The 72,089-nt window shown below is 38.3% G+C and overlaps 1 protein-coding gene across 1 annotated transcript; it reads left to right on the top strand.

Moving 5' to 3' along the window:
• Positions 1-27,882: 27,882 nt before the first annotated feature.
• On the top strand, positions 27,883-59,565 carry cerk.S (ceramide kinase S homeolog; the record flags this gene model as incomplete). Its single annotated transcript, NM_001092568.1, is given in 13 exon segments — positions 27,883-28,078; positions 35,334-35,405; positions 36,372-36,485; positions 37,687-37,809; positions 39,908-40,033; positions 41,930-41,993; positions 43,092-43,237; positions 49,501-49,575; positions 50,635-50,787; positions 54,458-54,563; positions 55,083-55,162; positions 57,822-58,027; positions 59,532-59,565. Coding segments are annotated over 13 exon segments (1,450 nt in total), but the record flags the coding sequence as incomplete, so codon positions are not given.
• Between the last annotated feature and the right edge of the window lie 12,524 nt (positions 59,566-72,089).

Below are 72,089 nucleotides of genomic sequence, written 5' to 3'. Positions count from 1 at the left end.
TGCTACCAGATAACTTGTCTCTTTCTGGAAACTTGTGCCCAGCAATAAGTCCTTATTCTTTAAACACAAGTAACATGCAGTTACTATGCAAACTTTTAACACAGCACTCCAGTAGCTCTCCTTTCTCTCTCTCCAGGGCAGAGAGTAGCCTTAATTGAGTCCCCACCTTTTTACTCCAGGTGAGGCTAATCACCTCCCTGCTACTCAGAGCCTCATTTTCACATCCCTCTGCACATAGAGGATTCTGGGAGGGATATACTTTCCATCTATGATTTTCCCAACCATGCTACAATATATATATATATATATATATATATATATATATATACATATATATATATATATATATATATATATATATATATATATATATAGTCAATGGAGGAGCCGGCACTCTCGTCAAACGGTTCAACATTGCCTGGGTGCAGTGTCCAAAATTTTTGAAATATTTATCCCACAAAGAAGGTCCGCACTCTCAGGACTTAAATTGAAAAAAATGTTTTTATTAACTAAACGACTAACGTTTCGGCCTCTCCGAGGCCTTTCTCAAAGTGACAATAGGCAATAAGAGAATGCATTATATACCTATGATGGCGGGAAAAAAGACCCAATTGGCTAACGTCATCATCATCATCACTATGCGTCAACTAGTTAAATTACATAAAAAATGGGTATTATTACTTAACAAAATTAATATAAAAATAAATACAGCGAAATCCACATTTATATTAAAAAACCCCTATTGGGCGAACCACACAATTAAAATAATGTATTTTGTAACAATTATTGGTCTTCATTGTAACTCTCGGAAATTCACAGCGCAAATGGTTACTAATGTTACAAATACCTACACATGAGTCAAGATCAAAGGTCTGTATTAGGAACCAATCTATTTGCTTAGATATAGGTGTGGTGAAACTGGTGCATGGAAAGGATCAAATTTATAATACCTAGATCTAAAAAAGGTAATACCTTATGTAACATACCAAAAAGTTAAGCCATTAACCCGTTAGTGTTATATCAAATTAACCTGTAACGCCCCAAAGCATCCAGAGAGTCTAAACGCCTAGTGTGCATCTCGAAGGCAAGAAAAACTTTTTTTAGAAAAAGAAGGGGATTTAGTTACAAACATAGTATTCACCCTACAAGTGAACAAAAATATCTACTATTATGTGTAATAATAAATCAATAAAATATATCAATAAAATATACATATAAGGTGTCTAAAGCCTGTCTAATAATATAGCTAAAATGTATACCCAGTCGGGCCATTAATGTGCACAAAATATTTAAAAAACTCTAAAAGATCAAAAAAATCAAAATGAAAAAATCAAAGTCACAAAGTCAAGATAGTAATGTGTAAAGGGTCACCGAAACTTGATTCTAATGTCAGTATAAGTGTAAACAAAAGGTGTAGTCATCTGGACATCAAAGGGAAAGAGGCTTACAATCCTGGTCACAGGGGCTGTATTATCTTAACTTTCACATGTAGTGCAGCAGTAAATCCATCGGGGACTAGCAGCTGGCAATGTAAAGTGTCGGTGCCTCATACGGCAAAATGGAAGTAATTCGATCCTCTCAGCATAAGCACTAAACTTGAAGGTCTGTTCAGACAGGAGTCGTTGTATGTAGGGGCCCCGCAACGCAGGGAAACTGCTCCGTACGTCTATGTATCATGTAGTGCAGCAGTAAATCCATCGGATACTAGCAGCTGGCGATGTAAAGTGCCGGTGCCTCATACGGCAAACTGGAAGTAATTCGATCCTCTCAGCATAAGCACTTAACTTGAAGGCCTGTTCCTTTCTAAAAACTTTTTTTAGAAAAAGAAGGGCTGGGGGAGTTATGACTAAGTGGCCTTATGTGTCCGTACAAGTGGTGCTGGATCCTGCGATGCCGTTGCCGCATGTAGCCGGAGACTTCTAGCCAACCAACATTGGCGCACCCCAGCATGATACACAGATGTACGGAGCAGTTTCCCTGCGTTGCGGGGCCCTTACATACAACGACTCCTGTCTGAACAGGCCTTCAAGTTAAGTGCTTATGCTGAGAGGATCGAATTACTTCCAGTTTGCCGTATGAGGCACCGGCACTTTACATCGCCAGCTGCTAGTATCCGATGGATTTACTGCTGCACTACATGATACATAGACGTACGGAGCAGTTTCCCTGCGTTGCGGGGCCCCTACATACAACGACTCCTGTCTGAACAGACCTTCAAGTTTAGTGCTTATGCTGAGAGGATCGAATTACTTCCATTTTGCCGTATGAGGCACCGACACTTTACATTGCCAGCTGCTAGTCCCCGATGGATTTACTGCTGCACTACATGTGAAAGTTAAGATAATACAGCCCCTGTGACCAGGATTGTAAGCCTCTTTCCCTTTGATGTCCAGATGACTACACCTTTTGTTTACACTTATACTGACATTAGAATCAAGTTTCGGTGACCCTTTACACATTACTATCTTGACTTTGTGACTTTGATTTTTTCATTTTGATTTTTTTGATCTTTTAGAGTTTTTTAAATATTTTGTGCACATTAATGGCCCGACTGGGTATACATTTTAGCTATATTATTAGACAGGCTTTAGACACCTTATATGTATATTTTATTGATATATTTTATTGATTTATTATTACACATAATAGTAGATATTTTTGTTCACTTGTAGGGTGAATACTATGTTTGTAACTAAATCCCCTTCTTTTTCTAAAAAAAGTTTTTCTTGCCTTCGAGATGCACACTAGGCGTTTAGACTCTCTGGATGCTTTGGGGCGTTACAGGTTAATTTGATATAACACTAACGGGTTAATGGCTTAACTTTTTGGTATGTTACATAAGGTATTACCTTTTTTAGATCTAGGTATTATAAATTTGATCCTTTCCATGCACCAGTTTCACCACACCTATATCTAAGCAAATAGATTGGTTCCTAATACAGACCTTTGATCTTGACTCATGTGTAGGTATTTGTAACATTAGTAACCATTTGCGCTGTGAATTTCCGAGAGTTACAATGAAGACCAATAATTGTTACAAAATACATTATTTTAATTGTGTGGTTCGCCCAATAGGGGTTTTTTAATATAAATGTGGATTTCGCTGTATTTATTTTTATATTAATTTTGTTAAGTAATAATACCCATTTTTTATGTAATTTAACTAGTTGACGCATAGTGATGATGATGATGACGTTAGCCAATTGGGTCTTTTTTCCCGCCATCATAGGTATATAATGCATTCTCTTATTGCCTATTGTCACTTTGAGAAAGGCCTCGGAGAGGCCGAAACGTTAGTCGTTTAGTTAATAAAAACATTTTTTCTATATATATATATATATATATATATATATATATATATATATATAATTTAAGGACATTCAGTTAGATGTATGAAGATAATCCTAATTTGAAAATCCCTATATCCACCTAATGTAAAGCTGCAGGCTAAACTTTGCTTACCCATTTTGTTTAGTGCAGTAGAAATCTTTGGATCTCTTTGGAAATCTTGGAATTTTCCATTCATTTATGTTTGAGAGTTCGAGTGCTAAACTAGTATTTAAATATATTCAAAATATATCATCACCTAGAATTTAAAGGACTTTTTATATTCAAATATATTCTATCACCTTGAAGTTAAAGGACTTTGTTTTTTTTTTACAATCTAAAAAATATTTCACTCTTTTTTTATATTGTCCTCTGGGCTTTTTAAGTTTGTGAGGTGGATTTGCTACTTCAATTATTATTATGTTTGGAGTAACTAACAGTGCAGTGGTAATTGTTATTCAGTATGGTTTGTTTCTCCTATGCAAAGTCCAGTTATACATACATCCTAAGGTAGTCAAATAAATCAATGAAGAACAATAAACCTAATAAAAATGTCTATTTTAAAATTGTCTATTTAAATATTTTTCAATTATTGTGTTTTTCTCTGTAGTAAAAAAAACAGTACTTTGTGCTTGATCCTAACTAGGTATGTGAATCCATATTGGTGGCAAAACACCCTTTGGGTTTATTTAATGTTTAAATAGGGGATATTTATGGCCACAGTCAGTTGTGTGAAAAATGCCATTTGTCATTTGCCATTTAAAGGTGAATGCATTAAAAAGAGCTCCTTGCACCTCTTTATAGTTGCACTTGGTGCCTTTTCCTCCTGTGTTGAACTTAGCACTAGTGTACTTGTTGACACAGGGAAGCCCTGGAACTTCTACTACCTCTAAATGTGATGGGATTTCCAAAACAGTCAAAGTGAATTTCTCCTATGTAAACAATATAAACCAAAACCATTATGGAAAAATAAAGAAAGCATCCCACTATTCTTTTAGGCTTAAATGGCATTTTGTGTAGAGGCTCAATGGTGTAATTATAAGTAAGCCTAATAACACTCTCTGCCTTAAAGGGGAACTATTGTTAAAATGAATATTTAATAAAAGCTTTCTCATACTGAAGTAAGAAACTTTCTAAATACAATTGATTAAAAATTCTGCCTTGTCTCAGAAATAATCAAGTTTATGTCCACTATCCCCCTCTCAGCATCTGTTTCTCTTCATTCTGTCTTCATGCATCAGTTAGTAGGTGTCAGATATTCACTGACCATTAGATCTAATATATCTTATAAGGGGCTTCCTTTCCAAGCAGATGTAGTAGGGCTCTTACACACGGGCGTTCCGACCTGCGCTCCCCTGCGTTCCGTTTTTTGGGGAGCGCAGGAATAGACGCAAGTCATTATTTGAAATGGGGCTGTACTCACTCAGGCGCGTGTAGGCGCCGAACGCAGGAAAAATGCAGCATGTTGCGTCTCAACCTGCGTTCGGCGCCTACACGCGCCTGTGTGAGTACAGCCCCATTTCAAATAATGACTTGCGTCTATTCCTGCGCTCCCCTGCGGCTGAACGCCAAAAAACGGAACGCAGGGGAGCGCAGGTCGGAACGCCCGTGTGTAAGAGCCCTTAAAGCTCACTGAAAACAAACACGATCTAGCAAAACAACGGCCTTTTGGACAAATTCTGCATGTAGAGAGACAGGATTTCTGGTGATTTTAATAGAGTGAGCTCTAATACATCTACTAGGCAAATAGAGCCTCCCTATAAGATATATTGGATCATTAATCTGACACCCAACTCCTGAATAAAAACAGAATGAGGAGAAACAGAAGCTGAGAGAGGGATAGTGAAGATAAACTTGATTATTTCAGAAAGTGTACAGAATTTTTAATTGATTGTATTAAGAAAGTTTCTTATCTCAGTATGCTGAAGCTTATATTACATTTTAATTTTCGCGATAGTTTCCCTTTAAGTAGAGGTTTGCTCAACTACCTCAGCAACAGGAAGACACTCAGTGTTCATAACTAACACATGCAGAGACATTTTCCTTGAAAAGCTTGCTATAAGTTGACTCTCTCTCAAAAAGTAATCAGGGGCAGGATTTGAGTTTTTTAAAATGACCTATTTATAGTTTTACAAAACTATGTATGCAATGTATGATTGGAAATACAATAAAATTCTAAAGATACAGTAAAATATGTGAATAATGCAACAAATCACAGAAATGAAATAAACAATAATACTGCAGCGTGATTGCTGCTTCCAATGTTATATTGGGCAATAAAATACTTTTTAATGCAAAAAAATGTATAACGTAAAAAAAAAGGTTTAAAAAGTGTATGCTTGTACAGTTGCAATCAACATAAATTTTTTTGTGTGCGCCTTTTAGTCATATTTAAATTTACCAGTTAAGGATTACTTATAAATTCCATATGATTAATGAACTGGATGGTCTGCTGTTTAGCACCTGGTATCTGATATAGGGAAGGCACATTCAACACGTAACTGTATAATAAATGCAGGGTAATCTCACACACAGGATGCCAGTTAAAATCCATATTTATTGAATATGCTTTAAAAACATCGAGTATTGCAAAAAGTGGATGAGCTGGGCAGGGGAGTGCATAGCTCTACGCGTTTCGTGACTGCATGGGTCACTTCATCAGAAGACAAAAGCGCCCCCTGCTGGCATAATATTTATAAACACTAAAAAACACACACACCAGGTGATTATTAACAATCTGGTTAAAAACACTGCAGTCAGTATAACGCCTGTCAGTTAATAAAGGACTGTATGTATGTAGAATGAAATAAATATGGTTATAACCTAATGTATTCAGGTTATGAAAATTATTTGTATATATGTATATATTTTAAATAAATATGGATTTTTTACTGGCATCCTGCGTGTGAGATTACCCTGCATTTATGATCTAGCTATGCGTTGAATGCGCCTTCCCCATTTCAGAGTGACCAGAGTGGAATTTGTTTGCTGGATCAATCTCACTGTGTCCTTCTTGTTGGATTTCGGATGCGTGTGCGTTCATTGCTTAGCACCTGGTAATTGGCCTTTCTGTATACATGGAAGGTCATAATCTGTGTGACTCTTCTGCTACAAGTGGGAGTGCAGCTTGTCTGCTTCTTTGACCACTCATAGTAGGTTCTGTTAGTAATATTTATATGATAATACGATTTTTTTTTTTACTATTATTTGATTATTATTATTAATAATAGCAATAATTTTTATTATTATTTATACATATTCTGCAGCAATGAATAACAGAAAGGTATATACAATACATAAAACATACAGATTTCATACATGACAGATATGAGTGTTACAGAGGACCAATACTCATTAGAAAATTAGAACGGATAATGCAGGTGCTTAAGTAACTGTGGGTCACAACTGGGTGTATTTGTGGCACTTATATTAGTTCAAAGTTAAAATGTTGGAAGTAGCACTGGTTTTAATACTTTGCAATCCTGAAAATATTGTGTAAGTCAGGAATTTTATGAATTTACTTCTTAGTCACCTTAATGCACTGATTTCAAAAACCTAGCTTTGGCTTCTTATGTAAGAACACATTACTATAAAACAGGATTTGGAGATAGAGTTGTAAGACCTCCAAGTGCATATTCATGAAATTTATATTGCTTCCCTGGAGCACAGATTTGGCCTTACACATATCTCAAAGCTAGCTAAGTTGATGCATATGCAAAATGGATCAATAAGAGGGATTTTCTTGCATTAAATACTTTTTTCTAGCATAGCAAACGCTTTATAGGCATGTGGCTATTGTAGCTGTGAATTAACAAATTCTGGAGAACACATACAGGTTTGTCTTTTCAGAAGACTTAAAGACTTTGTTAAACTGCAGTTTTCTAATTTGGCAGTTTTGGCTGAGCAGTTTCAACAGAAGCCGAAGGCATAAGAAAGAACAGCAGTTTGCAGGTTTATACTTTAACATGTCGCCTTTTATGAACTCAGATTTTTAGTGGACAAAAGGAGAGTTATAACTTAGTGAAGCAATATCTAATTAGTTAAAAGCAGATTGCTAAGCTGCTACAGAAGTTCTTCTAGCTGAAATCTTAGAAAAGACCAAGGTATCCAGGCAACCAGTTTAGGGAAGTGAAAAAAAGAGAGTCTTTTATTGTAGTGCAGAGATGCCAATGTCAAAGACGAAAGACATTCTCATAGCAAATAATTCCCAAAGGAGAAGTTCTTCTTCACGTTACTTGTCTCTCTCATGAAATACACTCCCTTATGTAAGTTTTCTAAACTCCCTTTGGGCATGAAATTGTATTTTGAAAACTCAGACTTAAATATACCATCACTATATACTATTTTTCTTTTAAATGTGCCCAGAAGTTGGGTTTTTTTCCATTAAACTAAAATTCATTATACATATATGAATTCCTACAGATTATATACACTACACACTTTTGTTCATTATTCATTACATCAATTGTTATCATTCAAATCAATTATCCTTGGATTGCAAAATAAAACTGGAGAAAGCCCACACAGACATGGGGATAACCTACAAACTGCTGCATGCAGTGCCCTGGAATTGATGTCTGAACTGCAGCAGTAAAGGGACAAGTGCTAACGAATGAGCCACAGGCCTCCCGTTAATGTATAAAAACCCTAGTAGAATCAAAACAATTAAGGGTGTGTTTCTCTGTTGAAACACTCATCCCAATGCAAAAAAGAGAGGTTAATTGAGAGAGAAACACCTAAACACCAGACTGGGAAATAGGGAGACACTTAGGGGGTTATCAATTCCAAATTTTCTCACTATTTTCTGAAAATCATTCCGACCAAATCCACATGGACTTTTTCCACCTATCTATCAATACATTTTCATGAAAATTTCTTGTGCGGGAAAAGACCCTATAAAATCATGAAAAGAATCCAAATTGTACAACTTTTTCAAATTCAACCGAAACCCAAAAATTTTCAGATTATTGAACAAAACCCAGAGCAGATCAGGAAATCTTCAAAAACTTCTACATGAACTCAGCAGGTTTGAAATTAAGTGCTATTTTATTCGTAATTTAACACCATCAGGGTTTCATAAATCTTGAAAAATGCAAGGTTTTTTTTCTATGAAAAAAAAAACATGTTTTTTTCCTTTAAAAGTCCGACCAGAGAAAAATGGACTTTAATAAATAATCCAATTAGTCAAACAGTGAACAGTGATACAATAAAAAGTATATCAAGTAGGTTGAAGTTATGTAATAAAAGGTGTGACGTTTGCTACTCAGTACAATGGATTTGGTGGTCACCTGTTTAAAAGCACCTGGTCAAAATGTATGCCTTTTTATTATATAAGGTATCAGTGTATGTTTTATGACAGTCCAAATTCCAGAACCCACCAGCACACCCTGGCCTCTCAAGCACAAGCTGGCCCGGTGCACAGTTACAAGGGATCGGCAACCCTAATTGTAGTAAGCGTAATAGAAGAAAAACCGACACTCAGAGCTCAATGCATGCGGGCCAAGGGGCCCGCCCCCGAAACGTTACATTGTAATAAACACGCAGGGCTTTGCCCGCATGCATTGAGCTCTGAGTGCCGGTTTTTCTTCTATTATGTTTTATGACAGTCCCACTGTAGAATAGCTATAAAAGCCCATATGGTGCAATTATTTTTTGACTTTCCTTTTAAGTTATTATAGCTTTTATTCTATCATCGTCATCATTATCATTACATTAGAAACACAATTTTTTCATAACCACCACCTTTGGAATCTAAAGTGTCCCAATTTGAGAAGACAGAATAATAGATTTCCACTACCACCTTGGAAATAAGGAACATTTCCCCACATATCAACCATTTATTTCACACTCTATCCTGTATGTGTTTTTAAAATTGCTTTATTCCTATACTGACAACCCTGCAAAGAAAGAAGCAGCTCAGTGGCTGTCCAGGTTGGCTGCCATGCTCAAAGGAACAGTAACACCAAAAACTGAAAGTGTATAAAAGTAATTAAATATAATGTGTTGTTGACCTGCACAGGTAAAAGCTGTGTGTTTACTTCAGAACACAAATATAGTTTATATAAACAAGCTGCTGTGTAGCCATGGGGAAAGCTAAAATAAAAGGAAAAAGGCAAACGTTACTTAGCAGACAACAGAAAACACCAATGGATTTGACGGGGCTTATCTGTTATCTGCTATGTAACCTATGCCTTTTCTCCTTTTTTACAGCTTGAATGATTGCCCCCATGGTTACACAACAGCTTACAGCTGAGTTCACAGGCACCATCTTCAGTCGCTTTAGTAATCTTCAGAGACCGGAGTAGCGGTGCATGCACCGTTGGAGCAATTTTCTGTTTTGCGACAACTGCGCATCCGACGATGAAGCGCCAGTCTCATTCCGAAGATTACTGAAGCGGCTGAAGATGGAGCCCGTGAACTCCGCTGGACAAAATCTGCATGGAGGTGTAAGTAAAGACTTAGGGGCATTTGCCTGGGATAGCAGCTAGGCTGGGGGAGAGGAGGTAGGGGGGGCCTATGTAGGGTGGAGGGTAGGGTTTTTTTTAACTTTAGGGTTTAGTTTTCCTTTAAACTGCCAATTTGGCCTCTTCAGACCAAGTTACCAGCTTATCTGCCCATGTATGTGCCCTCCCCAACTGCCTCTCAGGTGATATCTGCTCAAAAATCAGATACATATCTATCCCGCACGTTTGAAAATCTGTTCAGCCCTCATTATGATGTGATTGTAGGCCTGGGGCCACACACAAGTAAATGGCCAGATTTAGCTGCTTAACTAATGATAAATCACTATTATTTGGAATAGCATGCATACAGCTTTCTGGTGTAGATTATAGGCCGCATATAAAGTATAACTAAACATACATACAGCTCAAGTCAAATATTTGCATTCAAGAAGTTTTCTTTTAAGTTTGGCACATTTTACTGTAATTCATTATAAGGGAAATATGAGAATAAAAAAGTAGGCCTTGGTTCTAAGTTCTCATTTATCATTTATGTGGATTTGCTAAATATTATTATACAGTATTTTATAATTCTCTACGTTCTGCTTAGGTCATCCACCTGAGACGTCCTTAATCAAAAGTGACAAATGAAGGCTAAATAGGCAAAATCTTTGATAAATGGAAATGACTGTGAATATTCTATAATATTAGACACAAATCAGATGCCGTTTTTATATTCAGTGTGAAAATAAACAGAAATCCTTGCTATTGCATGGCCACCTCCATATGTATGTATAGGTCTATGACCTTCACTAAAGTTTCACGTGTATGGCTGCAATGGCAGTTAACCAATAAATATATGTAGGCACCTGAGGTATTTCAAGGATCAGTATTAGAAAAATGTAAAATGAATATTTTTATTTACATTTGTAATTTGACATGTTCATGGTACACTTACAAATATACTATGGGGCAGATTTATCAAATGTGAGTTCAGCCAACCATTTTCAAAAAAATCCCCTACCCCCAACCCCACGGAGACCTGCCTCCCTCCTTCCCCCAGCATAGCTGCCCCGGGGAAATGCCCCATACGTTATACTTACCCCTCGGCTCATATTGAGGCATGGGAGTTCCACGCAGCCATCTTCCGAGTCTTCGGTAAGCTGAGTGGGAGACTGGCGAAGTGGCGCATGCGCAGTTGGAGCAATTTGCCGGTTTTTGACAACTGTGCATGCCCTGAAACTCACGAAAATTGCCAAAGAGCCGGAAGAAGACATGAAGACCCAGAAGATGCCTGAATCTGCATCGAGGGGTAAGTATAAAGTTAGGGGCATTTCCCTGAGAGGCAGCTATGCTGGGGGGGAGGAGGGAGGGGGGTCTACATGGGGTGGAGGTAGGGGTTTTTTTTTTTTGAAAACTGTTGAATTCTCCTTAAAAGGGCCAGAGTATGATAAATTTCGAAAAATCGAATTAGATTTTTTTAAAAAAACTCGAATCGAATTTGAATAACTCCCTAGTCGATTTTGACAGTTTTGACCATAAAACATTTTCAAAATTAGAATTTTCAATTCGACCCTTGATAAATCTTCCCCTTAATGTTTCTCTGATGTTTCAGTGTGGCAGCTAAGTAATCCAGGTACAGATTCTGAACTGTTACAATTTGCTACATTAGCTGATACATTTCTCAGCAGTATCTGTGGAATATTGACAACAATTGTATCAATTAAAACCAACAAAAGGCAATACATTTATTACAACCTCTTCCTGGTTTTACTAATTATATGCTGAAGAAATGCAACACTAAGAACATGACATAACTTGCTGACATTTTTTCTTTTGGCTTAAGCACTCAATTTTGGGAGAAACTGTGTATATCTGGAAGAACAATAAGCACATAAACGGACTAAAATCAACAGATTGCAAAGAAATATAGATGTGACACCACACAGACCAAACCTGTATCATCTCAGTAGTGCACATGAATAGAAACGTCAGTTTGGGTGTAGGTTTTAATAATGTCATCACTGGGACAGGGAAGATTACTTTGCCCAACATTCTGAGAATTCTGAGACAGAACTGATTGATCCAACCATTGATTAAAAGCAAATGGAAATTACTGTGAAATTGGATGCTTTCCATGGATGGCACTGGGTCAATACCAAGATTTCACACATTATTTTATGGTATAATGGTTTGTACTAAGGTTTTGTACAATCAATTCCTTACTATTAGCTAGCCTGTTCATGACTTACAGCACATTTGGATACTACTTAGGCCCAATTCTAAACTGATACACGAACCATACACTGCTATATTATGGGTAGCCATAAACTGCATACAAATCCATTAAAACTGAGTTATGGTTTTGGTTTAGAGCATGTTGTTTCACAATAAATCCATATGCTGGTATGGAGTATGTAATGCAGCTTTTGTGCCTACTATGAGATGAGACTCAATACTTATTAAGAGTTAAAAAGGACAAATTAAGTAAAGTAGTAAGAATTTAACCTTTTCTGATATAACTAAAATGCTGTGTTGTTACTCAAGGGATGGTGCTTGAACAGGTAACCTAAACAGCTAATGAATTTCTTCATTTTAACTGTAAATGAGAATCCCTGCAGTGAATACATGTATGTATGTATGTATGTATGTATATTTTTATTTGTAAAGCGCTCCTTGAGGGCAAAGCACTGTACAACAAAACGATAAATTAGTAGTAACAAACAAGGGGTCAGAATAAAAAGTAACAATAAGTGCATTATAAAATACAATTCACATAAATATAAAATATAATTACAATGCAAATTAAGTGCTCAGTGTCAAGGAAACAAAAGGCTAGAGGACCCTACCCTGTAGGGCTTACAGTCTAAATGGGAGGGTAACATACAGACACAATTCAGAGGGGTATTAAGGTGCTGTGGGTTACAGTTTGTTACACTGTTATATAAGTGCCAGTTCAGGTGTTATTCAGGTGCTCCCAGAGGTAGTCTTTGAGTTTTGTTTTAAAAACATTGAAGGAGGATTCTCTCCTGAGATATTCAGGAATGGCATTCCAAATATAAGGAGTCGCAAGAGAGAAGGGTTTGATACGGGAAACAGCAGTAGTAGTGGGGGGTACAACCAAGCGGTTGCTCTGAGAGGAGCGGAGGTTTCGGGCAGGAACATATAGAGAGACAAGAGATGAGATATAGTTAGGTGCAGAGGAATGGAGGGCTTTGAAGGTTATGAGGAGGAGGAGTTTATAAGTTATTCTTTGATTTATAGGAAGCCATGATAAGGACTTCAGCAGCGGAGGGGCCTGTACCCTTTTGGATGAGAGGAGGATAATTCTGGCAGCAGTGTTTAATACAGACTGTAGAGGGGAGAGATGGGAGTTAGGGAGGCCAGTTAGTAGAAGGTTACAGTAATCTAGTCTGGATAGGATGAGAGCATGCATGAGCGTCTTGGATGTAGCAGGTGAAAGGAAGGGACGGATTTTGGCAATATTGTGTAAGAAAAAGTGACAGGTTTTGACAGTGGTGTTAATATGATCAGAGAAGGAGAGAGAGGAGTCAAAGATTACCCCCAGACAGCGAGCTGAGTTGACAGGATTAATGAGCATGCCATCAATAGAGATAGTAAATAGGGGAGTAGGACCAGGCTTAGGTGGAAAGATGATAAGTTCAGTTTTTGTTAGGTTGAGTTTGAGGTGGCGCTGGTTCATCCAATTTGAGATAGCCAGGAGGCAGTTAGAGATCTGAGCCTCTGTTTCAGCTGTTAATGAAGGGGTGGATAAATATATTTGGGTATCATCAGCATACAGATGATAATTAAAGCCAAATGAATGGATGAGATCTCCCAAAGACAGAGTACAGGGAGAACAACAGCGGACCAAGTACGGAGCCTTGCGGCACCCCCACTTTAAGTGGAACTGGAGATGAGGTTTTGTTATCATAGGAGACAGTGAATGATCGGTTAGAAAGGTAAGAAGAGAGCCAAGATGCAGCCTGGTTACGGATGCCAAGCGAATAGAGAATCTGCATCAGGAGAGAGTGATCAACTGTATCAAATGCAGATGATAGGTCAAGGAGGAGAAGGATGGAGAAGTGACCTTTGGCTTTGGCAACCTGAAGATCATTTGTAACTCTGCACAAAAAAGTCTCAGTAGAGTGACCAGGCCTGAAACCAGATACATCAGAACATTGTGCAAGTTTTGTTATTTTGATTCATGTGATGAACATGTACAGTTTCTTATTACAACTTAAATGATCTATAGCTTGCAATTATTCTGATTTGCAGTTGCAGAGGTGCAGACATTAGTATGCAAATACCAAAGTTCAAAAGCTGATTAAAGCTTTAAAAGCATGGGATGGTATTCACCGACATTGTCTTCTATTTGATTTTTCACTGAGATAGTTTTGAAGTAAAGTTTCCAGAAGTTGCTGTAGTTAAGGGAGAGAATTCAATAAATCCTTAATGGATTAAGTCTGGAAGTCATCAGCTCTTATGGCACTGCTTTAATTAAGAGGTGTGCATTACTGCTTTTCACAATCATAATATTTGGCATGAAAATCATATTATGTTGCTTTCTTTATACACCTTGGAGGTTATTTTTTAAAATCTGATTTTTTTTCTGGTTGGAGTTTGAAATGGTAAAGCACCATGTTTTAGGAGTTGATTCTGGTTGATTGAGTTGATTGATAAATATGGTGAGATTCGGTGGTATCTAAGAAAGTTGACATCTTAGATGAGAGTGCAATATTAATGTGGAGGCTTGGGAGGTTGTTTTTTTTTATAGTCCTTCATGTAGGACATTAACGTGTGCTTTATTAATGCAATTGAAAGTACTACTCTCAAGCACCCTGGCCGTTCAAATGGGCAGACAAATTTCAATTGACCATTTGCACTGGTTTCCTCCTACGTGGGCATAGCCAGATTTAATATGCAATGTTTTGTGCAAGTTTTATTGTTTATATGGCACCTAAGCAGTCCAGACTTTGCTTTAAAAAGTTTTTTAATATTAAAGGGATCCTATCATGATTTTGATGGTGTAGTTTTTATTTTTAAATTACACTGTTTACTCTGCAAATAATTCACTCTACCATGTAAAATGTAATTCCTAACCCAACAAGTGTATTTTTTTAGTTCTAATATTGGTGTGTAGGCAGCCATCTCAAGTCATTTTGCCTGGTCATGTGCTTTCAGAAAGAGCCAGTACTGCACTATTCTATCTATCAATTAATGCCACGCTGTTTTGTTTTCATACATTTTGTTGTATCTTACACCAGTCAAATGAACTGAGGTTTAGGTCTATGGCACAAGTGGCATTTTGTCCATTGCAGTGCCCTCAAACAGAAACCAAGGTACAGTAGAACCCACATTTTACATTTTTCAGGGGATCAAGAAAAAAATTATTTAAATCCAGGAAAATGTAAAATCAGGGAAAGTTGTTAAAGCAACTTTTTCTTCACATACAGAAAGGATAAAAGCACAGGTGTCAGTTTTACTTTGAAATACAATATTTACTGCGTGTATAACAAGGGTGACGCATTGCAGCATTAATTTTACTTTATGGGAGCATGTACAAGGCCTCTCTGTCAGTCAAATGCACAACCTAAAGCAATAAGTGATTGGTGCAGGACTTTTTGAGAGGCAGACTAATTGGAATTGACTATTTACAGACGGAACCATGGCAAAATATACATCTGGTTAATATGTTAAACCTCTTTATTTCATTTATAATAACATTCACAGAGGACAAATAGCAATTTTTGGGAACATCAGGACAAAGTTTTTATGTAAAATCTGGGAAAGTGTTACTTCAAATTAGGGAAATGCACCCATTGAAATGCATTATAAATTGGTGGAACCACAAATAAAAAATGTAAAATGCTGAAAACTTAAAAGCAGAGTACTTAAAATCGAGGTTTCACTGTATTTATTTATAAACGTCAAAACAAAAATCAGGATGTTTTCCATTTCTGAAGTGTGAGAAAATGCCTACTGAATATAAATAAGGAGGTTTATTCATTTTAAACTAAAGTAATATCATAAAATTAAAGGCATATCAAATAGAAGGCGACTTGGGTTTTTTGCAGAACCATAATTTATTTATTTCCTGAAAGCCATAAACAGATACATATATATTGCTACAATTGAAATGCATCTGCAAATTGCTGCATAACTTTATAAACATTATATTGTAATGAATCTGTAGCCTGGCAACTTTAATCCTCCAATGATTAATTTCACAGCAGTTTTTGCTACATTTACATTGCTGTTTCCCAAGGCTTTTGAAATGAGTTCCTTAGAGATGCGAAAACTGACACATTCACAGTTAATGGAAGGCTTTGAAAGCAATATTTCTTGAGCTAATCAACAGGGCTAGTATGACTACTCAGCAAAAAAAGCAAAGCTAGCAAGTCCCAGAGACAGGTATTTACTTACCTGTCAGAATGATAACCTCACAAGCTGTTCAGAGTATTATTGTTGCATTATCCCACATCTTCTTCAAATCTTTGATCGTTCAAATATGATAGCAAAATATTTTGATGGCATTTTCAGCTGAATTATAAACTAGAGAGTTATGGCAAATATTGCATTTTCTAGTCTTCTCTTTTCAAGAATCCAAAGCCTTATGCACTCTGACTGTCTCTGTTACCTCTCTTCCAGCTTGTCAGACTACAGATCATTGCACTTCCAATGTGATATTCTTGCTTCAACTGAGCTGCATTCAATTCCCATATTGTGAAGGGCCAAACTAACAGATGTCTTGCAATTTGGCCACCAAATAGCATTGATCCAGCAGCCAAGGAAGGACACTGATAGATGAAATTTTCAGTAGAAATAGAACTAACGGCAATACTATCACAAAGTATACTTTCTACACTGAAATTTGTATCAATTCTTATATTATAGTCTCTCATAACTGCCACCCACAAGGGAATGCTGCATGCCCTCACAACCAGTAAAAATCGCCAATATTGCCTTAACAAATCTGGACATGGCCAATTTAAATCTACTTATTAGTAGCTTGTTTAATGTAGTCCAGTTTTAATCATGCCCTTTCACTGTTTAGTGCCTTTAGTATTCTATTTTACTAGAACATGTAAAGCAGAAAAAAAACAGTGACACTTGTCACTGGTGTATAATTATTTCAATATTTGGTGTTGTATTTATGAAATGTCATGCTTAGCTTTATAATCATTTAATGAATATCCATCCATTATGTGAAGGTTTTGCAGTTTTCAGTATTTAGTCCTGGCTCTCTTGCACAGAATTAGGCAAATACTGTAGATAAGCAGTGGTGGCTGACCCTTACAAGCAATTGAACCTGGGGTTCCAACATTTTCGGATTAGAGAAGGAGCCTGAGTAATGAACCTTCCACAGGTCCCTGAGTAGGTCTTAATTCCACAATGTAGTAAAGGCCTCTTGGAACAGTTACCTATGAGGCCAAACGTGCATAGACCACTCACTGTCACACTCAGAGACACTTTGTCACTTGCACTTTGCCAACCAAGGGATCACTCTCTCTCTGCTTCCAGATCTGTGCATACCCTCTCCTTGCCTTATTACCTTGCTCCATTTTTCCCATCTACCCTTACACACAGGGCAGATTTAGCACTCAGTGCCATACTGAGATGGAATGGATTATTGGAGGGTTGGTATGTACAATTTTTTACTATGGTAACTTAATAAAGATATTTTTTGACTTTTATACTTAGTAGCTTGCAGGATATTATTTTTTGGTCAAATTTTTGTGGTGCCTTTGGAACTGTGCAAGGTCCTGGAGCTTTGGTTGCCCTGTGTGGACTGGCAAACTGGACTCTATAGTTATGCCACTGTGGCTTAGTGTTTACAGATTGGGTGGTACAAAAGTATAACAACTTAATATGATTGCACATTTCAGAGTTATTTTGAGGGTAGGTAGATGACAAGCCATTGCAGGTTTCCTAAATAACACAAGCCTTTTTTTCCCATCCTGTCTGTACTCTCAAATTAGATTGTAAAGTCTGAGGAGTAGTGCCATCTATAGTTAATGTGTCAGTCTGTATTTATATGTAATCTGTATGTTTTGATCATGGGCATTTCTTAGTTCTAAGCCATCTGAGGCAGCATCAGGAGGCAAGAAATTGTTACTTCTAAAGCTTGCTTTGCACGTTGTGCCTACACACACACACACACACACACGCACACACACACTTGACTTGCAGCTAATGAATCACACAGCTAATAAATTATAGTGTGGGGCACACTGGCATACCAGCAATGACATGATTTGAACCCCCATTGATGCAAGCTAAATATGAAAACAAAGGGGATAATTCACTTCCCCCTGCTAGAGCTCTAAGGGGAGTATGAGGACCAGACCACCTATGGCAGATGGCAAGAAATGGCATGATTTACACTTCATTCCCACCCCTTTTTGTCTCCTTCCTAATAGAAAGCCTCTTTGAGGTAAGGGCTGCACCCCACTGTGTATTGAAACACCTAAGGAAAAAAAACCCTTTACCCCCCACCCCAGGTAGTCCTCCCTCCAGGCTAACTACCCTCTCCGGGGAAACGCCCCATACTTTGTACTTACCCCTCGGCGCAGATTCTTCCAGCGAAGTTCAAACCATCCATCTTCCGGGTCCTCAGTAAGCTGACTGGGAGATTGGTATTTTCTGCGCATGTGCAGTTGCAGCAGTCACCGGTTTGCGACAACTGTGCATGCGTGGAATTACATGGAAACTTGCTGATCTCCCAGTCAGCTTACCGAGGAGCCGGAAGATGGATGCGTGGAACTCTACTGGAAGAATCTGCACCGTGAGGTAAGTACAAAGTATGGGGCATTTCCCCCGGAAATGGTAGTTAGCCTGGGGGAAGAGGGAGGGAGGTCTACCTGGGATGGGGGTACGGGTTTTTTTTCCCACAGGTTGAATTCTCCTTATAGATTTATTTATTATTACACTTTAAATTTATAACTATAGCCTTGTTTGTGTTTATGCACTGTGTACCTTGTGGGTTATATAAAAAGATACATTTATAAGGACAGGGGCAGTTGCAGGGTTGCTCACTATCTATTACCTTTGCAGCCCTAGCCCAGCAGCAGCCTGATTGGTGGTTTTGAGTCAGCCAATCAGGGCTGACTCTGCCCTATTTAAGGCCAGTCCACCTCACACTCCTTGAATGAGCATTATCTAAAATAGCACTGTGGCAATTGCGGCAGAGCAGGTGGGGGGGGGGTGGCGGTTGTTTAGCCCTTGGGTTGTGTCCCTGGTGGTCTTTCTGCCCTGTCCTGAGGGTATTTGTAAATGCAAAAAGAATAACCGATTGCAACCTTCTTTTGTCATTTGTACACTGTATTCTGTCCCCTAATTTGTGCCAAATTATCCAATTCATGCTCAAAATAAGCATTAACATGGGTAAACTGCACAATAGTTGTGCTGCATACAGTTGTTATTATTTTGACATTCAGGTAAAAAGAACGAGCTGTTGCAATTTGTACATGTTTGCACTTTTTACATTGCAATTGTGTTGGTAAATGAGCCCTCCAAAGGGCTATCAATATTTAATCTAGATCTCATTACTGTGTTTAAGTGATTGTAAATTCCTTCTGTGTACATCTGGGTAGAATATCAGGGATTTAAGATAAATAATATTATTATTGATATATTCAGCACAATCTTAATTAAAAGTAAACCTTTTTCCAATTCCCTTCTCTATGGAAGCACTTCAGCTGATATATCGCATGACAAATAAAAATCATTTATTGTACTTTAACTTTATTAAAAACAAAAGAGAAAACAGCAGGAGATTTGTTTTTTTATTACAAGCCATAAATATATAAACACTGTGAAATTCAGCTGTTTTTATCTATTCACTGGTTATAAAATGTGCGGACGATGATTCTCAGAAACCCAGGAGGATGTGCGAAAAGTGACAGCTGCATTGCTTATATCTGACTACAAGCTGTATGGATATTCTTTTGAGAGCAAAATCACCAAGAGATACGGCATCATCTATCAGTGTCCATCAGCATCTTCTGCTGTCAGCTGGTATGCTTAAAAAAACAAGCCCTTAAAACAGACTAAAGTTTGTATATACTGTATCAACTTTATAGTGCCATTCTGTGTTTGAGCACAATACATATATTATATATCAGTGCAACATGCAATGCTGGAGCCCTGGGTTTGCCTTAAACCAAGGCATGTTTTTGGTCACTGGTAAACTGGTGGAAAACATTCAGACAGCCATTTGCTATGAGTACCAATAGGTAGATAAAACATATTTAAAAGAAAGATTGCATTGAGATGCCCTTCAGTTATACATCTTTTGTGCACTAATGATCACTGATATATTTTGCACAATTAGGGGCAGATTTATCAAGGGTCGAATTGAAAATTCAAATTCGAATTTTCACGTTTTTTTTTTATGGCCAAAACTGTGAAATTTGACTAGGGAATAGTTAAAATTAGATTTGAGTTTTTTAAAAATTCCAATTCGAATTTCGAGATTTATCATACTCTGGCCCTTTAAGAACTCAAATTTGACTATTCGCCACCTAAAACCTGTTGAATTGCTGGTTTAGTCAATGGGAGACATCCTGGAATCAATTTGGAGTTGTTTGCAGCCTTCCTGACATTCAAGTTTTTTTCAGAGAAGAAACTCGAATCAAGTTTTTAAAACTCAAATCAGATTTGATTTGAATTCGATTCGAGTTTTTGGGTTGATCCTATTCACCCAAGTTTAGAAAATGTATATTAACATAGTAAGGTTGAAAAAAAGAAACGTCCATCAATTTTTTTAACCTGCCTAACTGCCAGTTGATCCAGAGGAAGGCAAAATACCCCATCTGAAGCCTCTCCAATTTGCCTCAGAGGGCCAATGTAAGGCCACTCACCGTCTCCAGATGGATGTCTGTTCCTGAAACGTCCTTGCAGGCAAGTTGTCAGTCGCCAGCGGTGACGCGCCCGTGCGTTCGTGCGCGAGCGTTCGCCTTGTCGCGCGTGCGCCTAGTTCGTGCGCGCTGTGCGTCCTTGCGCATGCGAATTGACGCTGGGCCTATAAATTCACTGCTAACATGTGAACAAGTTGCTAGGTTATCTTAGTACATTTCCAAGAGACCCCAGCACTGTTTATTGACTTCCTGATATTGACCCGGCTATCCTTGACTCTGCTTGAACGCTACCTGCATCTGACCTCGGCCTGTTGACTCTGAACCTAAGCTGCCTGCATCTGACCTCGGCCTGCCTGACTTCGAAACTGAGCTGCCTGCATCTGACCTCGGCCCGTCTGACTTCGTCCATCTTGATCCCTACTGCTACTTTATCCGGACTCTCCGGCCTCTTTTCACGGCGCATTCTACCTGTTCCACCTTCAGGTTAGTCTGCTGTCGGTGGAAGCTGCTCGTGAGCCCTCCTCTACAAAAGATCCACTTAACGTCTAAACGTAAGTCTAACAGCCAAAATGACCCAGGACTAGTCCCTGGATCAACTTGTACTATGAGCTATCTCCCATAACCCTGTATTCCCTCACTTGCTAAAAAGCTATCCAACCGCTTCTTAAAGCTATCTAATGTATCAACCTGTACAACTGATTCAGGGAGAGAATTCCACATCTTCACAGCTCTCACTGTAAAAAAAAACCCTTCCGAATATTTAGGCTGAACCTCTTTTCTTCTAATCGGAATGGGTGACCTTGTGTCAGCTGGAACGACCTACTGGACATAAAGCATTAGAGAGATTTTTTTATGATCCCCTTATATATTTATACATAGTTATCATATCTCCCCTTAAAGGAACAGTTCAGTGTGAAAATAAAAACTGGGTAAATGAATAGGCTGTGCAAAATAAAAAATGTTTCTAATATAGTTAGTTAGGCAAAAATGTAATGTATAAAGTCTGGAGTGACTGGATGTGTAACATAACAGCCAGAACACTACTTCCTGCTTTTCACCTCTATCAGGTGAAAGCTAGTCAACGACTTGAAGGGGGGCCACATGGTACATATCTGTTCAGTGAATTTGCAATTGATCCTCAGCATTCAGCTCAGATTCAAAAGAAAAAGATATGACCCATCTGGCCCCCCCTCAAGTCTCTGATTGGTTACTGCCTGGTAACCAGGGTAATCAGTCAGTGTAAACCAAGAGAGCTGAAAAGCAGGAAGTAGTGTTCTGGCTATTATGTTGTCACTCCAGCCTTTATATATTACATTTTTGCCTAACTAACTATATTAGAAACATTTTTTATTTTGCACAGCCTATCTATTTACCCAGTTTTTATTTTTATACTGAACAATTCCTTTAAAGGAGAACTAAAGCTTATTTATCCTTGTTTGATAGAATGCTAATTCTCCTCATAGTGTAGGGAATCGCTAGTTTTTTTTTTTTCTGTTAAGGCATTTGAACTTGTATAAATCACCCTTCTATCTGACCTCCGTGTGAGCTCTTCCTGGCATGTTTCAGCTATTGCGCATGCGCTTATACTTAACCCCGCACGCTGCAATGAAAGAGGAAAATAACCTATTATAAGGAGCATGCGCACAGTTGGAGACTATTGAACTGTGCCCCGGGCAGTGGGGGTGTGTAAGGGTAGGAATGCAGTGATATCACTGTAGAGCTACGGAGAGCCTTTGAAGACTGGAGCATTAGGAGAGAACGGAAGCAAACTTAAAGAAAACAGTAAGTGCTTTGAACTTAGTTTGACAATGCTGTGCGATGCAAAAAAATGTATTTAACCTTTCCTTCTCCTTTAAGAAACTTTTCGCCAGTGCGAACATCCCCAATTTGGCCAGCCTTTCTTCATAGCTAAGATTTCTCATACCTTTTACCAGCTTAGTTGCCCTTCTCTGAAACTTCTCTAATACAATAAGAATCCTGAATATTTGATTTTTTAATTAAATTATGATTGGTCGAATTTTGAGTTCATGGGAGTTTATGGGAGTTTTAAAAAAACTCCCATATATTCGAAATTCGACCCTTGATAAATCTGCCCTTTATTTTACAGTTAAAAGAAACATCTGTGCAACTTGCAAGTATTAGTAAAATGAGACACAGTATATTGTCATTTATACATGCCATAATCATGTTTAGAGATGTATATTCTAGTAATGATTAGCACATTTGTCTGTAAAATGTTGGTAATTACTTTAGGGCTTGTAATCACGTTGCAAAAAAAGCTACATTTGGAATATGGACACAGAATCACAAGAGAGAGTAAAAATGGATTCTCTCAGATTCTTAAATACTTTAATTTCTCTAGTGACATTCTGGGAAGATGTAATGTTATCACAGCTTGCAAAATAAATGCTCCAGTCTGCCAGAGGAGACAAATCTGTGGTACATTGTTTATCACAAATATTCAAGACTGGGTAATGGTAAACTCTTCAGAGAAAAGGGGAATATAAAAATAAGCAAAAACAGTGAGCGCTGTCTAGTTCCTGCAAAGCGATGCAGGTTTTCAAACTGCATGATGTTTAACATTCAGCATAAAATCCCCAGTGCAACTGAGAGCAGGTTTTGCCATCTGATTCTAAGCCTAACAAAGTAGATGAGTTTGGGCTGGTGCTGTATTTATAATGCACAATATTTTGGCACTGAGGGGGTTATTTATTAGTTTACAATAAAGGCTGCTCGTAATGATATACACATCACTTCATCAGAAGTTTGCTTGCTAGATGTTTTTACATTTTTTTACATGAAAGAACCTGATATTCTGGTTTAATCAATGTTTTATTGTTTTTTTTTAATCCCAAGGTTTTTCAAGCCTAAGGGGTAAAAAACAGCTCTCCTTTTTCCAATTTATATACACTTACTCTGTTGGCACCAGGGCATTATTTCCTTTTAAGTGTGTGCGGAGCTCACACTCCGGTTGGGGATAACAGTAGTTTTTTCTTAAATTGTCCCCCACCAGCATTTGCGAGTGCCCATGTCGGTCAGAGTGTTTGCACATAACCTGCATGCGCATAATGAGCAAGTTGCCCAATATAGCCACTCGAACGCTCCCTCCCAGTGTGGGTGACCTAGCATTGGTGGGGCATTTGGAAAAAAAAAAAAAACTACTGTTACCCCCAGCCGGAGTGCTGGCTTTATTAACCTGCACCTTTGGTTGGGGATTATATATTTTGGCAACAGGTGCCCTTTAAGAATCATGTGTTCACAATTAATCACTATGAAACCAACACAATATAGTATATATTTCATTATTCAATATGGCAAATATAATTTTTTTATCCCTGGAGTATAGATACTGGCAGTTCATGTGCAGCATAATATAAAAAATACCTGTTAATGAACACAAATATAGCACTGCAAGTTACTGGCTTTGATACACATTTGTGAAGTTATTTTAATTATTGATATTAAAGGACAAGGAAAGCCACCCATTTGTGATACATACTCTGCAGAGGGCCCCATTCCTGAAATATACCAACTGCAAAGCCCAATTTGTCCATAGCTGTTAAAAAAGGCAGAGTAGGAAACCACCATGTCAGGCATTTTTTGTAAATAAACCCAATAGTCAAGGTACCTTTTTTTACATTGCATGAAATATTTTTCTGTTTATGTATATTGTCCACCTAGGTATAAACTCTGTAAAGAGTCGTGGAAGATGTTGGTGCTATATGAATAATAATAACCTGCAAAATATGCCCTAGGTCCTTAACAGCTACTTAAAATTGCAGACCAGATTTGCAGTCCTTTTTAAGACACTTGTACTTCTCCTCTTGATTACTCCCATTTCACTCCCTATCAGGATGGAAGCTTTGTAGTACAATATGATTATCACACACCTCACAAAACACAGAGCATTGTCTACCTGTGCAGGCCTCAGAACATTACACATTTATTCACTTGCTATTAGCATTTCCATTAGACATGATAGGCTTCTTAATTAGCAGTTATCCTGGATGTTTAATCAGCCAGACTGCAATACACATTCTTTGAGGCAGATATTATGGTCAATGTTAATAAAGGTTTTTACTAGGCTGGTAAATATAGGAATTCCTTGTTTTTCATTTGACCACAAACACAGATAATGGCATTAATACTCAAGAACTTACCACTAGAATTGGTAATTTGGACAAAACCTTGTATAGTATAATTATACATATATATATATATATATATATCGTGCGTTTGGTGATTTTTTTGGCTTCACCAATATAGTTGTTGGCCACTCGGCAATTGCAGGGCCTTTTTTCCTTTGTAGGCAGACCCATGCTTTTCAGTAAAATTATTGGTGAATTTGTATATAGCATATTATCTGTTTTTTTTAAGAAAAAACCCACATCCGACAAGTTCAAACCTTTTCTCCCAGCAAACCCTATTTACCCAGAAGTTGATCATGAGTGTAGAGCACATAAAAGTTGTGGCCAAAAATGTTGTACTTTGTATTTATTACTGTTTATTGGTGTAATGACCCCTGTTTATTCTATTAATTAATTGCTCTTCTGTACAGAGCTGCTCATACAAGTAGAGCTATATAAATAACATATAAATATGCACATAAACATACAGTTGACAAAAAGTCAGTGTTTATATAATAATTCACTGTGTAGGAGTATTTTACTGTTGCGAAGGTAGGGCAGCCAACAACCTCATTCGTTTGTTTACTATCCAATGTTTTTGTTGACCCCCAGTTCAAGGGCCATATATCTGAATGAAATCAAACAAAAACAGGATAGACTTAGGGGCATATTTATCAAGGGTCGAATTTCGAATTGAAAAAATCTCGAAATTCTAATTCAGAAAGACCAACAGAAATTTTTCGTTCCGATCCGCTTCAACCGTTTTCGATCGGATAGGTCCATATTCGGCAGAATTCAAATCGTTCGAATCGAAGGAATAGCGCATTCGCTCGAATTTTGATTTTTCAAAGTCCACCAATTGACTCCAAATAAATTCTAGGAGGTCCCCCATAGGCTAAAATAGCAATTCGGCAGGTTTTAGATGGCGAATGGTCAAAGTCAAATTTTTAAAGAGACAGTACATGACAAATTTCGATATTTGAATTTTTTAATTTCTTTCAAATACAAATCGAATTTGGACTAGTCCCTAGTCGAAGTACACAACAGTTAGCTCAAAATTCGATTTTTTTTTCACTTGAAAATTCACCTAGAACTTTGATAAATTTGCCACTTACTGTTAGTGAAAAAGGAAGCCAGATGATATATAAAAAGTAGAAAAATCTTTATTAGGACATATTCCAGCCTGACACTTTTCGTGCCAAAGGTGGGCACTTACTCAGAGGCCTATGAGTAAGTGCCCACCTTTGGCATGAAACACATGAGGCCTGAATATGTCCTAATAAAGATTTTTCTACTTCTTATATATCATCTGGGCTTCATTTTACACTAACATTAAGTCTATCTCATTTTCATTTTTTGTTTAAAGTCATTGGAATGTTATGACAGTTTCTTAAAATACATTGAAACCTCAATTTTAAGTACCCAGATTTTAATTTTTTCTGCATTTTACATTTTTTATGGTCCCACCAATTTATAATTCATTTAAATTGGTGTTTTTTCCTAATTTTAAGTAATGTTTTTTCCAGGATTTTACATAAAAGTTTTGTCATGATGTTCCCGACAATAGCTATTTGTCCTCCGTGAATGTTAATATTAGTGAAATAAAGAGGTTTATCATACTAACCAGGTGTATATTTTGCCATGGTTCTGCCTGGAAATAGTCAAACAGTAAAATTAATGCTGCAATGCTCAACTTTTGTTATTAAAGGAGAAGGAAAGCTACTGAAGCAGTTCATTGCCAATAGATTAGCCACTATAGTGCAAGCTATAAAACGTCATTTATTCTGCAGAATGCTTTACTATGAGTAAACAGCTCTAGAAGCGCTCTTGGTTTGTTTGGGATGACAGCTGCCATATTAGCTTGATGTGACATCACTTCCTGCTCACTTATAGCTCTGGGTTCAGATTACAGCAGGGAGGGGAGGAGGGAGAGGGGAAAAGGGAGGGGGAGAGAGGAGCAAACTGAGCATGCTCAACCCCTGCCCTGGAGGTTTAAGCTGAAGGCAGGAAGTCTAATACAGAAGCCCATATGTACACAATAGAAGGAAAGAAATGAAGTGTTTCTTTTGACAGAGGGCTCAGAGCAACACTACTTTGAGGGTTTACTGGTGTATTTATATAGATGTTTCTGTATACCTCCCAAGTGTCCCGTTTTCAGAGGGACAGTCCCTCTTTTGACAGCTCAACCCGCAGTCCCTCATTTGTACTGGAAAGTCCAATTTTTCTCTGCAGTGAACAGCCAGAAAAAGAAACAATGTTTCTAACTTAATTGGCTTTTGGCAGAGATCCAAGAACAGCCAGAGCAGCAGATAAGATACTTTGTAACAATTTCGAGATAAGCAAATAAGTAATTGTAACAATATAAGATAACAGGTCCCTTGGGAAAAGTTAGACTCACAGCTTAAAGGGCAATTCACCTTCATTAGCAAAATTGTAATAACTAAAAAAAACAAAAACACAGAAATATGTTCAAACTTTCATAACCTGCCAAATTTTGTAAAATGAACATGGTAATTAGGGGGCGTATGGTTTCTGATAAAGCTTACTTAATTTTAACCTTTCCTTCTCCTTTAATGCAGTAAATATTGTATCTCAAAGTAAAACATACTCCTGTACTTATATCATTTTAGTACTTGAAGAAAAAGTTGGTTTAACAAATTTCCCTGATTTTACATTTTTCCAGATTTTACATAATTTTTTCCTGGTCCCCTGAAAATCATAAAATAGTACTGCTTTAATGTATTAGACAAAACATCTTGTGGGTTGAGGACCTCTATCAGATGCCCTTGGCGGCTGCGGCGTTAGAGTCAATCACTGACTGTGTGGCATATGCCAGAGCAGCTCCTCAAGGCAGTTCCCATCCCCTAGTGTAGCAGGGTTCCCCAACCTTTTTTTACCCATAACATCCAAGGTACGGCTGGGGGTCACTGCCCTGGTGTGACCGCTTTCACAACTGACCACAGAAACTATCCCCTTCAGAGTCTGCCACCAGCGAATCAGACCTTGCCCTCTTCTCCACGTCTCATACATTTCCATACGTGATGACGATCAGCAAGTGGGCGTGGCTTGCTCCGGTAAAGACAATGGATGCTGGACCACTAGCTGAGTTGGGAGCAATGTGAACGGCATTTGGTGTGACGTCCGGGGTCGCACATAGACTCGGCAGTTGCCATGGAGTCGGCTCATTCCCCCTTGCCATCCGTGCTGTGCTCGGTGCTCTCGGTTAAGAGGCAAAACTGCGAGGTGACTCTGGACCCCGGGCTCTCTCTGCTCTCCTGGAGAGAACTGAGGCCCCGGCGGGGGAAAGACCGGAGCCGACCCGGTGAGTGCCATTTGTTGGAGGGGAGAGGATTCATGGCAGTGTTGGCATTGCATTCCCTTGTTTTTTCCACTTGTAGTTGCGCAATAGGCAGTGTGTGTGTGTGTGTGTGTGTGTGTGTGTATGTGTATGAGGGACTAGCGCTGCGTTGCATTGTGGGGGGGGGGGCTTGTCAGCAGTATCTGTCACACAGTTGTTGCCCCGTGTCCCAAGTTTGTGCTGAGCCTGCAGTTTGTAACACGTGTTGCCGAGCCTGCTACCTTATTGGCTGTACAGTTTTTACATAGAGGTTTTGTGAGTAGCGCCCCCAGAGGTGTAAATCGCCGAGTCTGTTTTTTGTTGCGCTTGTGCTGGTTATTTCCAGCTGTGACCCACACGCAACACTAAGATTAATGACAGAGCTGTTGCCTTGTGGCTTTGTAAGCAGTAGCCAGTGGGATGCTGAGCTGGTATTAATACTGTTCTTTGGATATTTGGCCAATAGTCACTGCGAGCTGTTATCACAACCTTTGTCTCATCATAGCAAAGACAATGAGACAGATGTTGCCCTGGGTTTGTGTAATCAGAGCACACAGTGTGTTTGTCCTTGGTAAATCTGCAAAAACATCCACAGGGCTTTTTGTGAAAAGGGTTCTAGTTCTAGCCCTTTTATTTCGTTTTTTTTAAAAACACATCATTTCCTAATCTTTTGCAATAATGAAAAATGATTGCACTCAACTCACCCCCCTAATAAACAGGGTCATTTGTTCAATTAGGAGGGCTTGATAAACAAAGCCTCCCTTCCCCAAGCTGCAGCCTTTGCGATCAGAAGCGGCTCATTCTACACAGAGTATATCTGTAGACAGGTAATGTGAAACTCCTCAAAGAGACCCTCATTATAGCTTGTAACACCCGCTGTGACTATTTTTCCTCAGAAATAACTCAATTGTTAAACTTCCCAATGTTAAAATAATTATAACAATAATAATATTTAAACCCAACAAATTAAGACCTACCCCAATAGGTATAAGCATAAAATGTTTCTTCCTTACCCAGCACTTACTGGGTACCCACTTATACAGGCCAAAGCCCACCACAATTCAATACCCTGGAGTCAGATAGTGGTCATGTAAGCCAACACTTATTTGGGCAGGTTGGCTAATATTTATTATCTGAGTATGTATAGCACTCCAGGAGAACATATTATGATATGGTATGGGGCTCCAACAGGTGTTGCAGCTATTATGCGCCTATTATGTTTAGCACAAACCTTATTCATTGAGATCATGTTTAAAAGGGGTACATATGGTCTCTTTAAAGAGACAAAATATCTGCATCTTCTGAGTCTATAAGTGTGTTTATACAAGGAAAGACATTCTAACCCAATACTGCCTTATGATTGGTCTGTGGTCAACTACAATTTCCAGGTAATTGACACTGGCAGGATTTCTTTGTCTATGTTTCACACTTTCCCTGTTGCCAGTAAAGGATTTGTTTGCCTTTCAAACACCGTTTTCAGCTCAGTTGAAATAAAGACTTTTTTCGATTGCTTTCAATTTTTTTTTTAAAATTTTGATGTTTTTTTTCCAAAATAGAAGTTTAAACACTAATGTTCCTTTCTCCAGTGTTTCAGTCTGGCAGCTCAGTAATCCATGTGCAAAGTCTGGACGGTTACAGTGCAATGTTAGTTGATAGATTTCTCAACAGTATCTGTGAAACATTAGCAACTATTGTATAAATTATGACAGCTACCTTTAATGAAACTCAGGGATTCTGCTCAGCAGGGCCAAAGATAAGAAATTTAGCAACTAAATATATCCCCCCCCCTCCAGCTGCTTTCAAACTACGCTTCAATGTTAGAAAAACTGTCACAAATAGAAAATACAAAGTAATTTTTAAAAAGTCGTTATATCTGGTGAACTGCCTGAAAACAACTGAACTGTAAAAAAGTTTTAGAATCTGAACCCCTTTCATGTGCTAGGCATCCCAAGTTTTGTGGCATAAACTGGGCCTAAATAACACATTAGTTGAGAAAGTGGTATGACAGTTGGTTACATGGTATGTGCTTCACTAAATGAATGGAATTTGTGTTTTACGGACAGATCTTCTTGCTAATTTTTCGTCACCCTTCACCCACACTGATCTACACTGACTGTAAATGATTAATATGCCTTGTCTAGCCAAGAGCCTGTATGCACTGCTTGAAATGGATATCTCAGGTATGCTTTATATTTTCCATGGAATGATTCAGCAGTAGTGATGGGCGAATTTGTTGTGTTTCGCTTTGCTAAAAAATAAGCTGCGTCAAAAAAATGTTAACGCCGGCGACAATTTGACGCGCACATATTTTGTTAAACTGCATTAAAGTCAATGGTCGCATGTTAAATTGTCGCTGGTGTCAATTGACGCAGTGAATTTTCGTGGCAGTAAAGTGAATTAATACGCGCCGGCCAAACGTGGAAATTCACTGCAAATTTGTGCCTGGCACATAAATTTGCCCATCACTATTCAGCAGTCAAACCTGCACACCCTTGCAAGTTGCTGATATTACTGACATTATACATTACAAGGGAAGCACATGGGAAGAAATATCATATTTTATAAACTTATTGCACCAGCCTAAAGCTTCAACTTCTCTATAGTAGTAATGATCTAAGAATTCAAAGCTGTCACAGGAGCTTCCCATCTTAGATTTTGTTAGTAATTATCCAGGCCTTCAAAATGTGCACATGAGCTTCCCATGTTGGATTTTGTTAGTAATTATTCAGGCCTTCATATTTTGCACAGGAGCATCCCATCTTGGATTTTGTTACTGACACATGCTTTGTGTGCTCAAGGCAGCCATTGAGAAGCTAAAATAAGCTAAGTTTCGGTCTTCACAAACTATGAAGCAGAAAATTATGTTTATTTGCTGTACAACTTATTCTGCTGCCTGAGTATTACATTATGATGACAGTTACACCTGGAAAATGTTGGCACAAGCAATTGTGTGTCATTTCAGTGTAAGCTTCCCCAAGCACCCTTTGGGTCATGCCACATTTCCATGCCATGCAATATATGGCGGGTTTTTTTTTGCCAGAAGCATTTGCAGGACTTTTTATTGCAAGTTAATAGGAGGGATGTTTCAAGCACACAAAGCAGCCTGTGTGTCACTGCACTTAGTCACTGTCTCTGCAATTTGATTACATTTCATATGTAACCATCTGTCCCCCACTGTCTTTGTTTGTCATTCTGTGAAAATCCCTGTAAAACATTCTTTGGGTGATATCAGGACACTTTGCTGTGGAAAATCTGCATTCTTCAAGGGCTACAAAACTCCCAAAATATCTTTTGACTGCAACAAGTGGGAATTACCTGAGATGAAACATTTCAATAGCTTAATCTCAGGAAAATGCAGTTGTAGGCAATTCCCATTCCCTGCAACTAAATTATGGAAGCTTTGTTGCTTTTTATTACTTTGTATTTTGAATGATTTATGTTTTTTGTTTAAAAAAATTGTTCATTTTAAAGGAGAAACAAACCCTTTACCAACCCCCCCCCGGGGGAAATGCCTTTAACTTTTTACTAACCCCTCGGTGCAGAGTCACAGCATTGGAGTTCACCCAGCCATCTTCTGGGTCTTCGGTAAGCTGAGATGAGACTGGCGAAGTGGTGCATGCGCAGTTGGAACAATTTCCCGGTTTGCAACAACTGCACATGCGCCGAAATGGACGCAAATTGCTGAAGCACCAGAAGAAGACAGAAGATGTCAGCCATCAAATTTAACTGAACTGGAGATATTTTGTATGGACAAATGTTCAAAAATACCACCATCCCGAATCCAGACACTCGTCAAAGGCTAAAGGAGGCGTCTAGAAGCTGTTACATTTGCAAAAAGAGGCTCAACTAAGTATTGATGTAATATCGCTGTTGGGGTGCCCACATTTATGCACCTGCAATTTTGTTATGATGCATATTGCATATTTTCTGTTAATCCAATAAACTTTGTCATTGCTGAAATACTACTGTTTCCATAAGAAATGTTATATATTACAAGGAAGTTGCTACTTTGAAAGCTCAGCCAATGATAATCAAATCTCCAAAGAATTAAAGGAATTCTTCAATGTAAAACTAAAAACTGGGTAAATAGATATGCTGTGCAAAATAAAAAAATGTTTCTAATATAGTTAGTTAGCCAAAAATGTAAACTATAAAGGCTGGAGTGACTGGATATGTAACATAAAAACCAAAACACTACTTCCTGCTTTGCAGCGCTCTTGTTTTACACTGACTGGTTACCAGGCAGTAACCAATCAGAGACTTGGGGGGGGGGATGGGTCATATTTGTTGCTTTTGAATCTGAGCTGAATGCTGAGGATCAATTGCAAACTCACTGAACAGATATGTACCATGTGGTCCCGCTTCAAGTCGCTGACTAACTCAGAGTTATAGAGCTGAAAAGCAGGAAGTAGTGTTCTGGCTATTATGTTACACATCCAGTCACTCCAGCTATTATATATTACATTTTTGGCAAACTAACTATATTAGAAACATTTTTCATGTTTTACTAACTTTACTAACATAACACTGGTTACCATGTAGTGAGGGTGCAGTATTTCCTGTGTGGCATCTTTGCATTCCTACCTAATTTTTTCTCTTTACTTTGTTTAGCAGAATAGTTAATTTATTAAAAGAAACAGTAGCTTAAGCACAAAATTAGGAATGACAATTATCAAATATATTTATTTTTATTCATAGATTGGAAACATTTGTGTTTGTGTGTGTGTGTGTGTGTGTGTGTGTGTGTGTGTGTGTGTGTGTGTGTGTGTGTGTGTGTGTGTGTGTGTGTATATATATATATATATATGTATATGTGTGTGTGTGTATATATATATATATATATATATATATATATGTATATATATATATATATATGTATATGTATATATATATATATATGTATATGTATGTATGTATGTGTGTGTGTGTGTGTGTATATTAAAAAAAAACAATGTTGTTTCTTTCTTCCGCTGAACTTTTCTTGAACCCTTATTGATTACACTGATTCACTGCAGGTCTAAGGTGCAATTTCCTTACAAGAATTCACTTAAATCAGACTGCCTAGCAAAATCCAGCTAAAATGTCCCCAGTGTCCTATGTGAGTTAAGGGTCTTGGAGGCCCATTAAAATCAATAGGCCTGAAGTTGAACAGAACTCAATTAATGACAAACATATTAGCATTTCTTTCCCACATTATCAGCAGCACGATCTGCCTGCAATAACATTTCTATTAATGTGATATTTATCTGCTGAAAATATACTCCTAGCTTTGGCATGGGTATATTTACCTTGTTGTTATATGGAGTCTTCGCTATATGCTCTTTTTTTTAATCTTAGTTAGACTTTGCTGCCTCCTGAATTGAAGCTGCTGTGGGAATTGGCTTGCGAGTCATAGCATAGTGTATTTATTGGAGGGGGTCAGTATATAATTAACAGAGCAAGTATAACGCTAAGGAAAATGGTGCATTGTCAACTTTGGGCACTTTTAGCTTCAAATTTTAGTTTATTCTTGAAACCACAGAAATAGCCCCCTTAGATCTGAATGGAAATTTCCTGAAAAGTGATTGTGTCAGCTCCATATCAGTCAGTGGTGCATATCCAGGTTACTATAAATTGGGAAGCGCTGACAGGAACACTTGCTAACGATTACCACATTTAGGGGGCTATTTTGGGTAAGGGGCATTGTGGGTGAGGGCAACAGAAATCATAAAGCTTCTGAAGTTGCTACTTGTGCCCTCATAGCAAGGCTTTTCAAACTGGTGTGTTTTTTTCAGGCAGCAATATAGCACATCAGTCTTATTTATTTAATGAAAAACATATTTGAATATTTTTTGCCAGAAAACAGCAGTTTCCCTTAAAACCACCTGATCTTTGGCTTGTTTCAGGTTTTTATCCACTGACTGAAAAACAATGGTGAAGAATACCCCATAAGACCAGAGATGCTTTTGTGTGTAATGCTGTTTTAGTTCTAATCATTGCTACACATTTTACTGTTGCATTCCTAGTTTCAAACTGTGTGTAGAAAATGTAGTTAAAGATCTGTCTTAGCATTCATATAAAAACAGTAAAAAGGCTCTTTTTATCAGTGCATAATCTTAACATAGAATTCATCTCTTTTTCCATTCTTTGTTAGATAATGCTTCTGGTGCATACTCGTATCCATGAAAATACCATTGTATTAAATAGCAAAAGCCTTTCCCATACACATACATTTCCCAGTGCAAAAAGGAAGTATTTTCACTGTTACATGATTGTACTTGCAAGGATAAGACAATTTCAGTCCTTTTAAAGGGATTCTGTCATGATTTCTATGATGTAGTTTTTATTTCTCAATTAGACTGTTTACACTGCAAATAATTAACTGTGCTATGTAAAATTTCATTTCTGAAAAATTTTCATTCCTGAGTGTATTTTTTTTGTTTGTTGTAATATTGGTGTGTAGGCAGCCATCTCAGGTCATTTTGCCTGGTCATGTTCTTTCAGAAACTGTTTTCTGACAGGCTATTGTTTCTCCTACTCAATAACTAAAGGTCCCGCGGCATGATTTTTACTATTGAGTGCTGTTCTTATATCTATCTGGAGGGAGGGGTGATATCACACAACTGGGGGCACCACAGAAACTTGACAATATGTCTAGCCCTATGTCAGATTTCAAAATTAAATAGAAAAAAATCTGTTTGCTCTTTTGAAAAATGGATTTCAGTGCAGTCTACTGGATCAGCACTATTAACTGATGCATTTTGAAAAAACATGTTTTCCCATGACCGTATCCCTTTAAATACTCCAGTTTTGAAAGCTGAATAGAATGAAGCAATAGAAGAGGTGAAAGGAATAAAAAAGGATAACTCTACATTTTTCCAATGCAATTTTGATACATTTTAATCCATTATCGTTGATGCATTTGGGACTTCATACTGAGGGATTTGGCAATGAAAACAGTGAAGACTTATGTGCAAACACTTACACATTGGTGCAGGATGGTAAGATCAGTAAAAGTCTGGCCATCATGTAGAAAATCTTTCAAAAAAAAAAAATGTAAGGATCATAGTCTTTCACATCACCATAGATTCAAGCAATGGTTTTATTGCCTCTTGGTGATCAAGACAAATTGCATAGTTAATGCATGTTTTATAAGGGTTATTATAATATAAATGTGTCATCTTTCAGTTTTGTTCAGTAGACTTTTGGTTGCTGTAGACTTTTGTTATTTATGTTCGTATTGCATGCTGTTTTCTACCAGGAATCTGCTTGACAAGAGTGTTCCACCAAGCAAGAGGCCTAGTAAACGGTTTCACTCATCAGTTCCCTTCAGGTATGACATATTCTTAATTATTTCCATTTTGGAATATGCAAATTTTAGATATTATAAATATGACTTAGTAACCCTGTTTGATCACTTGATTTTGTTTGTGGCTTGGGCCATGCATAGGGACTATCAAATACTTCTCTGCAAACACAGCTGGCATTGTTTACTAATGAGTCTCAGCTGCTGCTCATCCATATGGCTGCAGAATAACTTAAAGAGAAACAAGTGTGTCCTGTATTTTGGATATATTGTCTGCATGTTCATTCAAGCACCATTGGGTAAGGTGTTTGTGCACTACAACATTGCCTTTTAAATTTAACATGTAGTTTATGTTATGACTTGAGAACCGATAAATGAGTTAAATTAGGTCATACATGTTTGTTTTTGTTGTACTGATACTAGTCATCTGGACTGTGTAATTGTCTGGCCAAGCTTCTAGCGTTTGCTCTGGCCTCTAGCATTCTTTCTTTCTGAACTTGGTTACTATTTCAGTGGTTCTTGGTTATAATGGATTGTGTGGGACTTTGTACCACAATGATACAGACATGGAATCCATTATTTGGAATACATGGAACCTGGGGTTTTCTAGATAAGTGGGTTTAACTCGGGAGCTCCAATACTTTATTAATGCTGGGTCTACTTTTAGTGATGATTTTATGATCTACATTAATAAAAGCATTGTTAGCATTCTGTTTCATGGAAAATATTACTTTAATATTATATTGGTTTTTGAGAAAGGTATTTTACTATAGTTAACAAACGATCTACTGATCACCAACTAAAGGTCTACTGGCAGATCCCAATCTACTTTTTGGACACCCTTGGTTTAACAGGAGGATTTAATTTTTACAATATTTAATTTTTGAGTTACCCAGTATGGACAACATTTTAGGATATATATGTGCTATTATGTGTCTTGGTATTTGCTTATAAAGTCTGGTTTAACTTTCTTCCTTGTTTCTCTTGCTGCAGGTGGTGTTACTATCCCAGTGACTGAGATTGTTTCAGTAGGGGAAGAAGAGATTGATGAGAAATACTACAACAGTATGAAATGGCAGCATATGTGCAAGCCTCATGCATTTACAGGTACAAAGAATGCTAGTGGCTGTATAAAATATAAAAAAAAATACACATAATTAAAAAGCGCATAAGGTGGATCGGTGGAAGTTCTTTTCGGATAGTAATATATATTATTTAAGTGCCAGTACATGTTTGCTAGTCACATTGAAGTCCGTAACAAACAATGCCCGTTCCCTCTCTTCCAATGTTCCAAACCGCGCCAAACCTGCTTATCTACGTGGGAACCAGTGGGAGCTACTCTCACCACCGTCCACCTATGCCTCCCTATGCGTTTCGCTGACTGATCAACTTCCTTACGGGCACAAGTGATGGGCGCGATGCTGCTTGAAGTCCAGATAGGCTCCGAACGCCATCTAGATTGCCGCATGCAGTTTTTTATTGTTTGTATTTTTTAGGACAAGGTCCTGCACTGCTCTGAATTTAAAGTGATTCTCTGTGTCTTTAAGCAATATGTTTTATTGCAACTTTAATTAAAGGTTAAGTTTTAGCAACATTGTAACAATCGTTATCTGAACTGGTTTGCTGGTAACAACATGAGGAAATGTGTCAAGATACATTTTACCCTAGTTTGTTTCAAGTTTGTGATTAGAGGCTTGTATACTTACAGCATTTCTGTATCTGAGTTTTTAGAAAACACTTGAGACTATTAGGGCAATGGTATGCAGGACATTCTACTTTTTCCTAAGGAAAGAGCTGTCAAGGCAAAACAGTAATTAGTCATGAGAAAGGTGTAATCCCAATAAGTCATTTTGTCAGATTACCATGTATAATGGGTTGGGTCTCAAAGCAGAGAAGCTCGGGCCAATTAGTAGATGACAAATACAGTCCTGCTAACAACCTGTCCGAAGGGATAGGTTCTTACTGGCTCGATAGATTGCTGTGTATGACACCATAAATTTTTTATATTTCACCCTACTAAAAAGGTAGTATGTCGACTAATTGGCCCACTTGGAAAGAGTTGGGTAGCACTGTTTAAGAGCACTAAGGGTTTTAATAATTTTCAGCCCACAAAATCTATCCATATAATAATTATACATTACACTGTACAATATCTAACTGTATTGAGATATTTTAATGTAATAGTATTTTTTGTTAAAAACTGCTTGTAAAAAATAAAAATAGCTTTCCTTCATAATTAAAAAGCTTTATGGCTTACTTGCATGTCAATGTTGGCAATGTTCAGTGACCATTTGTTCATGTCTTCTAGTACGTTATGTTCAGAGAGCGAGGAAGCACCGCTGGCGGTGCAAGGAGGTGACATTTTGGTGCAATGATGAGCAACTTTTTTATCAGTGGTTACAAGCACTTAATGATTTACTTGAGCAGCAGAGTAAGTTGGATTGTGTTTAAATTGACATTGCTTTGACTGAATCTCTTTCACACTCTCAAGTGAGAGGTTTTAGAACAGGGATGTCCAAAAAGTAGATCAGGATCTACCAGTAGACCTTAAGCTGGTCATCGGTAGCTCTCAAGACACTATCAACAAACAGCTTGTCTGTTTCATGCTTTTAATTCAGATATTTATGTTAAGGTTACATAAAAAAATGGATGTTTAAACATAACAATATACATTTTCCATAAATCAATATTTAAGGAATATTTTCTATGGAACAGAATGCTAACAATGCTTTTATGGATGTAGATAATAATGGGATAACATCACTAAAAGTGGACCCCCACATTAGTTATTTTGGGCACTCCTGTTCTAGAACTAAAAGGTTTATGGCACTAAGGGCCATTTTAAGGGTTTGAATGGTCTTTGCATGGCGGGCAAAATATTCAGAACTGCAGTTCACCTTGAATGGGAATCTCTTGCAAATGCTCAGTGTTGCATATCTCTCAAAACTTCTGACTCTTGCAACAGAGGCTTGTGAACTAATCCCATTCAGAGTTTGTTCATAATTAAAAAGCTTGACAATCCAAATATAAATCTTTGTTTTGTTTTATAAGCAGCAGTATACATTAATTACACATTTTAACAGGAACAATAACACCAACAAATGAAAGTGTATTAAATTAATTAAAATATAATGCACTGTTGGCCTGCACTGGTAAAACTGGTTTGTTTGCTTCAGCAATACTACTATAGTTTATATAAACTATAATAGTCTTTCTTAAGCAAACACCCCAGTTTTACCAGTGCAGGGCAACACTACATTATTTATTCATTACTGAAAGTACAACTTCCAAACCAAAATTTGATAAAGAGGCACACATAACACAGAAACCCCTAATATACCCATCACAGTAACCTGTTTCAAAAAGTATGAATAAATGCCATTTTCTGTGCTGGAATCCAGCTGGTTAACATTTCTTCTCTTTCTGTATCATTTGAAATCTTGGCAGGGAAGGAGGGACTAAACACTGATGTTACAAATTGTAACAACTTCTCCACAGCTTACAGACAGCATGCAAAAACTGCATTACCCACACTGCATTGCACTTAGATGTTCCATTCCTTATTGAAATCATGTGTGCAGGTAATTGTGGGGTTTGGAGGATGCAGGCTGAGAACAGCTGGCTGTTGATACAAAGTAACAGTAGTCAGCCAGCTCAGCAAAGTAGTCCGACAGATCAGCATAATAGCAGGGGGCTAGGCTTAGGGAATTGACAGAAAACCATTAAAAATCATGAAAAGTCTGCATATTTTTAATTGATGTATATTGCAAAGTTGCTTGAAATTATGTTCACTTTTCACAAAGCTTAAGTTATGTTTTTGTTGAGTTCCCCTTTAAAAGCACTTTCATTTTTTGATATTACTGCTCTTTTAAGTGTGTTCTGACTACATAAACCATTGAAACAATGCTAATTATTATGCATTTGGGTTTGCAACTTTTTTTATTAGGTCTGTGATGTTTTCACTTGATTGGTCAGTGTATTGCTTTTAAGTATATGTGCACTGGTACTTCGTCACGCAGTAAAAACGAGTAAAGGTTTAGTACATGAGTTTTATATGGAATGCCCTAAACATGTGGTTAGCTGTTGGAAAACGTATCAGCAAGTCAGCAGCCTGATACTTAAAGGTATAGAAAAAAAAGTTTAAAAAAATTGTTATTTTTAAACCTACTACTGTTTTCATCATGCATTTGTGTGTTGTGCAGAAGGACCCAAGTTTTATTCTTCCAGTGTTTCTACTGTTTCACTTGGGAAAAATGTCAGCTGCCTAAATAAAGTCTAATTAAAGTAGTTATACTGCCCTTTTAATTACATGCCCTTGTGCTTTTGCAGAGTCTGTGGTAACTTATTTTCATGTCAACAAGACAGGTAATTTGACCAAGGGTTCTCAAGCGTATAAATACAATTGTATTTATGTTTGATCATTTTCAGCTGAAGGGCAGGTCAGACTTGCCAGTGATAAAGGTGGTTTCAAAGTAATTAGAGTGTAACGCCATCATAAACAATCATTTTCTCTTTTCTATTTTATGCAGCTCATAGACCAAAGTACTTGCTAGTTTATATCAATCCTTATGGTGGAAAGAAAAGAGGCAAACAGATATATGAGACTAAAGTGGCTCCATTATTCAGTGCTGCTGGCATTTGTGCTGATGTCATAGGTAGGTAAAGAAAATGATCATTGTCAGTGTTGGACTGGGGTGCCTGGGGCCCACCAGGATACCTCATCTCCAGGGACCCCCCCCCCCCTCTGTTACAAAATAGCGCCCACAAATATCAAAATTAACATTTTTATTTTTTTAAAAAGCTGGAATGGCCCTAACAATATAAAATTAAAATATTAGTCATAAATACAAAAGCATAAAAAATCCCTTAAAGTAAGTGCACATACAATATAAACAAGTAAATCTTTTCACACTTTTGTGGAGATAGGCCAGTTGGTTTGATGCTTTAGCATATGGAATGGGAGGAGGGATTTGGTTAGGAAAGCACTAGCAGGAAGTTTGTTGCCAGTAGCCAGTTGGTGGGCCCCACCTGCTCTCCCTAATGTTATTGGAAGGCGGCTTGTTTTAGTTTGTAATATTGTAAGTTGTCAAAAATGTGACATTGAGGGCCGAGATACAATATATCTCAGTGAGTAGGGTGGGTGTCTGTGGAATAAAGGGGGTGCTGTTGCTGCTGTTGAATGTTATTCATACCGATATTTGTAACAGTAAAGCTGTGGGAAGAATCAAGAACCAAGAGCATTTCCCTTCCTTATTCCCAAATACTCTGGCATGTACCATGTTGCCCTTGGATCATTTCAATGAATGAATCTCCAAGACAGCACATGTTGTGGAGATATAGAATGTAGTGTTGAAATGCCTAATTTCCCTAAAGTACAGGAACAATTAGAAAATTAGAATGATCTAGGTACCAGTAGATGTAGCAATGACTCATGGGAAATCTGGGTGTACATTTTATTCCTTCTTTCCATAAATGTTGCTTTAGGGTCAATTATATTTTATTTATTATAAGGTTCAGTTATACTTTATTATTTATTGTTGTGATTATTTTGTTTAGCTCTATTTATAATTGTGTCACCTATAAGTAGATGTATCAAAAGAGAATAACTTTGGTTACTTAAGGTGGCCATAGACGCACAGATAATATCGTACAAAATGAATTTTCGTGCGATGTTCGGTGCGTGTATGGTGGGAAAAGAGCCAACCGATATCGGCACAAGACTTGGATATTGGTCGGCTCGTTGATCAGGCTGGATGGAAAATTTTCATTGGGTGCCTTTGAAGGCACCCAAACATCGGCCATTGTTAGTGCTGAATCGTCAGATACCGGTAGAATTCTATTGTTTCTACCTGTATAGCTGACGATTCAGCTCTTCACATGTGTATTAAAACGAACGAACGATCTTTCTTGGAAAGATATGTTCCAAGAAAGATCGTAATTGTTACGTCTGTGGCCACCTTTACCCCAGGATAAGATGAGTAGAGGCATTAGGAGGAATTATAATGAATATTTGTCCTATAGAATCATAAATTCATGCCGCCCTTCCCAAATAATTTTCCAATTATTTAAGCCCATATACAGCTTCTTCAGGGTAGTTTCTCTGAAAGACTTCAGAATGGACATTCATTGGTTCCAGTGCTCTGATCACAGCTATCGTTATCCAAGACAATTTTCGTGACTTACATATGCCACTCCGTTCATACCCTGGTATGCCCTATAACATGAAATGCACACATGGAAGGTGGTAACAGCATCAGCAGACTCGGGCCTTTGGCTCCAACCAGAGAGGTACTGGCAGCAGGCAGCAAAACCTGCATAATTGTTCACCCAGACCACACCGCACAAAATATATTTTATTAAGCCATTTATTAACTAAAGCAAGGGCCCTAGGGGCCCATCTGGTTTCTTCCCGGGATCCCGGCAGGCCAGTCCGAACCTGATCATTGTTGTGTGAAGGTGAATTCTTTATTAGTGCTTATTACTATGAAATGGTTATATTTATTAGGAACTGAAAATTTTACAAAGTGCTCAGACAAGTTCTCTTATTGCAGTTACTGAGTATGCAAACCATGCTAGAGATAACCTATATGAAGTCAACCTGGAAAAATATGATGGGTAAGTATTACAATTAAGCATGCAAATTTCTTTAGTAAACCTTTATATACCTGTACTATTTGAGTTTTGATCCTTTACATTTGCTCTTCTGTTAATGAATATGTTGTGATACATAAAAGCCATTTTAAAAAAGCCTATTTGGTAGAGCCTATGTGGACTGGCAGTCTACAGGAGACTCTGGCTAGGCACTACACCAGGTTTTATGCAGCCAAAACTTGCCTCCAAGCCTGAGATTAAAAAATAAGCACCTGGTTTAAGGCCACTGAGAGCAAAGTCCAAGGGGTTGGAGAGCAAATTGTTGCTCATTGGTTGGGTATTACAGAGCTATCTCTCTCTCTCTCTCTCTGAGGGACAGAATTGCTTGCACAGTTCTAGCCTCAGGGCTCAATCTTTTTTTTCTTCTAATAACAATGCTTGTCATGAGTACACATGTTCTGTGTGTAGACATTGTTTAACATCCTGTTTTGCACTTTAACATAACCACTTCTTAGCAATCATTATTTGTTTAACTTTCATTTCTGGTATTTATATTGTCTTAAACAAGAATCTCATGACTCTTACAGACAACCGTTTTTTACCTGCATTTCCTTGCACTGTTTTTTTTTTGTTTGTTTGTTTTTTTTAAATATGTGTTCCACCACAGGATAACACTGGAAGAAAGCTATTTAGTTAGTTCATACTTATTGTAGTAATTCAAAGCCTTATAGAATCCATATTTAAATTACAGTAAATATTTATTAAAATTCACTTTAGGAAAATGCAGTTGTTATTATCACTCTGAATCAAAACAGCAACTTCTAATCCTGTATATAAAATTAACAATGTAATGTTCCAGTGATATAATAAAGGGATGTATTTTACTTTTGATTCTTTGTTACCTATTAACAGTGTTTCTATTTAACATTGGTGAGCTGACAGTGTGTATTGCATGGTATAGAAGACTAGTGTTACATTTTTCCAATGAATACCTTTTTATTGCAGTGGTTAAAATCGTTAAAACCTTATTATATGGCACTTTATGTTAATGATTAAAGTGTGTGCATCCATATGTTAGTTGATCAGTAAGTTTAACTGAATTGTTTCTTTTATTTTTGACAGTGTTGTTTGTGTTGGTGGGGATGGAATTTTCAGTGAAGTTCTGCATGGTCTCATTGGCAGAGTGCAGAAGGGTTCTGATGTAGACCACAACAATCCCAATGCACATTTATCTCAGTGTAACATTAGGATTGGCATTATCCCTGCTGGTAAGACCACTAATAATGTTCAATTTAACATCATACTGTTTTTCTTACTAATGATGTGACATCGTGTTTTTTTTTATTAGTGTTGAAGAGCATGCTGATATATTAAATGCATGTAGAAAAATAGTAATCTGCTGATTTTAGAATTGAACTACTCAAAGATAGCATTGAAGGTTTTGCTATTTTAGCATGTAACAAAGCACACAGTGCTTGATTTTACTATACACACACACACACACACACACACACACACACACACACACACACACACACACACACACACACACACACACACACACACACACACACACACACACACACACACACACACACACACACACACACACACACACACACACACACACACACACACACACAGAGTTTGAATTATGGGGAGTTGACCATATGACTTCTGCGTGGACTTGAAAGTGCCTGTTATCTTGTAATTGCTACTTAGGCACTGTGGGGGAGTTCCTTAGATTTTGTCCTACAAATCAAAAAAATCACTTATCTGGTTTAAAGGGATTCTGTAATGATTTTTATGGTGAAGTTTTAATTTCTAAATTACACTGCAAATAATTCACTCTACCTCGTAAAATGCCATTCCTAACCCAACAAGTGTATATTTTTAGTTGTAATATTGGTGTGTAGGCAGCCATCTCAAATCATTTTGTCTGGTACTGCACTATGGAATGGCTATTGTTCTCCTACTCCATGTAACTGAAGGCGTCTCATTGGGAAATAGATTTTTACTACTGAGTGCTGTTCTTATATTTACTAGGAAGCTGTTATCTAGTTACCTTCCCATTGTTCAGCTGATGGGCTGATGGGGGGGAGGGTTTATCAGAGTACAAGTCACATGGCTGGGGGCAACTGGTAAACTAATATGTCTAGCCTCATTTCAAAATTAAATTTAAAAAAAATCAAATTGCTCTTTCTAAAAATGGATTTCAGTGTAGAAGTCTGCTTGAACAGCACTATTAACTGATGCATTTTGGAAAAAAATGTTTTCCCATGACAGTATCCCTTTAAGTGAATATGTATGTGTTCAGTTTCAATTCCTCTACAGCAGGGCTGTCCAACTGCTGGCCTGTGACCCCCCCCCCCTTGCATGACCCCCCACATGAAAGTCTGCCTGCTGTTTCTGCTTACCATGTGTAAGGTTTAAAAGGTATCACTACAGAGATTAACTGCATTGTTTAAACCTCCATTTCAGACTGTAATTCCCTGTATTGTTCACACCTGTAACACCTCTATTGTTCACACCCATAAAGCCCTGTACTGTTCACACCTGAGACCCCGACTGAAACTGCCCACATTGTTCACCTGTTCACACTCATACAAACTGCTGAAGGGGCACCAGCACTGTCACTGTATGTAGTACATTTTATAGTGGTCCTGTCTTCTGCTCTGTTCTGCCTTCCACATGCTTCCTGTGTGTGCCATACTCTGACTGTCCTGTGCTCCCAGTGTGTGCCATATGCTGCCTGCTCTATGTTCCCTGTGTGTTCCATACTCTGCCTGCTTTATGCTCCCTATGTGTGCCATACTCTGCCAGCCCTATGCTGCCTGTGTGTGCAATACTCTGCCTGTGTATGCCCTGCTCTGCGGAACATAAACCTGCTATTTGTTAGAGGCCTCTTAGGTGTTTAATCATGTGCTGGGGTGCTGTGTTATCCACAGGGGAGGCTAAGGCATATGGATTTAAGGGTATGTCTTAGTATGACTTAACTTTTTTCACATATGAGTGATCAGTAGTATTCCTGCAGTGAACACCATTTGGTTTTTTGGTCTGCTACCAACATTTATGTGGACATGGTGTTGTGGTAACATGGGTGTGGTTGAAAAATAGGTACTGGTGAACACTGGCTTCCATTATCAGCCCTCCACCATGTAGGCCCTCTTTACCACAGAAGTTGGACAGCTCTACTGCGAGTGATATCACCCCCTCCCTTTCCACCCCAGCAGCCTAACAACAGAACAATGGGAAGGTAACCAGATAACTGCTCCCTGGTACATCTGAAAACATCACTCAATAGTAAAAAGCCAGGTCTCACTGAGACACATTCAGTTACATTGGAGAAACAGCCTGCCAGAAAGCAGTTCCATCCTAAAGTGCTGGCGCTTTCTGAAAGCACATGACCAATCAAAATGACCTGACATGGCTGCCTACACACCAATATTATACATTTAAAAAAATACACTTGCTGGTTCAGAAATGAAATTTCACTTGGCAGAGTGAGTTATTTGCAGTGTAAACCATGTAATTTAGAAATAAAAACTACATCAATAAATCATGACAGAATCCCTTTAAGAACATTGCTATACCGGTTTACTTCTGTTTGTGTTTCACATAACCTTCTAATTGCTTTTTTCAAGCAAAATAATATAGGTTATACGAAAATGTTGCAGAAAGCTTCAATGAAAATTATTTTAGTAAATGGGTTGATTAATTAGATGCAATGGAGTTCTGACCAACATGTAGCCATCTTTATAAAGACATAAACATGTTAATGCTGAAACAGTTGGTGTTCTCTGCCTTCTGCATTAGATGTGTTTTCTATTCTGGGAATCAGTTAGTCATTCCTTTCTTATTTTTTGATCACCAGAACAATTTGGAAGAATGCCTAGGAACAGCTCTTCAAAATCCATTCTTACTAAGCTTGTAGTAAAAGCTGCAATGGATCAAAATGTTTTGCAAAGCTAGTCTTATTTCTATCAATGCCACATAAAAACTTGAATGTAATTCCAAGGGCATATGCTTCTCAGGAAAAGATTAGTCTTTTTAGCACCTAGGCAAAATGAATAAATAAAAAAGGTACTTCAATACAACTATACAAGTCAAGACATATGATAAATCAAGTCTTTGACATATTGCTAATAAAACTTGATTTTACAGGTATTTATTATATTTGAAGTTTGTAGCAATAAGTCAAGACCTCAGGAAAGAAACTGCCCTGTGTATAAAAGTAAAAGAACTGGGGTGGTTGTAATAAACTGAATGTTTTTCAAACCAGTGCAGTGATAAAACTAAAAAGAAAGGCAATAGCAAGTTCACTTATTTACTACAAGAATTAGTATAACCGTGTTGTTACCTATTTGTTATAGGCTTTATAAGCATGCCTGTTTTGTTTTCTGCCATGAAAACACTGAATTGTTTAAGACTCTACAGAACCTGCCCATTCTGTATTTTTTGATCCTAGTATGGAGCTTACATGAATGGATTTTACAAATGCATTTTTACAAAAATACAAAATATGTATATATTTTTAAAGGAACAGTAACCACAATAAATGAGTGTTTTAAAGTAATTAAAAGGTGATGTACTGTTGCCCTGCACTGGTAAAACTAGTATGTTTGCTTCAGAAAGACTACTATAGTCTATATAAAAAGCTGCTGTGTAGCCATGAGGGCAGCCATTCAGTTTGAAAAAAAGCAGAAAATGCACAGTTTACATAGTAGATAACAGAAAAGTTCCCATTATATTATACAGAGTTTATCTGTTATCTGCTATATAAAACTAAGCCATTCCTCGTTTTTCAACTTTAAATGGCTGCCCCCATGGCTACACATCAGCTTGTTTATATAAACTATAGTTGTGTTTCTGAAGCAAACACACCATTTTACCAGTGCAGGGCAATAGTACACTATAAATTAATTACAATAAAAGACACTTATTTTTTGGTGTTACAGCTCCTTTAACCTTGAGGTACTGTGTTTCTTCTCTGTGAAGGTTCTCATTCATCCAGGACATAGTATAGCTATATAATAATAATAAGTCAAATCAGCTGAACTTGCTTTTGAAAAAAATATGGTCTAGTGGTTTTCCAAATCATGAAAAGCCATTCTACACCATATTTCTTCCTAAACATGACTGTTGGCATTATGCATTCAGGAAGGTAGTATTCTCCTGATGCTTTTGTATATAGGACTGCATTTGTATTTCATTTTGCTTTGTTAGAGTCACAGTACATAGATTTTCTGTGTTCAATCATTTTGAGTTTTGCTTATAAGCCCTGTGCAGATTTCTGGTCTTGGGGAGCATGTCAAAGCTATTTCTGTTGTAGTTGTAGTAGTAGTAGTAGTAGTAAGCTTTGTGTTTTCATCTGTTTGAGCTTTGCACTCATTTCAGGGCTTGGCAGTCTCTCATATCACAGTGCTCATTCTTCAAAATCTGCTGTTTAGTGCCATAAACTGTATTGTTTAGAGTTTAACAACTGGTCCTGGTGTTCACTGTATGCTTAAGCTTAATGATTGTTGATCACTGACATTTGGATCTATTGCCCTAATATTTCAAAGTTGGAAATGTGCCAGTGAGAGTATGTGACATTTCCAGTGCCATCAAAGATATGGTCAGACTTTTTCTGCTCTGACATTAGATAGTGGCAAACTGTCTTTATTATTATATATTTATGTATTTATAGTTTTTTATTGCTGCAAGTCTTCAGATTACTGTTGCATGTTTTTATACACATCCAACTTTTTATATTTCACCTCACAGAGTAAGTGTAAGCACTCGCACAAGTCCCTGCAGCAGAGGAAATGACAGTCTCATTTCCCTACTTTAATAACAAGAACACGCAAACACTAGGGTCATTTTCATCAGAATCCAATTATACTACCAGTGTGTTTTGAACTGTTGGATGAAACACACAAAGGCAGGGATGACACATGAACCTTGTGTAGATAGTGACCTGCAGAATCTGACCCAAGATATCTGTTTCAAGGCAAGAATAGGGACCACTGTTTCACCAAATCTTAGTATTCCTTCCATGTGCTAGATACTTACTGTTCTGTAAAAAATAATCAGTTTGCATGCAGATAATTCTGTAAATTTCAGTCCTTTATTGAAGAGGAAAAACATGGAAGTCCCCTCTCTAAAAATTAATGGGGACCTTTCTCAATGTGGGACCGAAACGTCAGATAAGATGCTTTACTGTTTGAAATAAAAGAACATATATTCACAAACAGAGAGTGCTGATCCCCCATTCATATATCACAATAGACTGGTTGGTGTGTGGGCACTGTATGGCTGTTGTTCATATCAATACAATGAATATATGAGGCTTTCTGTGCAGAATAATGTGTGGTTGTATGATTTGCTGAGCAATTTTAACAAGCTTAAAATAATGTGCATATTATCTGTTGTATGTTATATGCATAAATGATATTTAAACATATGGGCATGCATATTGTTGCTAGTTTTTGCAAGCAATCTATATAAAGTCCAGGTACAACATAAATTCAGGATATGGGAACCAGCCAAGAGATGTGGAAAGGGGGAGTACATCAGCATTACTTAAATATATATACATGATTGGGAGGCTACTTGGATAAATAGAGGATTAATAGGTGTAAACTATAAAATATAACTTTCATTATTAAAGCAATAAGGGCAATAAGGTTTGACGAGAGTGACGGGCAGTAATGAATAAATAATGTAGTGTTGCCCTGCACTGGTAAAACTGGGGTGTTTCAGAAAGACTATTTTAGTTTATATTAACAAGCTGCTGTGTAACCATGGGGGCAGCCATTTAAGCATAAGACAAATGGTAGATAACATAAGCTATGTAGAATCGCATTGTATACTAAATGGCTTATCTGTTATCAGCTGTGTATCCTGTGCTTTTTCTCCTTTTTCAGCTATGAATGGCTACCCCATTGCTACACAGCAGCTTGTTTATAAAAACTATAGTAGAGTTTCTGAAGCAAACAAACCAGTTTTACCAGTTCATGCCAATAGTGCATTATATTTTAATTAATTTAATACACTTTCATTTATTGGTGTTACTGTTCCTTTAACGTTGCAAATCTTACAGTATAGTTTATTTGCATACACCTTTTTTTTATGCCAGATGTTGATAATTTAATTTTAGTGAAAATCGTTATAGTAAAGGGTTGCATTGCAAGCTACTCTCTTACTCACCCTTTTTAACATGTAATAATACAAATTCAGTTTTAATTTTTATTTTACACCTAAGGTCAGTGCCACACAGTGTTTCTTTGCTGTGATAATTAAACAAGCAAAAATATACTGAATTGATAAGACTGAGAATCACCAAAAAACTCAAATCACCTATATACCTTGAATTGAGCGAAGTGATGTTCCAGAACATACACATGAACTGGATAGGAATGTGGACCAAAATGTTTTAAGTTTGGGCCCAAAAGCTGATTTTTCTTTTTCTGCTGTGATCAGTAATATACAATTTTATGTGAGATTTTTTTTAAATGTATGTTTGTTAAAACAAACCCTTTATTTCCAGGTTCAACAGACTGTATATGCTATGCTACTGTTGGTATTAATGACCCAGAGACGTCCGCTTTGCACATCATTCTCGGTAAGTGGGTATGATTAAGATAATTCAGATTATTCACCTGAAAATTAAAGGGATTATGTCATGGAAAAAGATGTGGTTTTCATAACATATCAGTTAATAGTACTGCTCCGGCACAATTCTGCTCTGAAATCACTTTTCCAAAAGAACAGATTTTATTTATATTTAATTTTAAAATCTGACGTGGGGCTAGACATATTGTCAGTTTCCCAGAGTAATCAAGTTACTCTTCAGTATTCCCCTCTCAGTAATTTGTCTTCCTTCTTGCAGGATTTGCATGAAGTGTGTGTCCTCCCTATAATGAGTAGATTGCTGGGGGTGGGGGGTAACTGAGTATTTAATGAACTGCACAGAATGTTTAATTTATTATATTTCTTAAATATTGTTAGGAAGTAACAAATCACTGTAGTGAAGCATCTGGCATGCTAAGCACATCATTTTCTTATGAGTGAATGGTGCGCTGGGTATGCTAGGCGACAATAAATTATGCCATTGACTGTCTGTAAACACTAGTTTTACAACTACTTTTGCATTTTGTCTTTGCTCATATGGTGTGGAGAATCATCCCATTTACTACTGAATCACTACATGGCCCAATACTGACAAATGGGATTTTTACAGATAAATGAGTGTTAATGAAGATGCTACATGAAGGCTACAGACTAAAATTTGACTGCTAAATGCATCAGTTATAACATCTAGTACTGCAAAGATGCATCTGCCTCATACAAGGATGTAGTTCCCTTTGCTACTTCGCTCTAATATAAGTAATAAAAAAAAAAACAACTGGACTTGCTGAGTAATTATTGAATTTTTTGAGTTTTTTTGAGTCCCCCATAGTGGGCCAAGACAAGCTGTCAATGGTCAACTGTATTTTCTACTCAGCCTTTTATCTATCCATGGCTCGAATACAGGTTAGTCACATAAGACAAAAAAGGAGAAGGTGGACAGCAAGAAGTATGAAGTGAAATATGAGAAAACAATAAAAGTTGGGATGAGCAGAAGAAAAGAAATAACATTCTCAAATCATTGTTGTTTTGTTTTTTCATTTGTGACATAAAGGTGACTGCCAGCCTCTCGATGTATGCTCTGTACACAACAAAAGGACATTTCTGAAGTATTCAGTTTCGTTATTGGGATATGGTTTCTATGGAGATGTATTAAAGGGCACTGAAAAAAATCGTTGGTTAGGTCCTGCTAGATATGACGTTTCAGGTAAAGTTTTGGAGAGAAAAAAAAACAACATTTTCTATGTTTTCTAACCTTTACATTATTTTTAACCTTTACATTATTTTTTGTTTTTAATTGTAACTTTACAATGATCCATTTATATGTTTTACTTAATTCTAACTGTAGGGCAGAACAGTGTTGCAGTAGTTAACACTGCTGTCTTGCAGTCTCAAGGTCCCTTGTGTTCGATTCTTGACCTTGCATTACTATAAGACAAAAATATATCCCAAAAACTAATAATTAAGTTAAAAAGTTAAAGTTTTTTTGCCTATGAATAAGTACCAGTGGGTATGAAACGCGTAAGGCGGGACGCAAATTGGTCTTTATGCCTGTACTTTTAATTTAATGTTAAATAAAAATTAACTTTTTAACTTAATTATAGTTTTTGGGATATATTTTTGTGTCTGATATACACTGTATGTGTCCTGTGAACTGGGGGCTATATCCCAGCAACATTGGCTCTCTAGACAGGCCTTATAGACTGCAGCAGTTAAGCGCTATTATATCTTGCATTACTGTGGTCCTAGTTTTTTTTTCCATAAAACATCTTAAAATATGATTTTTACTTTGTAAACTGTAATTCTATAGAAAACAAATATTTGTTTATTGAATTATATGTATTTCTGTATTATTTCAGCAAATATTTGTTCTTTCAGAGACTTCATCTATCTCTCTATGTAAATGAATGCCATAATTTTGCTGAAAAGTGCCTTTTATTATACAAATAGTGCATAACAGGTGTGTTTGACCATGAAAAAGAAATAAGGATACATAACATTAGTTAATTTGACACAATACATTTTGATATTAAAATGTAAAACCTTTCATACATTTATAGTAATAGATATTTTTTAGGAAAAATATAACTTAAGTTGGGTCTTTTTGTTTCCTCCTAAATACACCATACATTTGAAAGAATAAGCTTATTGAGTGCAAATGAATGAACATTTGGCTTATTTACATTATAACACAGTTGTTGGGGCTGCTATATTGTTTGGATGGGTTGATATTACAGGCACGGGATCTACTTCTACCCAATAAAGGGTAGTTCCTTTATCTTCGTTTTGCGCTTTGACGAACACTTTTACTATCTCTATAATCAGTATATGAAAGTATATGAAAAAGTTCACTCAAAACATACTGTTTATAGAGTGTTGTTGGCATCTAGTTACTTGTGGCCTTGCCTTTAATGTCAGTAAACAGACCAAGACATTTGTATGCTCACTATAACAAGCCTTGGGCAGCTTCTTTACTTTGGAGCTCCCATCTGTTCATGCTACAGTGCACTAATTAGATGAGGGAATATGCATTCCCAGGAATGGAACCAGAATGCCTGCCGCTTAAACTTAAGTTAAATAAAATTCCAAAGAAGGCATCTTTCGAAGGGCTTTTTGTGTGGAAAATAAAGAACATAAAGTGCAACATTTATGCTCTGCTTCTTTGTTATGTAACAGTGTAAAGTAACCCTTTTGCAGCAAAGATCTGTTGCCGCAAACATGCCCCAGTAGTTACTCATCTTCTGTTCTGCTCGTTTACTGCACATGCTCTGTGCTGCTGTCAGTTACCTGAGCTTAGGGACTGACTCACAAAATACTATACTGTATATAAAGACTGTAAATGCAGAGCTGTCAGCCTGGAGTACTCGTTTGTAGGGGAAAATATTTTCTTGCTCAGAAGTACTGTAGGCGGAAGTGAAGTTGTGCGCATGTGCAGACCTTTCGTGAAGCCAAATATTTTGTGTTGAGCAGGTGCACATTGGATTCTTGTTACAAATCATCTGAAATCTGTAAAATCTGCATAAATTGGGGGAATGATGGGAGACCAGGGGTGGAGGAACCCATAATCTGGTAACCCCCCCCCCCGACAAAATAGGGGGGTTGACAGTGCTGTAAATGTCACAGTACAGTTGGCAGCTCAGAAACCAGTACTATTTGCCTCAGAATGCAATAACCAGCCCTGTAGCCTCCACTTCTGTGACTGACAAACCTCATTATCTGTTTGATGACTTGTAACAACCCCTAAACTTAGTTTGTCAATAGATGCCCAGAGCACATGTGCGTGTTGATGACTCTTAACAGAATCCAAGATGGTAACCCCCCCCCCTGTATACAACTTTGAAGGCTTAAATCATTACTGGTAAAGAGATGCTGAACTCTTAGTCCAGTACAGTAAGTTCAGTAAATAAGTATGGCATTTCTATTTAGGCTCTTTTTATAATTTAATTCTCGATTAAGTGTTAATTTAAGCTTTCAAACTTTCGTTATTGAAAAATAAATACTCCCCACAAAAAATATGCTCCTTATTTTGGATGCTGATTACATTTACTTGAAGGTTCTATAAAACAAATTGGAAGAAGTGTGTGCTCCCCTAGTGTAATCCTTTAAAACACTTATGATAAAATGTACTAAAAGTTGGTAATGGAAAAAATATTTGCAATGCAAAAAGTTTTGCCTTTGTGCGAACAAATTTAACGAATTTAATACCCACAAACTGCTTAGCGACCTGCTCTTATAGTTTGAGCCAGTGTACCGTATATACTCGTGTATAAGCCGAGTTTTTCAGCACCCAAAATTTGCTGAAAAACTCTACCTCGGCTTATACGCGAGTCATACGCAGAAGGCTGAAAAACAGGCTGCGCTTCATGAGCTCCTCCGTGTCCCCTGCACCCCTGATGGGGCTCCTAATCCAGCGCTTCCTACCGTAAGTACCGGCGCACAGTAGAGGAGATGCACTATTCAGGGATGGAGATCAATGCGGCCCCTATTGAAACGCTCCGTTGCCGGGAATCAAAGATAGTGCAGTGCAGTGATTTTGTCTCCCGCTCCCTCTGAGCTTTTCTTCTCTGCAGCAGACTTTTCTTTTCAGAGCTTCCCTTGCTGCCGCTCCTCCTCCCTTGTCACAGTCTTTGCTGCAGGATCAAATTACTTCGGCTGTGACAGGGAGAAGGCGAGCGCGCTACCAGCAGCTGTGTGTGTGCATCTGATTGGCCAGCAGCACTCAAATGGTTTTCAGCTTGGGAGAAACGGAAGCAAGGAAGGAGCTGCTACTATCACATTAGCACTGCAGTCTGCAGGCTTCTCACCACTTTCCCACCCATACGGTCAGTCAGTGCCTCTGTTAAGTTGTCCCTGGGTTATTGTGCTGGCTACTGGTCCACTTTCTAGTTAAAGCCAGAGAGCAGTGCAGGCATTAAATCTGTCAAGTCTCCCAGTCCATCATTTCTCAGCCTAGGCTTATACGCGAGTCAATAAGTTTACCCAGTTTTTCTAGGTAAAATTAGGTACCTCGGCTTATACGCGGGTCGGCTTATACACGAGTATATACGGTACATTGAATGTAATAAAACTTCTTACGAAAAAGTTATGTTTGCTCCAGAAGCTTACGACATCTTCAAGCACATCTTAAAAGTAGGCAATTTAAATTTGTCATGCAATAACAGTTTAAAGAAGAATATTACTTACTTAATTAGAGTTTTTATTTATAGTATAGTTTTGCTCTTTGCGACTTTTATTGCATTCCTACATACAAACTCCTTACAGATGCAGGAGTGCACAGGTTGGAATCAAACTTGAATCCCAGTGCTGAAGGGTAGCAGTGCTTGTAAATTATATCTTTATGAATAAGCAATACATTTACATGTTCATTTTGTTTTTAGGGTGCAAGACATTTCTGACTCACCATTGCTATGAGGGGTCAGTCTCATTCCAGCCAGCAAAGTGGGTTCTGGGATCACCAAGAGACCAAACACCTTGCACATCTGGGTATGTCATTTGGACAGTCTTTTAGCAGTGGTATTCATTTTGTTCTATTGACTTTCTCTCGCTTTCTCTATTCTGTAGTGAGACTATTGCGCTGCACAAATGACAAACTATTCTGTGAGATTAAGATTTATTCTCTATAAATTCTTATAAACAAGGCAAATAGATTGTGTTAAGCATGTAATAATTTATTTACCATATATATATGTTTGAGGATTAGGTATATTTTTTAATGCTGTAGAATCACAAAATCTGCATAATAGCATTTTGAGTTTTCTATTGCCTATGCAGAGTAATATGGCAGTTTACACACTACTGTTGAATGAAAGGAAGCATAAAATATAAAATCTTATCTCATATACAATCATATATATATATATATATATATATATATATATATATATATATATATATATATATATATATATATATATATATATATATATATAAATCCTTTTAATTTCAGAGTTGCTAAAATAACTTTCCATTAAAGAAAATAGTTTTAATCTTTTATTATTACAGGTGCTACATTTGCAGGCAAAGTAGCAAGCAACTAGAAGAGCAGCAAAAAACACAGGCTTTTGGATCAGAACACAGAGGTAGTAAGTAGCCTTTTTCTATAGTGTTTGTCAGGTGACAAATAAAAATGTAAATATTCTACACATTTATGAGGCACTGAAATGTGTGCAGAAATCTAAACACGACATAGTACTGATCCATGGGGGGCATGGGGCTATTTTTTGTGTATTGCCTGCAACTAAATATCTAATCTTAGATATAAGTGATAACTGACTTGTAAGGAGAGAAGTGTTAGGAGAAAATAGTGCATGCTGCCCAGTAAATCATATGGATCAATTTAATACTACCATCTTGGTAGTGCTGAAAGTCACCAGATTTGTGAAGTCATACATTTTTAAGCATTCAGGGAGAAGATTCTCATCTAACTGCACGTGGAGATTCAAATGTTTACCTGGTTTATTATGTAGAAGATTTTTCATAAAAACATTTCTTGAAACCTATTTTTGTACTGTGAACAGGAGATCACACTGTCCTTTTGCAAATGGACAGTGCATTTTCAGTGGAGGTTACATTATCTGCTTGCTTTACTTCAGATAGTAAGTAATGCCTTTCTGTTTTGTTGAGAATGCAGTCAGTTGTAAATCTGGGACTGACTTGCATTTCTGTGATTTTCCCACTGCTTTTCTCCTACCATGAGTCACTGTGAAGTTACTATTGGTTCTTAAAGGGATCCTGTCATCAGAAAACATGTTTTTTTCAAATCCCATCAGTTAATAGTCATGTAACTTGTGCCTGCACTTTAGGAGAGAAATGCTTTCTGGCAGGCTGCTGTTTTTCCTTCTCAATGTAACTGAATGTGTCTCAGTGGGACATTGGTTTTTGCTATTGAGTGCTGTTCTTAGATCTACCAGGCAGTTGTTATCTTGTGTTAGGGAGCTGCTATCTGGTTACCTTCCCATTGTTCTTTTTGTTTGGCTGCTGAGGGGGGAAGGGAGGGGGTGATATCACTCCAACTTGCAGTAAAGAGTGATTGTAGTTTATTAGAGCACAAGTCACATGACTTGGGGCAGCTGGAAAATTGACTATGTCATTTTTAAAACTTTTCTCTGTAATAATAAAACACTTGATCCAAACTAAGATGCAATTAATCCTTATTGGAAGCAAAACAGCCTATTGGGTTTATTTAATGTTTACATGATTTTCTAGTAGACTTAAGGTATCAAGATCCAAATTACAGAAAAATCCGTTATTTGGAAAACATAAGGTCCCAAGCAATCTGAATAACAGGTCCCATACCTGTATCTATTGTCTAATGCTTTGTTCATTACCATCAGATCACTGAGTGAAAAAGACATCTCTGATATTTTTATGGGTGAGAATTTAACCTATTGACAAAGAACAGGCATGTTTCATGTCACAGGCACTTAGTGGGCTTGTTGATAAGATCACTCTTCGGATTAATTTAATCTTCTGTTTTAGTCAAAGAAAAAAACCAAAGAGTAAAGTGTCAGTCCTACTATTACTACTGAGAGAAATCCACACACAGCTACATGTTTTTACCTAATTTTTGGATTTGACTGAATGCAGACTCCCGTGAAATAGATTTTGCTGAATGTTTGAGTATTTCATTGTCTGGTGGTGGTGTTTTAAACTTGCATAGATTTAGTGAAGTTGAATCCTGCTCCCACTCCCAGGACTTAATGGAAGATTTAATGTCTTCATGGTCCAGTGCAACAACTTTTAAGCATGCAGTACAGAGCTTGCAAATAAGATTGAGTTTCTGCCAGCCAAGATCTGTGACTGCAGCACAGACCATCAAGCAAACACAGACAATGGCTTTTTTTAGATAAATTGAGCATCCTTCAATCATATTTTGGGGTTAAAAATGTTGAATATATTGTAGCATACTTAAAGGGATACTGTCATGGGAAAAAATTTTTTTTTCAAAATGAATCAGTTAATAGCGCTGCTCCAGCAGAATTCCGCACTGAAATCCATTTCTCAAAAGAGCAAACAGATTTTTTTATATTCAATTTTGAAATCTGACATGGGGCTAGACATTTTGTCAATTACCCAGCTGCCTCATGTCATGTGACTTGAGCCTGCACTTCAGGAGAGAAATGCTTTCTGGCAGCCTGCTGTTTTTCCTTCTCAATGTAACTGAATGTGTCTCAGTGGGACATGGGTTTTTACTATTGAGTGTTGTTCTTAGATCTACCAGGCATCTGTTATCTTGTGTTAGGGAGCTGCTATCTGGTTACCTTCCCATTGTTCTTTTGTTTGGCTGCTGGGGGGGAAAAGGGAGGGGGGTGATATCAATCCAACTTTCAGTACAGCAGTAAAGAGTAATTGAAGTTTATCAGAGCACAAGTCACATGACTTGGGGCAGCTGGGAAATTGACAAAATGTCTAGCCCCATGTCAGATTTAAAAATTGAATATAAAAAAATCTGTTTGCTCTTTTGAGAAATGGATTTCAGTGCAGAATTCTGCTTTGGGTAGGATTAACGAAGACTGAAATTTGAACCAGTTTTCGGTGTCTTAACTAGATTACTATGAATATATAAATTATGTTTATGACCTTATAATACACAAGTGTCATGAATATAAGTTAAGTTGTATGCTTATAAAGCTTATGTGGCCTCTGCTTTCACTCTTCTTTTATTTCAGCCTGTGATTGTTTTTGCTGTAATTAGTTTTTTTTTTTAGCAGCATGCATATTTGAATTTGTATTTATTTTAAGAACAAGATGATGACTGGACAACAATCAAAGGAAGATTCATGGCAATCAATGCTGTCAGTATGAGTTGTGCATGTCCACGAACCCCCAAAGGTCTGTCACCAGCAGCTCACCTGGCCGATGGAAGTGCAGATCTCATTTTAGTTAGAAAGTGCTCAAGACTTGATTTTTTAAGGCACCTTATCAGGCACACAAGCAATAAAGACCAGGTATTTTTTTTTTTTTTTTAACCCTCCATATGTCACATCTTAAAACAATGGTAGTATAGAATTTCTAACATAAAAGCTTACTTTTTTTTGTGGTTATAAAATGCCTTTAATCTCATAATAGATACTTTTTTGTGCAGACCTTGTTTTATGCTCTGCTGTGCAAAAGAGCTGGCTCACAGGCTGTGAACTTTGAGCTCCTACCAATCATAGCTGAGTACAGATCACAGCCAGTACAACAGAAAAGTTCACACACTATGTAGCAGAAAGCACTATTGCATGCATGGAAAAAGTATAGAATCCGTGATGGATCTTAAAATAAATAAATAATAAAAGATGACTTCCCAATCTACATTTAATTTTATTCCAGTTACCTAATGTCACAATTAAATTTGAAACATCATTATCATGTTGTGAAGGTATATCTTATTGTTATTATTTAATTAGTTATACTGTATTTCAGATCGTCCCACTTCCCATTTACCCTTTAGTGTGATTTAGACCAGTGCCTGGTAGCAAGATTTGTCCGTAAAATAAAGAGCTAAAGAAGAGAAAAATAATATAATGCTAGGGTGAGCTTAAATATGTGTCTTGGGGTCCACTTAGTTTTAAACACAATTGGTTTGCTAACTTGTTTTTTTATCTTGCCATGCAGCAGTACATTGGGTCCCTGAAAGCTACCTGTGCTACTCTGCCTGTAGATGAATTTGTCAATTTATTAGTACAGCAGCACAAAAATCCCCAAAACCTTTTCGGGGGAATGTAATAAAAGTAGGTAACAGAAAAACTATTCGCAATGGGAAAAGTTATGCCTTTGCGCGAACAAATTTTGCTTTGCGCGAATTTAATATAGCTTTTGCTAACCCGGAAACTGTTTAGCGACCACTTCCGACAGTAGAAGACCATTTGCAAATTTTATAGTTTGTGCCAATGCGCAGTAAATGTAATAAAACTTCCTACTGAAAAAGTCGTTATGTTTGCTCCAAAAGGTATACGACACCGCCAAGCACTTCTTAAGAGTGCGCAATTAGAATTCGCAATGCGCAATTAAAATTCGCAATGCAATAACAGTTTAAGGAACAACATTACATTGCAGGATGTGGATTTTTATTCTTATTGGTGTGAATTGTTTTTCTCTTTGCGACTTTAATTACATTCCCTTTGTGTCTAACCTCTAGAAGATTTTCATTAATTCACAGTAGGTCATTTCATATGGTATTTAGTAGTGGTAAGACTAAAGCAAGCATTTGAAACACTTGATAAAATTTCACCACTTATCAGAGTATTCATTTGACTTGAATGTTTTCAAAAGTCTAGTTGCTTTAGATTTATTGCTACTAAATGCCATTTACCTTAGCACTTGATAAATAGCAGTAGCATATTTGGGTGACTTGAGGGGCCCATTATCCCGCAGATGTTAAATAATCCCTCATTTAAATTGATTCATTTATTGTCAGCACCTTTGTAGTCAATATTTATTAACTCACTTTATTATTTTTTTTAATAGTTCGACTTTCCATTTGTTGAAGTGTATAGAGTAAAGAATTTTCAGTTTACTCCAAAACACTTTGAAGATGAAGACACTGAAAGCACAGATATAGGCATTATCGGCAAGAAAAACTTTTCTCAGATATGCACAGACCATCCATCGTGTGGATGTAACCATGTGAATAGCATCTGGAATTGTGATGGGGAGACATTGGACCAGACTGCTATTGAAATGAGGTACATCTGATTTTTATTGCCTGAAAACCTACGACTAGATTAAATCTCTTCTCTTCCCAAACATATCACTTCACATGCTGTAATAATAGCCTATACTGTTTTAACAGTCAAAGAACTTTACTACATTATGGTCAAGTACAGTTTCAAGAAGCATGGTTTTTCATTCTAGGCTCTGTTAATTGCCTTTGTACAACTTTGTCAGTATTATATGCCCTACAGGGTCATGGCACAAGCCTTATGTTTTTTTTTTTTTAATATTGAGTGCTCAGGAGTATATACAGATGGGAATGAATGTTTCTGCTCGGCCTACATGGATTATTTTCTAAGAGTTTTCCACCACTTTTTTTTTTATTTGTTCCCAGAAAGATACTTCATTAACATGCCTTCTTCATAAAAACGTCTTCACCCCGGCTGTAGGTTCACATAGACGCAAAGATTTATCTTGCCGAATGACCGATTTTAGCGAAGTCTGACCACTCCTTCGAAATTATCGTGCGGTTAGTGGGATTCGAACAATCGTATATCTATGATTTTTCGGCCGACATCTGTCAGAAAATTGATCGGCCAGGTTAAAAAATGTTATCGGTCCCAGTGCAATCTATCTATGTTTGCAGGGACAAGCAGGCAGCTGCCCTTTGTTTTTCTGGCAATATCGCCTGAAATTGTCTTTTTAGTTGATGGACAATACGATCGTTTCGAGATAATCGTGGTCTCACGATGACGATCGGATCTTTTAAAAATCTTTAAATCTATGGCCAGCTTAAGTTAGCTCTATATGTATCTTGTAGTCTATATGGATATATAGGCTTGTTGCAGTTTTGCAGTTTATTTAGTCAAAGCCCAAAACAATTAACAGTGGTAAAGGTTTATTTAACTTGTCTGGATAATCTCCTTACAGAATTCACATTAATTTACCTGAGCCAAATAAAGAATGCTTACGCTGAAAGATGTGAATGTGTTCTTCCTTGTCTTTTAATATAAAATAAAATCCTGTCCTTGTACGGGTCTGTTGGATTAAGGTTTTTGAACATAGGCTATCTACCATCACCATCTTCCCTTTAGAATCAGAAGTTAGTTAACGAGCTGTTGTCTCTTTTATAGAAAAACATATTTAATTATAGAGGAGATAATTATGAGGTTGGTTTGGATGAAACAATTTCTTCCACTGTTGTTCTGTAGAACTAAATATGTATGATGAAACCCTTCTTTACATGTGCTGTTTAAAATAAATCAATATGTTCAATGGCGCTTAGATTAGTTGGGCCATCTATGTTGGTGAATACAGCACATACTTTTGTGGATACATAACAGGGCATCCTTTGTTCTTCACCTCATTTTATGTGATCCATACCAATACCTATTAACTCTATCTGATAGTCTTTTACCTTGGTCCTGTCTGTTTGGCTTCCATCTGTTAGTTTCTTTTTTTGTAATAATTATGCATTGTATCATGCTGGGTTATGCAGAACAGATTTTACAGTCACAGTTTGCAGCAACATACTTTGATGTATGTATTTTTTCTTTTCATAGGATGCTTTGTTCTTCTATTTCAAGTAGGTCAGTGGTTTTAAATCCAACACCATTATTGTACAACTAGTTAACTGGAGTAAAGCTATAAAGAATTAGTGTTGTGGATGGTACTAAAGTAGTGGCGTCATTGCAATAGAATGGAAAACAGTGCAATACCGGCATATGGGATCAATTATCCGGAAACCCATAATCCTGAAAGCTCTGACAGAAAAGCAATCTCCACTTGAGTAAAACTTAAGCAAATAATTCACATTTGTTAAAATTATTTATTTTACTCTGTAATAATAAAACAGTACCTTTTACTTAATCCCAACTGAGATATAATTAATCCTTATGGTGGAAATTCTTTAGTAGGCTTATGGTATGGTGATCCAAATTACAGAAAGGTCCTATATCCAGAAAACCTCAGGTCCCAAGCATCCTGAATAACTGCTCAGATACCTGTATTTTTATACTCTCAAACACTCTCTCCTTCCTCCGCTCTAGGAGACTATAGAAAGTCTGGGGTGTTTTTTATTAGATTTTAATAAAAGAGCAAAGCAGCCTATACAGTTACCTAAAGCATGATACTGTTATGAGAAAGCTAATGATTTTATTTTATGTAGTCTGTAGACTATACTTGGCATATAGTTCCTTAAGTTTTTTGTTTAACTCTTAGTATTCTTTCTAAATGCAGAACTGTGATCATTTACTCTCATGACAAATTGTCACTTCTTCTGTTCCCAGAGTTCACTACCAACTAATAAAATTATTTGCACGTGGAATTGAGAATGCCAAGTTAGAAGATGATGTAAACCAAAGCAAGGTTTTGTGAAAAGAAAGAAAAAAAGACCATGATGTCTTGCTGAATTTTGTTTATTTTTTATCTGCCTGTTATCCATTTTTTTTAAAGTGTAATATATATTTAATTATTTTAATGTTTTGTGAAATTGTAATTTATAGAAATTTGTGTGTGTTCTTTCCCCCCTAACATCATGGCTTTAATGTTGACATCAATCTAGTTTTTTGTCTTTATAATGTCTTTCTCCTAAGCTTAGCAAGCAGTAATGATCTGAATTATGCAAGCTGCATTTTGTTTTAGGGTTCATGACCATGGCATTAGATGGTTTTGATTAAGGTAAATAAATAATTTTTGTAGTGTAGACTGAAGCAAATATCTCTTGTGGCTATGTTTTAGAAATCTGCCATATTGCAAGCAGACATAATATTAAAAACATTTATGCCAGTCTAAACGAGTGGTGGTATAAATATCACAGTTGCTGAATATTACTCTGCAAAAAAAAAAAAAGACCTAATGTACAGCACTTTAACTCTCATTTTCCCATCAATAAACGCTAAAATTGGTCCAGGAGACCATTTGTCATTAAAGTACTATGTTGAACATAGTCTCAAGTTAAAATATATTGCCATGTTTATGCACATATGAGTGAAAGAGCAGTGTTTATTTTATTCCCTGTTTGTAGAAACCCTGTTAATTTTAAGGTATGACTACCCCAATCCCCCCTCATTAATTTACAGTTTGAGCAGTCCAGTGAGGTCCTAACTTGGGTTGCCTGGTATGGTTTTACTTATTTTTGAAAATATTTTTGGGAGGTGTAGTTACCAAGTAAATTGAAATGTTCAGCTCTGATCACTTTGCTACTGTTGCTGTTTGGGATTAATCAATGATATTAAACAGCCCATACATAAACAACTATTTCATATAAATAAAGGCTTTTTCATTAAAAATATACATTTCTGGTAGTATGTGCCATTGAATAATCCCAAAGTCTAGAGCTTTAATAGTCACTTAAGATATAAATTATCTGTTGCTTACTAATCATTCTGAAGGTATCGTTTTTCTGGTACGCCTGGTGCAGATTGCTAAGAAATGCCAATAGGAGCAAGCCTGTGGCTCAAGTCAACTCATCTATTGTATGATTAAACATTAGCAATAGGTATACTTATTTTTTCTGCTTTTAAAGGGGTGAGGTGGCAATCCTGCATCATGGGCAAAAAAATGGCTTATAAACTGAAGATCTTTAATATAGATTAAAAGTCTATGTAAATTGATGAATTTAGGCTTATATTCTAAAAATATCTTGGAACAGATTTTTTTTGGATGTAAACTTATAAGCAGCCTGACTGAAACACAAAATATTCAATTTCTGGAATGGTTTGAATTTAATTTATTCCTGTCTCCAAATCAACCAGTGTTTAATTACACTGCTGTAGACTGTTTATCATCTGTTGTCTAGAGATATGCTCCCTATACAGTAGTAGTTTATGGTCAATGAAAAACACTGTTGGAGATGTTCATAGGATATGCATTGGTGCATAAGAGGTCCTCTTTAACAAAACAGCCCTTTTCTCCTTTTTATTTCATTTTTACAGTTTAGCCTACCAATGCAATAACTACATTCTTGCTATTTTGAAATCAAGGAAATAAATATTTTAGTATCAAGTTGTGCCTCTTTTGTTCACATTGTATGTAAGTACTGTTGCCACAGTATGTCTGTATGTGTTGGGCTTCTGTATGTGACCTACAATCTAGCTTTAATTTTAGTCTCACTGAGCTTATGATATTACACTTGTGTTCAGAATAATAGCAGTCCGACATCACTAACCTCATTGTTTTTCGTAGAAATTATATTTCTAAATGGTAAATAATTTACTAGTAGGTGTAGTAGAGTAATAGAAAAACAGCATACCCAACAGTTACGACATGCATGCTACTGATTCTATGTAATTGAATATATAATTGTTTTAAATAATAGCTTGTACCAATTAATAGCAGTATGAAGTTCAATTAGTGATGTCATTCATTCTGTGAAAAACAGGTGTCAATTACAGCTTATTTAAGGAAGGAAGGCAGCAAATGTTGTACATGCTGGTTTATAGTGAATTTCTCACTGAAAATCTGAGTAAAATGGGTTGTTCCAGTCATTGTTCAGAAGAACATTGTACTTTGATTAAAAAGTTGATTGGAAAGGAGAAAACATATAAAGAAGTGCAGAAAATGATGGGCTGCTCAGTTTAAAAGATCTCAAATGCTTTACCGCAACCTGAAAGACCTGGAAGAAAATGTAAAACTAACATTCGAATGTATAGAAGAATAGCCAAAATGGCAAAGACTTCGCCAATGATCAGCTTTACAAAGATCAAAGAAGGTCTAAAGTTACCTGGGAGTACTGTTACAATCAAAAGACTGAATGGCAGATATAGACAATATTTGGCTTCAATTTGTACACGAAACCCAGAAAAAAAATCTCCTGCACTCAGTCTAACTCACGCTGTGACATTGACCAGCTATGTGCCAGTGCTCGGTCAAACCCACATTCTGGAGTTGACCAGCTGCTTTAAACGATAAAAAAAAACAATATTTGTACTCAAAGAGAAAAATTGCCAGCGCACGGTTTGCCTTTTGGTACTAACAGGTAAGTTTTTGTTAGGGACGCACCGAGTCCCGGATTTTGTTCGGGATTCGGCTAGGATCACCCAAATACAAAATAGTGGATTGGGTGCATCCCTATTTTTTGTAATAAGTATTTTCAAAGGCAAATCATGTGCTGCCAATTTTTCTCTTTGTATACAATCAAAAGACGCCTATGTGGAACCAAGCTGTCGGCAAGAATCCCTCACAGAGTTTTATTGTTGAAAAAAAATACACAAAGGACACATTGACTGGCCTAAAAAGAAATGACGCAACATTTTGTGGACTGATGAAAACAAGATTGTTCTTTTTGGATCTTGTCCGATGACCCCCAAACACTGAATTCAACCAACAGTAAATTGTGAAGACAGTGAAGCATGGTGGCACAATCATGATATGGGGATGTTTATCATACTATGGTGTTGGGTCTTTTTATCGAATACCAGGGATCATGGATCAGTTTCAATGATGTGAAATAGAATATGCAGTGTTCCCAATGCATTTGCGTGTATGGAAATAAAAGCTATCATAAGGATTTTGATCTTTATTCACTTTTTTTTTTTTTTTTTTTTTAAAAAAAAAAAACACCCTGCTATTATGAACACAACTGTATATGGTTTATCTATGAGAATCCATAAATAGACTTGCATATGTGTATATGCGTGTGCTGGGGAGCGCTTGGACTGGACAAACTTTGGAAACTCAAGATGGCATGGTGTGACACTGGCAGGATGGTGGTCATGGCTGGCGTGCTTTCTGCTAAAGAGGAGCACCAGCTGAGGGTCCATGGTTAATAAGTTTAATCATTGGGGTCCCTACAATTGCAAGGGACCACTGTGAACTCAAGGTGGTGGTGACATTCAAAGCAATCCACACCTCTGCTCTACCCTACATCTCTGAACTTGCTCATATCCATAACTTGGAGGGAAATCATGAAAGTGGTTACACTGAGACAAAAGTGGAGATAGACTTGTTGGATTTCGTGTCATATTCACAGTCTGGTATCTCCACTTTTGAGAATGGGTATTTTAAAGAAACAGTTTTCAGATTTTGTCTTTTGCACGGCATTTTAATCAACATTCTTCTCCAACATCAATAGAATTAATTCTTCAACACAGTCAATCTCTGTTCTGTGTGGTTACATTTTGGAATATGTACGGTATGTGGTGCACATGTGTAGTGGGTTTTATATAATTGTTTTTATAATAATTTACAATATACACATGAAGCCACTCTGGTTTGTGTGTTTGACAGAATAACTAAACCCAGATATATCATTTATCCCATTGAACACATAAAATTGCATCACAGCATCCCATCTAATAAAAGCGTTCACCATTGTGAACAATGGTGCTTTGGTATGCTAATGAAAAGGTTAAATGCATTAAATGAGTTAAGATGACTTTAGATAACACAGTTTCTTCAATTCATCCCGAGTCATGACGCATTTAACACACAAATCCACGTGGCTTCATCTGCATATATATATATATATATATATATATATATATATATATATATATATATTTGATTTATATGGAATCAAACCTTAAGTTTGAGTATAGTAAATGCCCAATCTCCTTGCTTTATATTGCTTGGCAAACACAAATATATAGCAAACATTCTTAGGAATGAATAAACAGACAGAAGACAGACCTGGTTTAAGAGATACAAAGTTCATGCTGATCTGCATAGGTCAGCATTTGGGCTTAAAGGTTGCTACAGATCTTTTTATTTTTTCTTTATATAAAAGTCAGCCTCAAATTTTGGCTAGTAGCATCACCTCACACCCATGAGTGGGTGCCAGGAATTAGGATCATTGTTTGATTATCGGGAACCTGAGGGCCATGAACCAAAGGTTGTGGGGCTCCCCCATTGTGTTGATTCGTTGATTCAGAACTGACTCTCTCTGTAAACACTTCATAGTAAGCTAAGTAAATCTATTTCATTCTACTCTTACTTGTGTATGTGTAAGTTATTGCTCACTAGCAGCTCATCAGAAGGCTTGATCATTGATCCTGTATATTTGTATTAAAAATAATAAAATGATTAATAAAGGTTAACCCCTTTATTACAACACGTCAACCTGGCAATCTACTCGTGTAAGTCAATTAAACAAGTCCTAAAAGTAGACGAAGAAAACCTAGTTTTAAAAAGAATCCAATAACATATTGTCAAGGATTAGGTAGGGGGCGCTGTAGAGACTGAAGGGAAAGGGCGAGTCCTTGAGGCAGGAGCTGTGTGTGCCTAGGGAACACTTGGAGGGAATGCAGGAACAGGTTGATGAGGGCGAAGAGTCAGTCTGGATCAGGTGCAGAACAGGACGGAGAGGGCGAAGGTCAGGACTGGACTGGACTGGACTAGGCAGGAAGAAGAGGGCAACGACTCAACAGGAACAGACTGGACGGGGCAGAAGTGGAACAGCTTGGATGGGACAGGACGGTGCGGGCGTAGATCAAACTGGGGGATAAAGTGCAGAGGGAGACAGGAGCGGATAGCAAGACAGTAGCAGAAGGAGACTGGAGCGGATAGCAAGAGAGGACTGGAGCAAGATAGCAAGAGAGGGAGACTGGAGCAGGATAGCAAGAGAGGGAGAGCAGGATAGCAAGAGAGGGAGAGCAGGATAGCAAGAGAGGGAGAGCAGGATAGCAAGAGAGGGAGACTGGAGCAGGATAGCAAGAGAGGGAGACTGGAGCAGGATAGCAAGAGGGGTACAAGGTACAAGGCAGGGTCGGATCAAGGTCAAGGCTGGGAAGGTACAAGATAAGGTAAAGCAAGACAAGGACAGGCAGACAAGGCAAGGCGGAATAACAAGGGAAAAGGGGCAAGAGCTAGAACTACCTAGTTAGGGGCGCTGCCGCAGTACTAGGAACACCATACAATGCTCTGGCAAGGAGTGGTCTAAGGAGCTACCCTTAAATAGGGAAGAGTCAGCCCTGATTGGCTGATTAAACAAGGTAGCAGCTGGGTTGAGGCTGTAGATGCCAAACAGGCTGCAGCTGAGCTGGGGCTGGAGAGGCCAATCAGGCGGAAGCTGGGCTGGGACTGCAGAGGCCAGGTTATACCTAGCAAGCAACCCTACAGGCTGCTCACCTGGCCAAATGGTTAAGGCATCGAGCCAGAAACCCAAAGGTCCCCGGCTCGAATCCCAGCAATACCTGACAGTATCCCCCCCCCCTCACAAGGCGACTCCCAGGCGCCATAGTGACCAACATTTTCGTGCACCTGGGGAACTGGCAATGCTATGGGCAGAACTAACCACATGGGTGCCCAACTAGAAGGTAATGCTATTGTATTAGCCACCCTGGAACTTGGCAGAGCCACCCTGGCGGGTGCCCTGATGCTCGGCAGAGCCACCCTGGCGGGTGCCCTGGGGCTCGGAAGAGCCACCCTGGCGGGTGCTCTGGGGCTCGGAAGAGCCACCCTGGCGGGTGCTCTGGGGCTCGGAAGAGCCACCCTGGCGGGTGCTCTGGGGCTCGGAAGAGCCACCCTGGCGGGTGCTCTGGGGCTCGGTTGAGCCACCCTGGCGGGTGCTCTGGGACTCAGAAGAGCCACCCTGGCGGGTGCCCAGGTGTTTGGCAGAGCCACCCATGCGGGTGCCCTGGGACTTGGCAACAGTATAGGCAACTCCACCCTCGCGGGTGCCCTCCACATGAGTGCCTGGGTTTTGAACGTTATTTTATGAGTTGGTACAGTCACTGTGTTAAGACACGGCAGAAGCCCCCCTCCTCGGGGCACAGGATCAGGCAGAAGCCCCCCTCCTCGGGGCACAGGATCAGGCAGAAGCCCCCCTCCTCGGGGCACAGGATCAGGCAGAAGCCCCCCTCCTCGGGGCACAGGATCAGGCAGAAGCCCCACTTCTGGGGGCACAGGATCAGGCAGAAGCCCCACTTCTGGGGGCACAGGATCAGGCAGAAGCCCCACTTCTGGGGGCACAGGATCAGGCAGAAGCCCCACTTCTGGGGGCACAGGATCAGGCAGAAGCCCCACTTCTGGGGGCACAGGATCAGGCAGAAGCCCCACTTCTGGGGGCACAGGATCAGGCAGAAGCCCCACTTCTGGGGGCACAGGATCAGGCAGAAGCCCCACTTCTGGGGGCACAGGATCAGGCAGAAGCCCCACTTCTGGGGGCACAGGATCAGGCAGAAGCCCCACTTCTGGGGGCACAGGATCAGGTAGAAGCCCCACTTCTGGGGGCACAGGATCAGGCAGAAGCTCCACTTCTGGGGGCACAGAATCAGGCAGAAGCCCCACTTCTGGGGGCACAGAATCAGGCAGAAGCCCCACTTCTGGGGGCACAGGATCAGGCAGAAGCCCCACTTCTGGAGGCACAGGATCAGGCAGAAGCCCCACTTCTGGAGGCACAGGATCAGGCAGAAGCCCCACTTCTGGAGGCACAGGATCAGGCAGAAGCCCCACTTCTGGGAGCACAGGACAAGGCATGGGTACAAGAGGCAGCTGCTGGGGAGCCAGCACAAGTGCAGGAGGCAGCCAGTCGCCGGGGAAGCCTAGCTGAAGCCATGGGCAGCGGAGGCTGCTGGGGAACTGGCTCTGGAGCTGAAGGCAATGGCGGCAGCAGGGAAGACCCCACTGGAACTGTGGGCTGCCGATGCTGCTGAGTAGGCCCCTCTGGAGCTGTGGGCAGCCGATGCTGCTGGGTAGGCCCCTCTGGAGCTGTGGGCAGCCGATGCTGCTGGGTAGGCCCCTCTGGAGCTGTGGGCAGCCGATGCTGCTGGGTAGGCCCCTCTGGAGCTGTGGGCAGCCGATGCTGCTGGGTAGGCCCCTCTGGAGCTGTGGGCAGCCGAGGCTGCTGGGAAACCCCCTCTGGAGCTGTAGGCAGCTGAGGCTGCAGGGAAAGCAGTTGCTGAGGGGTAGCAGGCCCGGGAACTGAAGCAGACAGCTGAGGGGTAGCAGGCCCGGGAACTGAAGCAGACAGCTGAGGGGTAGCAGGCCCGGGAACTGAAGCAGACTGCGGAGGGATAGCCGGCCCGGGAACTGAAGCAGACTGCGGAGGGATAGCCGGCCCGGGAACTGGAGCAGACTGCGGAGGGCTAGCCGGCCCGGGAACTGGAGCAGACTGCGGAGGGCTAGCCGGCCCGGGAACTGGAGCAGACTGCGGAGGGCTAGCCGGCCCGGGAACTGGAGCAGACTGCGGAGGGCTAGCCGGCCCGGGAACTGGAGCAGACTGCGGAGGGCTAGCCGGCCCAGGAACTGGAGCAGACTGTGGAGGGATAGCCGGCCTGGGAACTGAGGCAAATTTATCCAGGAATGCCAACAGAAACTGAGCAGTATCGTAGATTATAGGGGATTTACTGCACAGTAAGTTCTCGGCCCAGGAACGAGCTTCACCTTCTAGCAGGAAGAAAATGATTTCCGAAACTTGCTCGACTGGAGGAGCACTTAGAAAGTGTTTTTTCTCTGAAAGGAGCAGGACTTCCTCTAGAAAGATAGGAATTTTACTTGGGGAGCCATCACAGTATCTGCGGGTCAAAATAGAATATTCAGTCTTTTTGGGAATCCGGTCAGAAGGCACAGGAACAGCCCTTGCAGACTCTTTTGGCCAGAGCATTCTGTCAAGGATTAGGTAGGGGGCGCTGTAGAGACTGAAGGGAAAGGGCGAGTCCTTGAGGCAGGAGCTGTATGTGCCTAGGGAACACTTGGAGGGAATGCAGGAACAGGTTGATGAGGGCGAAGAGTCAGTCTGGATTAGGTGCAGAACAGGACGGAGAGGGCGAAGGTCAGGACTGGACTGGACTAGGCAGGAAGAAGAGGGCAACGACTCAACAGGAACAGACTGGACGGGGCAGAAGTGGAACAGCTTGGATGGGACAGGACGGTGCGGGCGTAGATCAAACTGGGGGATAAAGTGCAGAGGGAGACAGGAGCGGATAGCAAGACAGTAGCAGAAGGAGACTGGAGCGGATAGCAAGAGAGGACTGGAGCAAGAGAGGACTGGAGAAAGATAGCAAGAGAGGACTGGAGCAAGATAGCAAGAGAGGGGGACTGGAGCAAGATAGCAAGAGAGGGAGACTGGAGCAGGATAGCAAGAGAGGGAGACTGGAGCAGGATAGCAAGAGAGGGAGACTGGAGCAGGATAGCAAGAGAGGGAGACTGGAGCAGGATAGCAAGAGAGGGAGACTGGAGCAGGATAGCAAGCAACCCTACAGGCTGCTCACCTGGCCAAATGGTTAAGGCATCGAGCCAGAAACCCAAAGGTCCCCGGCTCGAATCCCAGCAATACCTGACACATATCTCTGTGTGGCAAAAGTAAGTGAATCGTGCACTCAGTATCTGGCGTGACCTTGTGAAAAAGAACATTTTAAAGGGCTCACAAACGTTCATGCATAACTGTATATTTGTCATGCGATACAATTTTATGCATTCCACAGCACAGGATTTTTTTATCTGCATTCATTGTTGATATCTAAACTCATGGGTACAGAATGAGAAGGATAAACAGATCAATCAATGCTTGCATTACCATGGAACACAAAATTCTACTGCACACAAAGCAGAATGGTTAATACCTGTGGGTAAGTAACCTTAGTGAAGCTGATGAGAGACTAGGTAGAAATGTTCTGGTTCGTAATATACTTTCAAGAGAAACAAAGTGGCCACTACCAATCTAACCAATTCTATTTTTGTTCACAATAGTCAAAAATACTATACAAAAGACTTGTTGCAATTTAGCACATAAGGAATGATGCTTTTATCAAAATGAGAAATGCAGATTTATTTTGAAGCAGATTAATTGAACTAGAAAGTAAGATGTCCTTTATTTAATGCCATTACAATAAAACAGTCAATGAGAACTAGCTTTCAGTCTTATGATTTACAGTGGAGAAAATAACCACCCCCTCTCAATGCAGCTAATCCAATCATACAGTATCTAAATGGGTAAATGCATTAATTAAGATTACATGTAGTGAAAATATCTCAAGATATCTCTAAAATACAAGAAATGAATTGGGCTTAGGAAATGTGTTTGTGCTATTTATAGCTAGAATGTAATTGCTTGTCTCTTTCCCTTCCTGTTATATTTTCCACTATAATAACTGACCTTAAAAATAAAATAAATTATAGAGGTAATCCTTTCAAGAACATTTTTAAGAACCAAAGCTTTGGAGAACAGGTTCCTTTCAGGTATCTCCATTCCTGTCAGTGTAGATGCTAGGTATCACCTCTCCTCTTCAGTTTTAATATTTTATGTCAAGAAGGTAACGTACAAAGGACAATTTCTTTTCCCCAGTAGACAGAATAATTTTTTTAAGAGCTAAACTGTCCTCTGCAACAGAGCTAACCTCCCTCCTTCACAGTGCCAGTATGTGATGCAGATAATAAATTACAGGGCTCAACAAGATGGCCCAGGAGGCAAGAAGATTTACTTAAAGGAAAACT

The sequence above is a fragment of the Xenopus laevis genome, chromosome 3S (genome assembly GCF_017654675.1).
Source record: "Xenopus laevis strain J_2021 chromosome 3S, Xenopus_laevis_v10.1, whole genome shotgun sequence".
In the NCBI taxonomy this organism is placed as follows: Eukaryota; Metazoa; Chordata; class Amphibia; order Anura; family Pipidae; genus Xenopus; species Xenopus laevis.
The sequence above is the reverse complement of the archived record's forward strand: the minus strand, read 5'-3'. Positions and strand labels throughout refer to the sequence as shown.